The following is a 72,089-nucleotide window of genomic DNA, read 5'->3' as shown; positions in this document are numbered from 1 at the left end:
AAATGTATCTCTGACGGGTTTGACTATAATACATGGGAGTTTGTTTTGCAAAAACCTTTGCAAAGAAAAGAGGGAAGTATTTTCTGAAATCTATTCTTCCCTTACTTATACGAGATGAATGAGGAAGAAAAAGAAAACCAGTTTGTTTGGATTTAACAGTGGGAGAGGAAGAGTTACATCTATTGAATTTGGAAAAGTAGTTTGGGGCCAAGATTGTGAAGGGCTTAAAAAATAAATTTCATTTTATTTTTCTTTTATTCTAAATGTAATATGAAGCCGCTGGAGTTGGTAGAGTAGGGGAGTTACATAGACGGATATGAACTCAAGGAAAATCACTTTGGCTGCAGTATGGCCTGGGATGAGGGTTATGGTAAGATCATAAACCTAAGACAGTAGCCTGAAGGTCATTCCTTCTACAGAAATAGGGAAATTTGGAAGAGGGGAGAGGTGAATTTGCTTTTAGAAAATTTAAATGTATGATGTATCTAGAGCATCCATTTTGAATTATTTGATAATTGTAATATGGAACTGTAACTCAGGAGAGAGATGAGCTGAATATATTGGTCTGTGAGTCATCTACTTAGAGAAATCCATGGGAACCAAAGAGGCTATAAAGAGAGAGCAAAATGGGAGAAGAAAAGTAGCTTAGGACAAGCTCTTAGGGAACATCCACAATTGAGAAGTATGATAAGGATGATGAACCAGCTAAGAAAAATGAGGAGCAGATAAAGAAAGAAGAAAAACAGGATAGAGTAATGTCAAAAAGCAAAAATCTTTCCAAGAACCAAACAAACCAAAAAACAAAACACCACCTAGAGAGAAAAGAATATCCAGGAAAAGCTGGTCAACATTGTCCCATATAGCAAATGGGACAAGAAGGATGTGGACTGAGAAGAAACCTTCATATTAGGAAGTTATGAAATCATTGGTAATTTCAGTTTTAGGTAGATTGAAAGTCAGTTGGGAAAAGGTTAAGGATTGAGTAAAAGGAGAGGGAAGACAATGATTGTAGACAACTTTTTTGAAAAGTTGGGCTGAGAAAGGGAGAAATAGAAAACAGTTTGAGGGAATGGTAGGGCTAGGAAAAGTTTTTGTTGTTTCAAAGGATAGGGAGTCTTAAAGGTAATCAGAAAGGAACCAATTGATAGAGAGAGGTTGAAGATTTGAGGGGAACGGTGATTGAAGATATAATCTGTTGAAGAAGATGAGGTGGGATGAAATCAAGTGTACATGGAGAGGAGTTGGTCACTTTCTCTGCCAGAAAGTGGGGGGAATGGAAGGTGATCTCAAAGGGTTTTGAGACAAAGAGAATAGTGAGTAGAACAAGGGGTTTATGTTGAAGGCCCCCCCTTTTCAGCAAAGAAAAAGGCAAGGCACTTAGCTGAGAATGAGGGGAAGGAGGAATGTAGGGAGGGATGTGAAACTTCAGGAAAGAATAGAAAATTTGGAAGAGTTTCTGTGAGTGAAATAGGGAATCAATTAGGGAAGAATAAAAGGACTTCCTGTCTTCATCAAGAACATGTCTCGAGAACAGACATGTTGAAGTTGGATAACATGTACCCAGAAAACACAGTTAGAGGATTTCCTCCAGTTTCTTTCAGTACTTATGATCTTGTGAGTATCAGAGGAGGCAGATGGTGGGAATAATACAGGGTCAGAGAAGAGCAGCAGTAGAAGGGGGCAAGGCATTTTAGAGTAGAGGATTGTAAGACTGGCTTCCCAGAAGGCATGGGCAACTCTAACAGGTTCTAGGACTACTCCTGTGGGTCTATACTCTTAACACTATAGCTCATGCGCCAACTCTGATGAACCTCCTAGTAAAAATAAGCCAGTAGAACTGATTAGCTCTTAGTCAAGGTACTTACTCAAATGGTAGAAAAAGAGCAATAGTTATAAAGCATTCTTCCCATAAACCTGAGGTATACTCTCCCTCAGACAAATATAGTGAGGAGAATAGGTCCAAACAATATATGATAGTAGTGAGATGCATGTAAAGAGGCAAAGGTACATATGTGGGAAAGATAACTCACATTATTATATGATGTAAGTTATGGAAATCTTTTCTTTTTTTTTCATAAATCTAAATGCAGTCCTCTTTGGAGGTAAGGTCTTTGAAGGCTGGTTATTCATTTGGGTTCTGAATGTCTTTCCATTGGCCATTTCTTTTTTTGGCTGCCAGGGACCCGGTCCTTGAAGTCGTTTACTCCTTTGTGTGACTGCTTTTCTGTATTCGTATCTACCTGCTGGAAACTATATCCTTTACTGGTCCAGTAGTTACTTTTCAAAACTATAACACTATAGGAAATTCTCTCTTTTCCCCAACTACTCCAGTAGAGGTCTTATTTCAGAACCCCTAACTTTGACAATCCTCTCCTTTCCTAAGTTTGCTCAGCTAGGAATAAGATCTGGAGGCATTTTGCACCTCAATAATGCCTAATGCTTACATTCTGGGTCATTCTGGGACATTCACTGATGGTCTCTGTGTGTACATGTAAATATTCTTTATATTATACTCCATTCATTTTCATTTCTGCCAGAGATTCACAAAATTTGAGCACGGATCTATGGAACAATGTATTTCCTTCCCTTCTCATCCATCCATCCCTCTATCCATCCATCCATCCATCCATCCATCCATCCATCCATCCAACCTATTATTTTTAAAACTGTTTCTCTTCATCTTGCCCAGACTGAAAAGGGGCTATTCTTGAATAGTACCACTACTATTTGGCATAGAAGTTTTGATTAGCTCTATTGTATTACTCCTTCCTTACTTCAACCTAGTGGAGCTTCTTCCTTTTGCCTTTCCTCAGGGCTCACCATATTGATATCTAACTTAATAAGACAATTTTAAAATAAAATAAACTTAACTAGTCATGGTGGACCATAACTGTAATTCCTGATAAGGATGGTGATTTCTTGAATTCTGGAGTTTTGAACTGCAATAGGCTAGGCTGATCAAATGTTTGCACTAAATATTCTTAGGAAAATCTCTCTCTGTCCCTTTCGTCTTTTTTGAGATCTCAATCTATAGGCACAATTTTCTGCCACTATTCACCTCACAGAGTTGTTGGGAACAAAGTGAAAATGGAGAAATCTAAGACCTAGAGGTTAAGTGACTTGTCTAAGGTCACACAAGTGGTAGAAGTTAGGATCCATGGGCTATTCACTTAACCCCTTTTGCTTCAGTTTCCTCATCTGTAAAATGAACTGAAAAAGGAAATGGCAAATCACTTCAGTATGCTTGTCACAAAAACCTCAAACGGGGACATGTTCACATTCTCTTATTCTGGATCCAGTCAGTACTTTGCAATCCAGAGTATAATGTGTATGATTGGAGAGGGAAGGAGCAACTTCAGGGGAAGGAAAGATTGAAGGCAGTCCTTTTTCTGTGTCTATCTTCTCATTTGTGGTTATAGAATTAAAGAGTGGAGATCTGGTTTATGGCTCCTGAGGAGATACTAGGGACTTAGACAGACTTTGGCTCAGCTCTATAGCATCTACAGTGTCTGTCTAATCATGAAAACTCTGGTCATCTTAGAGGATTGCCAACCCTTTCAGCCCTTATGACATAAAATCAAATGGGTCCGAGCTTGTCTTGTTTCATCCTTTGCCAATAGCATAGATAAGCCAATGTAATCCAAATGCTAATTAGAAGAATTTGGTGGCATTTAAGGATCTGAATTATTCATAGAACTATCTAAGTAAAAAAATAAAGAAATGTAAGGGTAAAAGTAGGTGTAAAACAGTGATATTGAGAATAGATGTTTTCCTTTTCTGTGAGCTCTCAACTGACCATTTGGAGGCTTCTACAATAAAGGGCTCAATCAAATATCAAAAACAAGATGTTTCTTCCCTTTTACAGGAGAGTATTTAGCATTATCTGAGCACTAAATAAGTAGCTTAGTAGATAATGTGTCAGGTCTTCTGAGTTGAAATCTGGCCTCAGAAACTTGCTAACTGTGTGACCCTGGGCTAGTCACTTAACCCCTTTTGCCTGTTTCCTCATCTGTAAAATAAACTGGAGAAGGAAATGACAAATCACTTCATTATATCTGCCACAAAAACCTCAAATGGGGAGTGAGGAGTCTGACAATGAAATGAGTCTAACAACTGAAAAATGACTGAACATTCTTTTTAGATTTTGTTGCAAGGCAAGAGTTATAAGTGGCTTGCCCAAGGCCACACAGCTAGGTAACTATTAAGTGTCTGAGGCCAGATTTAATGTCAAGTACTCCTGACTCCGAGGCCCGTGCTCTATCCACTGTGCCACCTAGCTGCCCCTAAACATTTTTTAAAACTAAATCTTCTTTCTTTTTGTCAATATTTAAGTGTGGGCACCCTGGTGGGAACAAATATCCTATTGGGCAAAATTGAATGCCTTATTGAAGACATCATTTTAGGGACACCAGAGTCTTTGAGTTCCTTTGTAGGCTTTCCAAATGAAACTTGATATCTGAGTTGCATTCTATGATAAATCATGCTATCGTACTAACTGGGAAGGACCTCAGAAATCATCTCAGTCAACTCCATCATGCAGAGGAAACCCAGGAAAACACAGATCTGGATCGTAGTTCTGCTAGGTATTACTTGGAGCTTTTAACTTCTTTAGCTCTTGTTAGCTCATTTATAAAATAAAATTAAAGGGTTGGATTAGAGTATCTACAAGGTCTCTTCCAACTCTAATATTCTAAAAGCAATGGTCTAGTATAGTGGTCTCCAGATTTTTAATCGTACCCTATTTTTGAGACATTAAAAATAATGAACATTTATGTAGTGCTTCCAGGTTTACAAAGTGCTTTACAAATATCTCATTTGCTCTTCACAACAGTCCTGGGAGGTAAGAGCTATTTTCCCCATTTTACAGATAGGAAATTGAAGCAAAGAGATGTTTGGTGATTTGTCCGGGATCACACAGCAAAGGAATGTCTGAGGCTACATTTGAACTCATTCCTTCTGAACTCTGGATCTAGCATGCTATCTGCTAATTATATACATACTTATATACATAGGTTGTTATTGTTGCTCCTTTTGTTTTCAGAGGACAAATGACATCACAGATGATGACTTGACTTGTGCACGAATTGGATTTAAGGGAGGCAGATGTGAATATATATGTATATCTTTATACATATACATATATATATTATATGTATATATGTAATATATGTGTCTTTTAGTTATCTATAAATTATAGATTTGTGAATAATATAAGTTATAATATACTAATAGCATGAACTATAAAATATACTAATAAACTATACTAGTACTACTAATATACTATATAATCTATAATATATACTGATATATATATACTAATAACATATACAGTAAAACTTGCCCAAAAATGTAAATCAAGAAAGGATAAGCTAAAGAAACACCTGATCTTAGAGTCAATATGGAGCCACTAGAATTTAATGAGTGATATGATCAAACCTATATTTTAGAAAAATCAGTTGGGCAGTTATTGGAATGTTTTGAAGACTGGTTTTTAGAGGGGAAAGACAAGACTGGGAGATCAATTAGAAGGCTATGACTATAGCCTTGGAAAGAAGTGTTTTCACCTGGTTTAATGTGACTGAACTACCTGAGATATGTTATATGGGTATAAATGACTAGATTTGGCAACTGATCAGCTAAATGGTGAGGGAGAGTGAGAAATGGCACCAAGGCTATGAATCTGGTTGACTGGAAGGGCTGGGTTTTTTTTGGGGAAAGATCATGTAAAGAGCTCTATGATGGAAATGACAACCCTTCCATAACTGCTCATACTGTGTGACTTATTCTATCTCATTTAAATCCAATAGGGGAAAGGAGGGACCACAAAAAGCTGGACATATGGCCTCTCTGTTTCCTTGCCTCTGTCACAGGCAGGAGTTTTTAATGGATAGAAGGACAATTTTTCCAGTGGCACCAAGGCAACCATTGAATTTGATGGCACCAAGGCTATGTTGTGTTGAGTAATTCCATTGAACTCAGAGATTGAAAAGTAATGTGGGAGAAAGTATATTTCACATCCCCAATCTCCAAGTAGTAGGGGAAATGTTTGCTCTTGTCCTAAATATTACTTTGTAAGAGTTAATTGAGTTTAAATGGTTAAATATTGCTGGGATGCTAATTACTATAGTTATTCCTTCCACATCATGGGGATTCAGGGCACAGCAACCTCTCCCTTTTTCTTTTATGGGATGTTTACAGTACCTTACTGTAAAATTTGGGTTAAGTATTTGATTATAGGTTCTATGTTGTCTGCTGGTCTCCATGTATCTTCTTTGGTTTCTGCTAAACTTCCCCAAAGTTCCCATTTAATTTCTTATGCTGACCCACAATATATTGAAACTGCATTGGGGAAAATGGAGATATGGAAGGGATAACTATTGGCCAACTTTGGGAGGAAGATAACCTTTAAGGGCTGAGCCAAAAACATCAAACCTGTATATTTCTAGAACTCTGAGGGGGAGACATAACTTGCCTTATTCTGGGTGAGGGTGAAGATTATCATGACTATGTTTATATGAAAACTTCCCTGTGGGGCTGACAACCAGTAAAGAGGGGGGAGAAGCTGGGAGTTGGAACATCTGGAGAGGACATCCTGGGGGCATTGTGGGGGATAGGGGTGACTGTGGTCATGTTGGAAACTGGTCTCATGTGAGGAGGGTGGGATTCCACTTATCTTCTTTCCCTCCAACTGGTGGATCCCATATACTTTGGTATCACTTGGGAGACCACCGGTCTGTTGGATGGGCTTCCAGATCTCACCTCTGACACTTCAAAGCTGACCCATGGACTATTCAGAGGAGCATAGATTTAGAACTTAAAGGTACCTTTTTGTATAATCATTTTTTGGTCTGACCAAACTGCAGCCCCTTGTGGTTTTTTCCTTGAAGATATATTGGAATGGTTTACCATTCCCTTCTTCTTACAGATGAGAAAACTGAGGCCTATAGAATTAAGTGACTTGTCCAGGGTCATACAGCTAGTAAGTATCTGAGGCCAGATTTGAACTCAGAAAGATGAATCTTCCTAATTTTAGACCTGGTACTCTTCCACTGACCCACTAGCTGCCCTAGAAAGAATAGCTAGAAGGAGGAACATCAGTGGTCATCTAAGCCAACTCCTCATTTTATAGATAAGGAAACAGAGGCAGGGTGGGGGTGAGAGAGGGGCAGGGAATGAATCTAGTTGCCAAAGTCACACAGATAGTAAATGATAGAAACTGGGATTTTGAATCTAGGTTCTTTGATCCTCAATCCATTACTCTTTCTACTATATCATACTAGGTCACTTTACTTCCTTTAACCTGTTTCTTTATCTGTAAAGTGGGGTCCAACAGTGGCTCAATGAATAGAATATGGGATCTGGAGTCAGGAAGATTCATCTTTCTTGGTTCAAAACTGACCTCAGATACTTCCTAGTTGTTAGACCTAGGACTAATCACTTAAACCTGTTTATCTGTATTTCCTTGTCTGAAAAAAGGATCAGAGACAGAAATGAAAAATTATTCCAGTATTTTGCTTAGAAAACCCCAAATGGGGGAACATCTGGAGGTCACTCCCAAATGGGGTCACAAAGATAGACTACAACTAAAAATGGAGATAATCTGAAAGGATTGCTGAGTCACAAATGTGATAATGTGTGGACAGTGCTTTGTAAATCTCAAGGTAACCCATCACTATTATTGTTCCAGTACTAAATCCCATGATATCAAGTGACACAAAATGAATTAGTGGTTGGTTTGGAACTAGAAGATACTTCTTGAATAACTTCTTTAAAGATGGTTTTATATATGGTGATGGATAACTCAAAGAGCTCACTTCTCTACCTTTCTCATTTAAGAAAACACATGAAGTAGATTTGTGTGTGTGTGTGTGTGTGTGTGTGTGTGTGTGTATACAAACATCTTTTCTTTTCCTTTCTACAGACTCAACTGCTGTGTAACAGGACACCCAATGGTATCCATGCTGTTCTCTCCACAGGGCCCATCACTCTCTCATTGGATGATATGATCTCCTAAGGAGGAAAAACAAAAAAGAAAGTGAGGGGTAGGGACAAGACAGGTGTTGTATTTGCCAAACTTCATTAAAAGACTGAAAAAAATTGACAAATTCCTCCATAAGCAAATAGCTTGGAGAAGATGAGTCAGGCAACTACAGAAAGCATCTTAGTCACTATCAACTTGGACCTGGCCAGGTGGGAAGCTGAGTGTAGGGCCAGGAATAAGCTGTCAACAAAATTGCTTTCCTGCTGTAGCAAAGAATAAAGAGAAGCACTGAGAACATTATGGATCTAGTTTTTCCACACTGAAAACAAGCAAAAAAGACAAAATGCTTCCAGTTAAGTTCAAGGGAACTCTGAAAGTACTTTCAAATTCATGTATATTTGTGCTATGGCATTGTGTAATTGGAAGGGACTTTTCAAAATCAATTTAAGAATTAAGAAAATTCAATCTAACCTTATTTTATAGATAAAGAAACTAAAACTAAGGAAAGTTAAGTGACCGACCCCAGGTCCCTCATAACCAGTAAGGGACAGAGCAAGAATTAGGCCTTCTCTGTTAATTTTTCTACTATACCACACCACTCAATCTGGGAAAATTGAGTTGGGCATTAGAAGACCCAGGTTTTTGTTTAGGCAAACAATAAGTAGCTGTGTGACCTTGGGTGGGAAAATCGTTTCTGTCTTGCTTTCAGTTTCCTCAAGTTGGATTTCATGCTCTCTAAGGTACCTTCTGGTTCTTCAATTCAATTACTTCCTAAATGTTCTGCTTTCACAGGGATTCACAACCAAACTATTCCAAACAGATGAGAGTTTATTCTGAAGAAATGATTTGTAGATTTAGAAATGGAAGGGATTTTTTGAGGGGTGATTTAAGCCAACCCCCTTCATTTTACAGATGCAATTTTCATATTTCCTTTGGTCTATCCAGGATCTAATAATCTTGTCTGACATGAAATTTTCCTTATAGATAACTTAGATTCTAGGTCCTAGACCTTTAGCAGAGGATGATTTTGATTCAGGGCAGTTCCATGGGTTACAACTCATGTTTTCAGGATTAGAGAGAATTCTGCTTCTTTTAAGGATTCATATTAGGTCAGCCTTGGTTTCCGATCTTTTTTGGATCTCATTTCCTACTGTGCCTTTGGGTACTTTATAGTATGTTGTTGCTTCCTATCCTCCCAACGATCCCAGCCTACCCATTCCAATGTACAGCTATTAACCTAGTAAGAAGTATTGGAACCTTAGAGACCCTCAGGCTTCATTACCATTAATACCTCGAATAATAGAAATAATAGTTCACATTTAAGAAAGCACTTTCATTTTCATAGAAAACCTTTGAGGTAGATAGCAGTAATGTGTATTTTTATTGTTTAGTCATTTCAGTCATGTCTGATTTTTTGTGACACCATTTTGGTGTTTTCTTGGCAAAGATACTGGAGTGATTTACCATTTTCTTCTCCTGCTCATTTTACAGATGAGAAAACAGGCAAACAAGTTTAAGTGACTTGCCCAGGGCTGCACAACTAATAAATGTCTGAGGCTAAATTTGAACTCAATTCTTCAAGCTTGAGGCTCTATTCACTTTACTACATTTTTATAAATGAGAAAATTGAAGCTCATGGAATTAATTGAGTGACTTGGTCATATTTAGCCCACTGTCATATGGATATACAGTGCCAGAGCCCAGTATTTGAACGTTTCCTAGCTTCATGGTTCCACATGAAAAAAGAAACTTGATCAGCCCCATTCTAAGTATGAGCAGTATTCAGCTGAATCTGGATTTGTCTTGGAAAGGGAGGGAGGGCTGTTTGCCTGAGAACTCGGGGTAAGGGTTGATGTTGATAGGGATGAGGAGGATTACACTTTGAGGGGAGAGAAGGAGTGCTCATTTTGGCTTGGGATGTGTGTGTATGTGTGTGTGTGTAAGTAAGTAGTTTCCTTTTCTAGATCTGGTAGCTTTCTATTTTGACTAATTATTGGTTTCACTCACCTGTCTAATCTCTGTATTGGAGCTTCAGTAAGTAGCTTTGAGCCAGATTTCTCCTGCTTTCAGCAGACACATAAAAATATTAATGATAAGAATGACCCAAAATCAATCACTAAAAGGTCTGGTTATGCAGGTGCGCCCTCTCTCACACATTTACCTGTATGGATTCAAACTAAGAGGTGTAACTTGTATGTGGAGGATAACAGAGCAACTGCTTGTCTTGATCCAAAGTAGACACTAGGTGGCAGTGTTTCACTTTGAGTGCCCCACTTTCACCTGTCTCAGGCTAGTTCCTTTAACCTCATTATCTCTCTGCCTCAATTCTTTTAAGTAAATGAATGAAAAGGTACTTATTAAGTGTTTACCATTTGTCAAACACTGTGCTATATATCCTGGGGATACAAAAAGAAAAATTGAGACATGAAATATTGCCCGGGTCCAAGAACTATGGCTGTAACTAATTTATCTGGGTCTTTCTATTTCAAATGATTAAATCTAAAGGCTTGGTTCCAAAGATTTCCTTGTTTCAGCTTCTTTCTGTTACAAGTTCTCCCTTCTAATAAAATCCCTCACTGTTGATGGACATGCTGGGCTGAGAAAGGTGATCGTGGCTGGGCAGATCTAGGTTTTTCAAATGATTTAGATGACAAAAAAAAATGGGACTAGAACTGGATAAAGCATAAAATCTTGTCTGGGAATTTGAGTGTTGCAGAAATGTCATTTTGTCTTATAATAATAAAATTTTCAAAGTACTTTTCAGACATTTCATTTGAGCCTCAAAACAACCCCAAAGGGTGGTACTACAGGGTTTGTGTTTTTGGTGACCATTTTAAATATAAAGGAAAATGAGCTAGAGATGAGAGACAAAGAGAGAGAGAGAGAGAGAGAGAGAGAGAGAGAGAGAGAGAGAGAGAGAGAGACAGAGAGACAGAGAGACAGAGAGACAGAGAGACAGAGACAGACAGAGAGACAGACAGAGAGATATAGACAGACAGACAGAGACAGACAGAGAGAGAGAGGGAGACAGAGAGACAGATACAGACACAGACACACAGACACACATACACAGAGACAGAGACAGAGACAGAGACAGAGAGAAGAGAGACAGAGACAGAGAGACAGAGACAGACAGAGAGACAGACAGAGAGAGAGAGAGAGAGAGAGAGAGAGAGCGAGCCTGTGAAAATGGCAAATAGTATTTTGAACAGGTTTTGAATCCAGGAATTCTTGACTCTACCACCCTATATAGCCATTCAAAGAAAGACTGAACATTTAATGTCCTTTTGAAGTCTATACCCTCATCCCATTTGATCTTTCCAACTCTGTGAGATGTAGATGATAATAATTATCATTCTCATTTTATGCCTATTTTTGGAATGAGGAAGAAATTGTAGATCTGTGTAGTGGATAAAGGGTCAGACTTAGGGTCTGGCAGATGTGAGTTCAAGTGTGTGTCTCACACACACATTGACTGTGGACTGTGGGACCTGATCCCAAGGCAACTAATTTTCTATGGCTTGAGTACACACATAAATGGCAGACTGATTTCAGTATAGGGATGAAATCATAGATCCAGAACAAATAACAACAAAAAAACCATGGATGAAGAAAATGAGACTCAGAGAAATTAATGACATGCCAAGGGCATTGTGTCTGTGGGAAAACAGAACTTGAATCTGGCTCTAATACCTATCCTGAAGACATAATCCTCCACTGGAAGAGATCTGGATAAGCACAGATCTAACATAAGACCAGAATGGTCATATTGGAAATGTATTCAAGACATTAAAGGCAATTCAACTTGATCTATTTTGATCTGGGGTTAGAAGTCATTTTATTTTATTCTTAATAGAATTTGGCTCTTGGGGTATTCCTTGGGTAGTTCATTTAAAAGAAAAATAATTGTTCTTTAACCTTTACTAGTCTTAAAAAAGTTGCACACTTTCCTTACTTTGGTCTCTAATGCACTTTTTAAATTTCTTGAATCTCAGTTCAAGTGTCATTTCTTCTATGAAGACTTCCAGTATCCCTACTATAATTAAAGTACTATACAATCTCAAATTAGCTTATTTACTTGTTTCCTTAGGCAGTTAGGTGGCAGAGTAGATGAAGCTCAGGACCTGGAGACAGGAAGATTCAGCTTCCTGAGTTCAAATCCAGATTCAGGAATTTATTGTGTGACCCTTGGCAAGGCACTTAATCCTGTTTGCCTTAGTTTTTTCCATCTGTAAAATGAGCTGTAGAGCAATATTTTTTACAAGAAAAGCTCAAAATGAGGCATGAAGAGTTTCAAATAACAGAAAAACAACTAAATAACAATAATAAAGCTTTCTACATATTATTTCTTATCTCTTTCTACTTCTTTCTGAGAATACAGTCTCCTTGAGGACAGTCACTATTTCATTTTTTTCAACAAGTCATTTTTGCAGGTTTTGAAGGTGAATTACAAGATTAGAACTATACAAGAAGATGACTGCCTTCTTGGCAGAGGTGGGACAACAGATGTGGACTATTATATTGTTGGGCATGGCAGATAAGATGGTTAGTTCTATTGAACTGCCTTCCTTTCTTTTTTATTCTTTTGTTACAAAGGATGGCTTGACAGGTGAGGGTAGGAGAGAATTGAAGGTGACAATTAAGACAAAATACATCAATAATTTCTAAAAAGATAATAAAATAAAGAATATTTTGGCAGCTACTATATAAAGGATAGATTTTAAAGAGGAAACTGGAGTCTGGGAGCCTAGTCAAAATTTTTTTAAAGAGTTCCAAATGAAAGGTGTTGAGGGCTTGAATTGTGACAGTAGAAGTAGAAAAACAGTGACATATATATATGTGTTCAATCATTTTCAATCATGTCTGACTCTTTGTGGCTCCATTTGGGTTTTTCTTGGAGAAGATTCTGGAGTGGTTTGCCATTTTCTTTTCCAGTTCATTTTATAGATGAGAAAACTGGGCAAACAGGGTTAAATAATTTTTCCAGGGTCATACAGCTAGTGTCAGGTCAGATTTGAACTCAGGTATTCTAGACTATATCCATTACTCCACTGTGTATATATGTGTGTGTGTGTACAAACACACATATGTTAATCTATGTATATATATATATAAAACACATGCATATATGCTTGTATGCACATATATACACAAATTATAGTTTGCCCCTCCCTCCCCCTGTCCTTTCTAACTCATAGATTCTATGGTTCTGTAATGATCTAATCTAACTCCTTCATTCTGTCATTGGATACTGAGGATCAGACAAATGAAATGGTAGTTAGCTTGTTAAAGAGCTGGTATTAGAACCAGATCTTTTGATATCCATCCAGTCCAGGGATCTTTAGATGAGCAATAAGGGCAGCTAGGTGGTACAGTGGATAGAGCACTGGTCCTGGAGTCAGGAGAACCTGAGTTCAAATCTGGCCTCAGACACTTAATGGCTTAGCTGTGTGACCTTGGGCAAGTCACTTAACCCCATTGCCTTAAATTAAAAAAAATTAGCAATAGGTCTGGTTGATCATCTAGCTTAATGAGGATGCACTCCTTTGGTTCTCCTTCTCTACCTCTCTATTCTGTCAAAGGAAGCTTTGCACTGGCCATTTCCTCTCTATATCCCTGAATACATGGAAAGGGGACATATACCCCCAAACATCTCACCAACATTCTACATTCTACACTATTAGATGCAATTTATAATAATGTCTACTTTTTTGTAAAAGGCAGGGCAACATGAACTAGTGGATAGAGAGCCTGAGTTATACCCAAGAAGACCTCAGTTCAAGTCCAATTCTGTCTGTGTGATTTTTGGCAAGCAACTTAACTACTCTCTGCTCTAGTCAACTCTCTTAAAACTGCTAGTTTTGGGAGGAGCTAGGTTATGCAGTGGATAGAGCACTGGTCCTGGAGTCAGGAGGATTGGAGTTCAAATCCACCCTCAGACACTTAATAAATAATTACCTAGCTGTGTGACCTTGGGCAAGTTACTTAATCCCATTGCCTTGCAAAAAATAAAAACAAAAACAAAAAGCAAAACAAAAACAAAAGACTGTTAGTTACAGAGAAGATGCTGTTTTGCATTGATGGAGAGAGTTTTCCAGACATCCCCATACCAGTTAAATCACAGGTCCTCTTCTTGTCTTTATCCCTATCTGTACAAGGTATTGCGCTAAATTCTAGGAATGCAAATTTGAAAAGGATATAGTCCATGTCCTCATGGATCTTATAATCTAGTAGGGGAAAGAGGGCATATATACAAATAACTAGAATACAGTATGAAACTGGAAACAGATTGTGTAATCAATCCCAACCTCTATATATTGCAACCTGTCTAATGTCTCATATCTAGTTCTAACTCTTTTAGTATACTCCTGCTTTTCTATTGCCACTTCCAGACCATTGTTCTGCCAAGATAATTCACCAAACTTTCTTTGGAGCTATATTTTCAGGTTCTGCCACCTTCCAGTCATCCTCTTTCTAGTTATCTATCAGCCTTCGGTACCTTCTTCTTAGTGTTCCTTAATGATTTCAACACCTGACTCCCAGTACTGCTCTCCATTGCATCTTTCCATAAGGATGTTAATCCTGTGAACACCTTGCCCTGTAATATATGGACTATATCAGATTTACACCTCATCTGGGTAGTGTTATCTTGGAGGAGGTTCTCAGATTGTTAAATTTTTTTTCTTAAAAAGTAACATTTTATGATCATTATAATCAAGGTATTTTTTTCCTGTATCTGGCTATCCGAGAGGACTATGTGACTTACTCTTCAATCAATTCCAACCAGTTTTCCTGTTCCTACCATATCAGGTCACTGGGTTAAGATGGTCCTGGAAGAGATAGCAAGAATAAAGTTTTACACAACACTCCCTCTCTGTGATCCAAATTGTGCATGTCATGGTCATTTTTGTGATCAAAGGACAATTTATTGCTATTATTTAAAAAACCCCCACTAGATTCCTCCATTTAATTTTTAAGTTCTATACAATTGAGTCCAATCTTTCTGCCTAGCCCTATTGTACTTCTTATACTGCACCCACCAATCCAGTGAACCTGGCCTTCTTTCTGTTCCTAACAGTTGGCCCTCCATCCCTCATCTCAATGTCTTTGTGCTTGTTATTCTCTATGCCTAGAATGTTCTCCCTTCTTATCTCTGCCTTATAGAGTTTATCTTTTCTTTTATGATAAAGATCAGGCACCTGAAGGATTTGCCAATCCCCTCCACTGTTAGGTGACACAATGGATAGAACACTGAGCTTGGAGTCAGAAAGACCTTAGTTCAAATCTGACCTCGGACATTAGCTATATGAACTTATTGCATCTGTAAAGTGATCTGAAGAATGGCAAACCACTCCAGTATCTTTGCTAAGAAAACCCCCAAACAGGGTCACAAAAGAGTCAGATATGACTGAAAAATGACTGAACAACAATAACCATTGCTAGTGGCTTCCATTCTTTCCTTTATATATTTTTATTTAAATATTTTCTAATGACATGTAAATTTTTTAAACATTCATTAAAAAAAAATTTGAGTTCCAAATTGTCTCTCCAATGCACTCACCCTTTGAGAAAGCAGACAATATAATATTGATTATACATGTGAAGTCACGCAAAATTTATTTTCATATTCCTCATGTCTTCCTTTCCAAAAACTTGTATAAAACTGCAGTGTATGTATGTGTATACATACTTAAACACACTGTAGTTGTATATGTGTGTATATATATATAGTGCACATATATTTATTTATATTTTTGTTGTGGGTATTTTTTACATATATACTTATTTTTAATCCACACCCCCATTAGAATGTAAGCTCCTCATGAATAGACTGTTTCTTTTCTTTTCTTTTTTTGTATTTGTGTCCCCAGTGCCTAGAGCAATGTCTGGCAATGTTAGGAACTTAACAAAAAGTTGTTTCAGTAGTAGGCAAATTATTTTTTGGATATTCATGAGAGAATATTCCCCATCAGAACATTTGGACACTCTATGATTAACAGGTCAAAACTTGTCAAAGTCCAAGTAGAACTTTGACATTTATTGACTTTGCAAAATAAAAAATTAAGAATTTAGTGATTTTTTTTCTCCATAGATAAATTCAGCTTATTAATTTAGTGTCTCATCTCCCCCCCCATCTTTTCCAGAGAATTTGATATTATTCCTCATCCTCTAATCCTCAAAGTTCTCTTCTCTTTAGCTTCTGGGACATTGGCCTCTCCTGGTTTTCCATCTCTGAATTTTTATTTCTTTTATTGACTCTACTTTCTCTTCCTTCCTCTTCAACAAAGACTTTCCTCAAGGTTTTATCCTGGGCCTTCTTTTTTCCTTCTCTAGGAGTTCTTAAACTGAATTCTATGAACTTTTTTTTTTTTTAGGATTTTTGCAAGGCAAATGGGGTTAAGTGGCTTGCCCAAGGCCACACAGCTACGTAATTTTAAGTGTCTGAGGAGGGATTTGAACTCAGGTACTCCTGACTCCAGGCCCAGTGCTCTATCCACTGCACCACCTAGTTGCCCTTTCGATGAACTATTAAAAAAATTCAGTAACTGGATTTTAGTATGATAGGTTTCTCTTGTAACTCTATGTATTTTAAAATATGATTCTGAAAAGAATTCATAAATTTCACCAGATTATCAAAGGGGTCCATGATGCTTAACTGGTTAAGGTCTAGGTGCTCTAGTCAGGACCCCTTGGAACTTTCAGCCCTTTTTGTTGTTTCAGATTTCACCTTTACAGGCTGTTTGAAGGAGCTATTGGCTCTTTAATCTTTGTAGCACCTAGCAGAGAGCCTGGGTCATAATAGAACTTAATAAATCAACCAGCCAATTACTTAACAAATATTTATTAAGTCTCTACTGTATATTCCAGGAACTGTAGGTATATTCTTGGATATGATTGAATGTGTGTTTGGGAAGATGGTGACAAAAAGGGATCAAGTCTTAGGAGCTCTCTGATAAAATTCATCAGCTAAGGACTCTAACTAAACTTTCGAGAGACAGAACCCACAAAGGGACCCAATGAGGCAGTTCTCCTACTCAAGGTAACCTGGAAAAGAGCAGAAAGGCTCTGCTCCCCCGGATCAGAGAGGCGGCCTGCCAGAGGGGTGGCCCGCCAGAGCCAAAGAACTTCAGCCTCCCGGAGGCAGCCCCAGGGAGCTGGGAGTCTCAGCTCACAGCAGCGGGGGAGTCTCCTGAGCTGCACCCCGAGGAGCACCAGGCACAAAGTGGGGGAACAGCAGGGGACCTCTGCCAGAGCAAGCACTTGGAGCCCAGCCCTCAGGGCACACAGCCAGCAGCATCATCTTTCCCCAGCCCTGATCCAGGAAACAGAAGTAGGCGGAGCCGGTAAGCAGGAGCCCCCAGGGCATGAGCCCATTGAGCTGAGGGAGGGGAGTGAAGAGAGACTGCTGAGCTCTGTCCTCTGCCCCTGGAACAGGACTCTGGGGCTCTGACCACATTCAGATCCTGATCATAGTCTAGGCCCCCCCATAGAACAGCAGGGCCTCCCCTCACCTTAGCCCCGTGGCAGAGGGGGGTGCTTATGGTCATTCACAGACCAGGAGGGAGGACAGAGCCTCACACACTGAGACCCTTGTGGGAGTGTCCCAAAAGCTCAGGAAGCACCCCAAAACCAGGCCCAGGCTGGGAAAATGAGCAAGCAAAGAAACAAAAGGAAGACTATTGAGAAATATTTTGCAAATGAGCCCAAGAAGGATCAAAATACCCAGTCTGAAGATGAGGAAGCACAAGCTCCTGCATCTAAAGACTCCAAAAAAAAAACAAAAACCCAGAAATTGGGCTCAGGCTATGACAGAGCTGAAAAAAGACTTTGAAAATCAAATGAGGGAGTTGGAAGAAAAAGTGGGAAAAGAAAGGAGAGAGATGCAGGAAAAACATGAAAATGAAGTCAGCAGCTTATTCAAGGAAATCCAAAAAAATGCTGAAGAAAATACCATGCTAAAAACCAGCTTAGGTCAAATGGATAAAACAGTTCAAAAAGTTATTGAGGAGAAGAATGCTTTGAAAAGCAAAATTGGCCAGATGGAAAAAGAGATAAGAAAACTCTCTGAGGAGAACAAATCCTTCAGACAAAGAATAGAATTCAGAGAGATTGAGGAATTTAACAGAAATCAGGAATCAATACTTCAAAACAAAAAAAATGAAAAATTAGAAGAAAATGTGAAATATCTCATTGAAAAAACAAGTGATATGGAAAACAGACTTAGGAAAGATAATTTAAAAATTATTGGAATACCTGAAAGTCATGATCAGGAAAAGAGCCTTGACATCATTTTCAAAGAATTACTACAGGAAAATTGCCCTGATTTTCTAGAAGCAGAGGGCAAAATAGAAATGGAGAGAATCTACCGATCCCCCCCAAGAAAGAGATCCCAAAAAACCAATCCCTAGGAATATTATAGCCAAGTTCCAGAACTCCCAAGTCAAAGAGAAAATATTACAAGCAGCCAGAAGGACACAGTTCAAATATCATGGAGCTGCAGTCAGGATCACACAGGACTTGGCAGCAGCTACATTGGAAGCTCGTAGGGCTTGGAATACAATATACTGGAAGGCAAAAGAGCTTAGAATGCAGCCAAGAATGAACTACCCAGCAAGGCTGAATGTCCTTTTACAGAGAAAAAGATGGACTTTCAATGAACCAGGGGAATTTCAAAGGTTCCTTTTGGAATGGCCAGAGCTGAACAGAAGGTTTGATCTTCAGATACAGGTCTCAGGTGAAGCATGGAGATTGGAGGAGAGGGGGGAAATATGAGGGACTTAATGATGATGAACTACATGTATTCCTGCATAGAAAAATGACACTGATAATACTCATATGAACCTTCTCAGTTAATAGAGCAGGTAGAGAGAGCTTTTATAGTTGAAGCACAGGAGAAAGCTGAATTCGAAGATAAAATATGGTGTAAAAATGGAGTCAATAGAAAAAAAGGGAAATGGAATGGGAGAAAGAAAAAGGAGAGGGGGAAATAGTCCAAGATATTTCACGTAAGATTTTTTTTTTATTACAATGAGCTATTGCAATGATGTGGAAGTGTGGAGGCAAGGGGGAATGAGGGAACCTTTGCTCTCATCAGAGATGGCTAGGTGAGGAAACAGCATATATACTCAATAGGGTATAGACATCTGGAGTAAGAAGGAGCAGGGAGCAGGGGGAAGGGGTGAGGATGTGAATAAAGGAGGAGAGGATGGACCATGGGAGTAGAGTGGCCAGATATAACACATTTTCTTTCTTACTTCTTGCAAGGGGCTGGGATTGGAAGGCCTGCCCAGGACCACAGGGCTAGGTGGATTCTGGGCCTAAGGGGTGGTATGGGGGCTCAGGGCTTCTTGGCCCCAGGACCAGGGATCTGTCTGCTGTGCCATTCAGCTACCCTACAGCAGAGTCAGAGTGAAAGGAGAGAGAAAATAGAGTACATGGTAGTGGAGAAATAAGAAAGGAGGGAGTTGTGATCAGCAATGGCAATGGTGGAAAAATATGGAAATAACTTTTGTGATGGACTTATCATAAAGAATGAGATCCACCCATGACAGAGTTGTTGGTGTTGGAACAAAGACTCAAGCACATTTTTTGTTATTATTATTTGGGGGAGGGTGCAGGGCAAGTGGGGCTGGATGGTCTGCCTGGGGCCACATAGCGAGGTGATCTTTGGGTGTCTGGGGCCAGATTTGGCCCCAGGTGCTCCTGGCTCAAGGGCCAATGCTCTGTCTGCCACCCAGCCACCCCTACTATTATTACTATTTCATTTTATTTTGGGCCTTTTCTTTCTTTCTTTCTTTCTTTTTTTTTTTTTTTGCAGGGCAGTGGGGATTGGGTGGCTTGCATGTCACACGGCTGGGTGATTGTTGGGTTTATGAGGCTGGATGTGGGCTTGGATGCTCATGGCTCCAGGGCTGGTGCTTCGTCCATTGTGCCACCTGGCCATACCTACAATTATTACTATTATTTTTTTTATTTTAATTTTTTTCTCTCCCCTTTACTTTTTTCGCCCAAGCAAGTCTATCTATATTCATGGGGGAGGAGGGGTATTTTGTTTACTTGTAAACAAGAATATTTTATTAATGTAAAAAAAATTTGTACAAAATGAGAATAAAAAATAAATTAAAAAAAAGAATGTGTGTTTGGTATTTTTTCAATTGTATCTGCTTCTTCATTACTTCATTTTTGTTTGTTTTTGTTGGGTTTTTTTTTTTTTGCAAAGATACTAGAGGGGTTTACCATTTCCTTCTCCAGCTCATTTTATAGATGAGAAAACTGAGGTAAAGAGAGTCATATAGCTAGGAGGTGTCTGAAGCCAGATTTGAACTCAGGAAGATGATTCTTCCTGATTAACAAGCCAGCACTTTATTCATTGCTCCACCTAGCTTAGGTGATCCTCAGACCTTTATTTCTAGTTGTCTGTCCCCAGACTCCAGTCTGATGTTTTCAATAGCATATTGGCTGACATGACAGCAGGTGTTGGCAATATGACCATTATATTCAATACTGAATTCATCATCTTGTCCTCAAATCTGTTTCCCCTTCCTCTGGTGTTTTGTATTTCTGTCATTGAAGACTGAAAAAGAATGACTGCCATGTTTTCATCTGCCTCCATTCTTCCTCCCCTGTACCTTCTTTTGGTCACCAAGTTCTTCTGCATCTAATTCTCCAATGTTCTAGCATACCTCCTCCCTCACACCCCTTCTCTCACTATCATCATACACCTTCATTATCTCTTACCTCAATTTTTACAATAAAGTTCTAATCAGTCTCCTGACTTCCACAGTCACTCTTTTACACTCAATGTCACATTAATTTTCTTAAGGTACAGCTCTGATCCTTTCATTCCCTGTTCATTGACCTTCAGTGGCTCCCCAGTGCCCATGAAATCAGGTCTGAATTCCTCAGCCTGGCTGACTTTCAAGGTTTTCTACAGAAGCACTCTAACTTATGTTTTCATCTAATCTCTACACATACAGTTCATGTACCATCTAAACTTAGTGACTCACTTTTTCCAATACTCTTTGGACTTTCTTCAGACTTTCCTCTTTGCCTTTGCTCATTCTACTTTCTTCATGTGTAGGGTTTTCCCCTTGCATTTCCAAACATTGCATCCTACCAGCTCCTCTTCCACAGCTTTTATGATTTTTCTAATGTAGCAATATAAGACTCAAATAGAAATGGATCCTTGCGGACTGCATGTTGACTTAGAAAATGAAAATTTGATATTAGCTATGTTAAATTTTTATTCATTTTCTTAAACATTTTCAATTATATTTTAATCAGGAACAGTCCACTTGGAAGTTTTGCAAATTGTAAATTTGATGTCAATGCTCTACTGAATATGATTCTCCCTGATTTGAACCCTTGCCTTCCCTTCTTTCTCCCATACCATTTCTTTGCTACCTCTTTTGAGACTTGGGTTTTGTTTTATTTTGTTGTTGTTTTTGTTCTTGCCAAACTGAGATTGTAGTGACCTCATGACAAATCACTACAGAAGCTTTGGTCTACTCCCTTTCCAAACTGTCAGTCTGTCTCTACTTAAGCAACCTGGTGCCCCCTCCCCCTTATTAATTTTATATAGCTTTTAGGATTTGCAAAGTACTCTTCATAGAGCTATAAATTTAAATCTGAAAAGACTTTTGAAAATTTTTGAGTCTAACACCTTCATTTTACATTTGAGGAGACTTAGTCAGAAGAGGTCAATTTGCTCATTAGTAAATGTCTGAGGTAGGATTCGAAATCAGGTTTTCCAGTTTCCAAGTCAAGTTCTCTAATCACTGTAAAACTTTTTTGATCTTTATATTAACTCTGAAATAATTATTATTAACACTAATATTTTGTCAAAGACAAAACTTTGACTTAGGTCAAAGATCATATCTGACTCACTCAGATACTATGTATCTGAGGCAGAATTAAAACCCAAACCTTCTTGATTCCAAATCTATACTCTATCCAGTTTAGCTTTCTGCCTTTATTAATGGACTTTTCCTATCCCTCTAATAGAGTATAAGTTCCATGAGGACTTATCTTGCTTAATTTAGCATCTCCAGATCACTTAGTTAACACAATGACTTGCATATCTAGGTCTATCCATATATGTGACACTCAACACACATTTTCTGTAATAAATTAAATTTGGGAGCATCTGCCTTAGGGAGATATTTACCTTTTGTATCGTGTGCAAATATTTTGATTTATAGCCCCCAAATTGTTTCTTTCCTTTAAACTGGTTTAAAAAAATACTTAAATCAATCACATGAGAAATGGCCAACGGGCACTTGGGCATTTTAACACGATTGATGGGTGAGCATTGTTTTAGCAGTAGCAATATCTAACCTGAATCTTCTTTAGTTTTCAAGACAATAGTGACTTCTTCCTAGTAAAGACAGTGTAGATTGGTCATATCGTTCTTGAATTTGGGCTTCCTGGCCTACCCAAAGTGACGCAGTAAGGTCCGAAAATCAAAGTTATTTATTATTTGAAGGTAGTAAACATCTGGAGTCATGAAAATTCTGAATATATGAACCTACATCTTCCTTCTGGTTTTCTAATAGCAGATATCTTCATCCATCCTGTTGAATTATACCTCTGTGTCCCTTGGAACACTCTGTAATCTATTAATAATTTATGCTGAGTAAAATGATACAGCAGAGATCTGAGCTGATCCCATACTGAGACTGCTAGGTCTTCTTAAATCTGCCACTAAGGTTTTCCTAGCTTCCAGAAGCTCCCAGTTCTGCAAATAAAGATTCTCTCAAAAGTAAACCATGGAATATTAAAATGATAGACACTTGGTGGTGTTTTTTCTTTCTCTCACACACAGTTATATAATTGTATGAATCCAGCTTGGTTGCTATTCATGTGGTCCCTGCTGCTAGAGAGGTTGAGTCTGGTATATTGTTTGCATTGGAATTCAGAAGAAAATTGGAGACAAAACTGATCAGTATTAGTGTCCATACTATGTCTGGTACCAGTTATTGGATCTCTGGGAGTGAGAGGGGGGACTTTGGTTTAAGAAGGGAGAAATTGACTCAGGTTGGATATTATGAGCGTTGGGCTTGTGAATGACCACTAAAATTCTAACCTGAGCAAGAATACAAAGCAAAAATACAACTTAATGACAGTATCTTTTTTTTTGGGGGGGGGAGGAGATGTGGGAGGGTGGACCTCTGGTATTGTTGGTGAATTCTTGGTGAAGAAACTCTCTTCCAGTGCAGATTAGCAACTAGAGGGTAGCATTAGAGTATTGAGAGTTTAATCTGACTTGGCCCGGTGACAGACAGAGTCTGCATGTATCCAAGGTGAGACTTTTAGATTCAGGTCTTCCTGATCTGAGACCAGCTCCTTATGTGCAGTTACATGTTATCTCTCTCTCTCTCTCTCTCTCTCTCTCTCTCTCTCTCTCTCTCTCTCTCTCTCTCTTTCTTGTTTTTGCAAGGCAATGAGTTAAGTGACTTGTCCAAGGTCACACAGCTAGGTAATTATTAAGTGTCTGAGACTGGACTTGAGGTCAGGTACCCCTGATTCCAGGGCAGGTACTCTAACCACTGTACCACCTAGTTGCCCGTCATGTTACCTCTCTTAAATGTCAGAACTGATAAATATTTCAACAATCTGGGATTTCACTATTATGGGCTACTAATGCATAGCCCTTTTCACCTATGATTTAGGAGAAAGTATTCAAAAGTTACTGTAGCTGAAAATTCATCACCTTGTGGTCAGCCTGGTAATTTGAGTCTGTATTGTACAAGAGAAAGAATATTGAATACGGAGTTAGATCACCTGGATTAGGATCCAGGTTCCTTTCCTCACTACATGTACTGTGTCCTTGAACAAATCAATTCATTTGATGACCTCAGCTTCCTCACTTGTAATATGAAAAGGTTGGACTAGATGCTAAGTCCAAACCTAGGTTCTTGGGGGTTCTTTTCTAGTCTTGCTGAGCTAAGTAGTCCTGGTCATAGCCTAGACACCCTGTCTACCACCTGTCCTATATTAGAAGCCTTTCCATATTGATAGTTCTGCCAGAACTCGTACTTCACTGGCACACTCTTTGAGATGCAAGGTCATCTTCACACCTCCATGAGCCATCAGGAGAGAATAACAAAATAGAATAACAAAAATAGAAACCTCACTTTTCTAGAGTGTTTTTAAAATTTCCAAAGAACTTATCATACAACATCCCTACTGGGGGCAGGGGGGATATTATTATCTGCATTTTACAGATGAGGAAACTAAGGCAAGGAGCAGACTTGCCCAAGGTCATAAAATAAGTGACTGTCATGCTTTCTAATTATTTTCATAGACCATGTAACCATTCTTTTCTGAATCATGTGTGCTCTGAAACATTTCGTAAATCAAGTTTCCAAGGGGTGAAGTGATGGTGGGAGAAGGACTTTTATTTAGTGGTGGGTAGGGGAACATGCATCTGAGAAGTCTACTTTCAGCATATACGCAGGGTTGACTAGCTGGGCTTTCTTTTCATTTGCTGGGTTACTTCCATTTGAGCTGCAGCAAATGAGGAATTTTTTAATGAGTTATGTGATATTTGCTGAAGGTTATTATTTTGGCAAATGTTAAATAGAAAAATGTTCTTCTCCCCTGCTTTCCCTCTTCTTATTTTCCTTAGGCTCATTTGGATGATGTTCTAAAATCATGCATGGCAAACCAGGACATGACTGTCTCCTTCAGACTAGCACCTGAAAGACTGGAAAACAGATTTAACAACTAGACAGCCAGACTTGTTTTAAAGCTCTCTCCAGATGAGCCGGCAGTCTTCCAGAAGAGGGCGGAGGGGAAAGGGAACAAGGAATAAGCATTATGTGATACCTATTATGTGCTACTTTTACAAATATTATTTCATTTGATCCTCACAATAACCTTAGAGGTAAGCTCCCATTTTGTAGTTGAAAGAACTAAAGAAAGCAGAGGTAAAATGACTTGCCCAGGGTCACATAGCTATTATCTGAGGCTGGATTTGAACTCCAAGTCCAGTGCTATCTCCATGATGATGTTTGATCTTCATTCTCAAAGACACTATGACTATGCCATGACAAGCATGTGAATTGAGTTTGAGTGAGGGGGTGCTGTGCTGAATCACCAGCCTTACTATCTCTTCTGGACTCACCTGAGTCCAGGGGCCAGATATACATCTGAATGACTCAAAATGGCTCTGGATGGGAGGCAAAGTGGGTTGAGTAATTTGCTCAAGGTCACACAGCTAGTAAGGGTCAAATGTCTGAGGCCAAATTTGAACTCCAGTCCTCCTGACTCCAAGGTCAGTGCTCTATCCACTGCACAACCTAACTGTCTCTATGACTTCCATTTAAAGGAAAGCTATTCATTGTTCTGGATAGAAATGTTTGGAATCATTGGATGTCTGTGGCAACCTATTATTTCAGGTCCACTAATATTTTGAATATCTGAGACAGTTCTTTGCTCAATTCATTTCAATTCAGTTCACTTCAAGATTTTTTAGGTACATATTCTATGTAAAACACTGATCTAAGGATTGGCTCTCCAAAGGGACAAGGGAAGCAAATTTCTGCTCTGAAAGGTTTTCATGTTGCCTTCCCTCTCAAACAACCTGAATTTAGGAATGTTGTATATGATGAGACAGTAGATAGAACTGGAACAGGAAGAGTCATTTTATTGAGTTTAAATTTGACCTCAGACACTTACTAGTTGTGGGACCCTGGGCAAGTCATCTACCCCTGTTTGTCTCAATTTCCTATCTGTAACATGAATCAGGGAAGGAAATGGCAAACCATTCTAATAAGTTTCCCAAGAAAACTCTAAAGGGGATGACAAAAAGTCAGAGACAACTAGAAAGCAATAAATATATTTATTCATTTTATACTGTGTTTAAACATTTATTTGTTTCCACCAGAACTCTGTTAACTTCTTGTGAGAAGGGATTTTTAAATTTTTTGTATTCTTGGAGCTTGACATAGTGCCTAATAGAAAGTAGGCACTTAATATATAATTTTTTGATTGATTTATTCAAGGGATGTGATAGAAACAAAATTTATATATCATAATATAGATACAAAATATATACAAAAATAATCCAACTGGAGTCCAGTAAGAAAGTACTATCAATGAGGTGAGAGAGAGAAAATTGTATGCCTGAGTTTTATTTTGTTGTTTTTTCTTATGCAACAGGATCTATAACACTTTTTTGGTTCTCTTTGAGAAATAACTCATAATTGGATTACTTGTAAACATTTCATAAAAAGAAAGAAAAATTCTGTAAAATACAATGTGAATCAGATTGCCTTGCTTTGGTTCATGAACATGGGGAACTACCTTTCCTTGTGGGGAAAATAAAATGTAGCATGACCTTGATTACTCTGTGAACAGAAACCATTGATAACTTTAAAAATCAGATCTGGGAAAAATTCTGTCAGGCCAGAGAAGATCTTAGAGATTCAGACTATTAAGATCAGAAAAAGGAACATGTATGTGTTTTTATATCCTAGCCACTGCTTGATAGTAAATGAACTCCCTTATTCTCCACTCCTCCAATGACATTTTCAATAACAAAGAAAATTTACTTTAAAGACGGTGTAACAAGTTAAAAGAATCAGTAAAGTGCCACAGGAGATAGATAGTGTGTCTGGATTAAGGAAGAACTGAGTGCAAACCTAACCTCAGATGCTTACAAGTCTGTGACCTCCAGACAAGGCATTTAGTCCTGTTTACCTCATTTTCCTCATCTGTAAAATAAACTGGAGGAGGAAATGACTGCATTCTATTTTTGCCAAGAAAACCTTATTGAAATCTCAAAGAGTCTGAAAACGACTTAAAAACAAATTAAAGACAATTTTTCCTATATCTGCTTTTGTACTTTTAAGTATCTATGTGAATACTCCCTCCATGAATCAACTAATCAATTAGTCATTTGATAAATATTTACTAAGCCCCAGGTATTAGATAGACTACAAGATGCAGTAGATAGAGAGATAGCCTTGAACCAGGAAAACCTGAGATCTATTCCTACTTCCTATGGTTATTGGTCTTGTGACTCTGGGCAAGTCACTTAATTTTAGGCTACTCTCTAAGACCAGCCTTCTTAACCTTAACTTTTTAAACTCTTTTACTGTCTGCTAAAAACTCTGGATGTCATCTCAGATTGGTATTTTTAAATGCATAAAGTAAAATACATCAGATTACAAAGAAAACTAATTATATTGAAATAGTTTCTCTCTCTTCTCTCTCCTATCTACTCTATTTATTCTATCTATATTATTCTATCTATTTATTCGCCCACCTTTAAGTTGTAGATGATGTGCTGATCTGTATTGGTAAAGGAAATTTCCTCCCCTCAGGATTTTTCTATGCTGGTGGGATTGCAGGTTCAAACCCTATTCCTATCCCTTTCAGACACTGTGACAGGCCCTGTAGACATGAAGACAAATATGAAATAGTCTTGCCCTTAAGAAGTTTACATTCAATTGGACAGAAAGTCCCTCTGTACCTAGTAGGAGCTTTTTGTGGGTTACTGTGCCAAATCCCTTTCCAAATTTATTTGGGCTGGTTCTTGGTCACCAGACATATCTTGCTGACTCTTTGTTAGGACCTACCTGAGCTAGTGCAGAATCTGAGAGCTCAAGGCTACCTCCACATCATGAAAAAGCATTGCATTGATTCCAAATGGAGAACAATTTTTACTTATTGGAAAAATGCCCCTAATCTACTTTGAAGTGAAATTATATTTAAAATGAGAAATTAAATCAAATTGTAATACAGCTAGGATTCTTCTTTTCCCTCATCAAGTCCTTGGATAGCCACCAAATTCTTGATTTTTGTATTTGAAGTGGTTTTTACTATTTTCATCCCATCATATATTCATTCAAAGTCTTCTCATTTCTAAAAAAAAGAAAAAAGAAAAGAAAGGAAAAAAAGGCAACTTTTTTAAACCAGCTATCTTCTCTACTAGTAAGTAGACTTAATTAGTCTTCTTGGAGAGACTCCTAATCGGCCTCCCTGCCTTTAGTTTTCTTCCCATTCAAGAGAATGTTGTCTACATAACCAGCAGTTAGGTGGTGTAGTAGGAAAGGGTTCTGGACCTGGAGTTAGAAAAAAAGGCCTGAATTCTAATCCATCCTCAGACATTTTTACTAATTGTATGACCCTGTGTAAATAATTTAGCCTTTGTTTGCCTCAGTTTTCTTAACTGTAAAATTGGGATTAATAGCCCCTAACTCCAAAAACTGTTGTGAGAATCAAATGAGATCTTGTAAAGGATTTAGCAGAGTGTTTGATACAAAGAAGATGCTGTATAAATATTAACTTCCTCCATGTCTTTCCCTTCCCATACCCATTCAATCTAACCTCAGATTACTCTTTCAAAAGCACTTCTCACTTCAAGTGATTTCCTTGGCCAGAAGCCTCTAAAGTCTCTTTGAAATCTAGTTCTTAGAGGAGAAAGTCCAAATTCTTTAGTGTTCAAGGCTATCTGTAATCTGTTCCCAGCCTAAAATGATGATGATAACAAAATGACTCATATTTATATAGCAAAAGGATTTACATAACTCATTTCCCTTGATTTTCATAATAACTAGTGAACTAGGTGCTGAGGAAACTGAGACTTGGAAACTAAAGTGACTTGCTCAGCATCGTAGAACTTTGGAGTATCTGAAGTCAGATTTAACTCTAGTTCTTCCTGACTCCAGTGACAATTAAAAAGGTTTGAGAGACATAGGATTATTTAATCATTTTATAAATAAGGCTAGGAGGTTATTAAAAAGATGGTAATTTGACTCTCTCTCAGATCATGTCAGCCAGATTTACAGTAGTTGTTCAGTGAGGGACTGAGAGTGACATCATGTCCAAAATCTTGGTTTTGGTTTTGGTTCTTGGTTCTTGTGCTTCGATACTGAAGAGACACTATAATTTGTCTCTTAACATAGTGATATCATTTTGGTGTTCTTTGATGTCTTTCTACTCAGACTGCCTGCAGCCTTGGGCTCTCTTGACAAAAGGATCTGTCTCTACCCAAACTTGAGGAGAACCCAGTGGGCTTCTACACCTTAGATTAAATGTGAATAGAGCACTGGCCCTGGAGTTAGGAGGACCTGAGTTCAAATCCAGCCTCAAAAATTTAATAATTGCCTAGCTGTGCTACCTTGGGCAAATTACTTAACCCCATTGAGTTATATAAATACAATTTGAAAAAAAAAGATTAAATTCCTTGGAAAGTTGGGTCATAAGATCTGACCAAAATCAATGGGAGTTGATTCAATCTCAATCTTTAAGAGAATGAGTTTTTTGAAATCAGGAATTTGAAAGTAGGAGAGAGCTCTGAATCCTCCCATAATATTGATTATTAGTAATCATTGCCTCTCAAATACCAAATAAACATGAAAATTTCCATATATAAAACAAAACGGCATTGCATATCAAACCATGAACCTTTCTTAAAACTTACTTTTCTTTTGAAGTATATGATAAAAGTATAACTTCTAAAGCTATCTTGCATGTTGATATTTTCTTCTGACCTTTTTTTCTATTGTCTTCAGTGCATTAAAAATATTTCAGTGACCATTTTCCCTTTTTTCTTGTGACATAGATATCACAAATACTGTTGTTCCCCTTTCATAGAGAAAGACACTGATTCAGAGAACATCTGACTAGGGATCACAGATTCCATCTGGAAGAGACTATAGAACTTATCTAGTCATAGACCTTCATCTTTATAGATGAGAATTCTGAGATCTAGAGTGGTTAAGAGACTGGTCCAAGGTCATACAGATGGTAGTGTCAAAGCAAGGTCTAGAACCTAGGTCTTCTGATTCCCAGATCATTGCTTATTTTACTATACCACCCTACCTCAAAGATAACATCTTTGAGATTTGACAATTTTCATGAAAAATATCTTTACAAAAATATATTTTTTACATAGAAAGTTAAAACATTTAATTCTTGATTTTTTATAAATAGACTTGCTAAACCCACCCTGATTCTCTGAATCATTGACACCCCTTAACAAAAGTTGGCTGTGTCATCCTTTTGGGTTTTCTGTATTCTTGAGAGAAAAACTGAACATATTTCTGTTTTAATATGTAAATCTTTTTTAGCAGTATTTGCAACACGATGATTTTTCTGTAAAATTTGGTGACCTAGAATAACAGAATTTTCCCACTTTGATAGCTGTTAAAAGGAGAATTCCTCACTATAACACAATTTTCAGGAAGTTCAAGACTAGAGAATTTAAAAGTTGATTAGTTTTGTATAGTGTCTACATGACCTAGAATTGCCTGATTCAATTCAGGAAGCATTGATGGAGTCCTTCATTAGGAATAAGGACTGCAGTTATGATTTCATTGGTTTGGGGAACTCCCAGGTGAAGAAGCATCCTCTATCAATGTACTTTCTTTTTTCCTTTCTTTCTTTCTTTCTTTCTTTCTTTCTTTCTTTCTTTCTTTCTTTCTTTCTTTCTTTCTTTCTCTCTCTCTCTCTCTCTCTCTCTCTCTCTCTCTCTCTCTCTCTTTCTTTCTTTCTTTCTTTCTTTCTTTCTTTCTTTCTTTCTTGTTTTTGAAAAGCATTGGGGTTAAGTGGCTTGCTCAAGGCCACATAGCTAGGTAATTATTAAGTGTCTGAGGCCAGAATTGAAGTCAGGTCCTCCTGACTCCAGGGCCGATGCTCTATCCACTGCACCACCTAGCCGCCTCTACCAATGTAGTTTCACTGCATTCATTTATAATCTTGAAGAGTTACCTAGAACACTGAGGAAGTTTAGTTATTCATCTAGCACCACATAACTAATGTATATATCATGGACAACAGGACTTGAACTTGAACTTGGACTCTGGTCTTCCTGGTCCTGAGATATTTCTATTCTTCCTCACTGCTGGGGATACAGAGATAAAATGAAAAACAGTTCCTGACTTCAGGGAGCTTACATTCTGTTGAAAAAAATGGCAACCTTTTGTACTCATAAGAGTATTAAGATAAAATGGTACTGTATTTCCCCATATATAAGGCACACCCTTTCTCAAAAAATTTGGGGTCTAAAAACTGGGAATGTCTTATACAGTGGTGAAGATTTTTTTTACTTACATTTCCCGCTTTTCTCACTTGTCTTTGCTTTCATTGTTTCATATTTGTTACTGGTATATTAGATTATGTTTTGCCACATTTTTTCCCAGAAATGGCTCAGAAAAGGTTTCATACAGTGATGAATTCAAGTGAAAAGTGATTCAGTTTGCAAAAGTGAATGGAAATCATGCTGCTGAACATCAGTTTGGTTCTGCTCCAACTGAGAAAACAATCTGAGACTGGCTATGGGAAGAAGAAACCCTACAGAAGAAGGCCATGAGAGGCAAGTCAGCAAAATGACCTGATTTAGAGAGGAAATTGAAGAGATGGATTGAAGAGCAAAGGGCCATTGGAATTCCTGTGTCCACAAAGATGGTTGAGCAGGAAGCCAGAAGAATTGCTGATGAAAAAGAAGTGGCTGATTTCAAAGGACACAATTTGGTGCTTCAGGTTCCTGAAATGGAATGAACTAAGCAGGCATCCACATATCAGACTTGCCCAAAAGATTCCTGAAAGCAATGAGCAGAAAGTCCTTGAATTTCATGATGAATAAAACTTGAGTTCAATAACTTTATGTAATAAATAATTTTTTAAATTTCAGGCCCCAAAATAAAGGTGTATCTTATACATGGGGAAATATGGTATCTTTGTCCAATACAGAAATTTTTTCCTACAACTTTCTGACATGGGGGCTTTCCACTTCTATTTTTATCATTCTAGTGTTGAAACTCACCACCTCCTAAGGCATAGCATTCCTTTTTTTTTCATATTTTTAGAATGCTCTTTGTTCTTTCCCCCTCTTCCTCCCCTCCTCTTCTTCCCTCCTCTTCCTCCCTCCTCTTCCTCCTCCTCTTCTTTTTCTTTCTCCTTCTTCCTCTTTCCTTTTGATATGGAACTAACTACATGGACACAAATATGTAATTAAACTCATAATAAATCTTAGGGGACAATGGCCAGTTCAATGACTTGCTTATGGTCATGCAGACCATACCTATCAGAAGCAGATATTAAAACTAAATTGTTCAGCCTCTAAACCTAGTTTCTTCTCCAGAAGAAACCTCAGAAGATTTTTTTTAATCAAGTAGAAATCTCCTTTCTTGTAACTTTGATCCTTTGGTTTTAACCCTGCTGCCTGGAGCTATATAATGTCTCTTCTCTTTTCTACACAACCATCTCAAGAATATCATGGTCCTATTAACCAGCTTCATGACTGAGCAGAACCATTAGGTCATTGAATGAGTCTATATCATCCTCATGAGGCCCAACTAACTTTCAGCATTTCTGTAGTATTTAGTGATGATTGGAGGTGTGTGTGGGGGGATATGGGGTGGGCCGACTGAGAGGACTTTTACTTCTGACCAAACAAGAAGTCCTCTTCTTCTGATCTTCCTGGAATCCTGGGAGTCTCAAGGCTGTGCTGAGGAATTTACTGAGAGAATATTTTTCTCCTACTCATGATGCATGGAAGGAAGAAATCCCAGCTCCCCAGTTGCCAACCTGTACAGTAGCCTCTTGTCCAGTTCCAGAGAGAACATGTGTTTGAAGAGGTGAAGAAGGAAAAGCAGGAGAGCAGCAGAAGGTACTGGTTTGGAGGGGAGTCATGTTCTACCCTCCACCCATGAGTCATCATGGAGGTCCCTAAACTGGAGTGGCAGAAAAGAATTTGATCTGCAGAAAAATACAATGGGTAATGAATCTCAAGGTGACAGTTATCCCCTATCCTTCACCTGACATCTTCCTGTTTGCCACCTTCACAGTCCACAGAGCAACCAAGAGACAAGACTTTCTCCTGTAACCAGTACTATCTTCTCATCTCCCAGGACGTTTAGGGCTCATTTTTCAAATGCAGAAAGTAATTATATCCCCACTCCCCAAAGACCCAAATTGCAAGTGAACTGACAAGGCTTTATAGGGCAGCATAGGAGAGTGGTTGGCTTGGTCAACATGATGGTGACGAAGGTGGCAAGAAATTTTCAGATTATCTTCATGTTTCTGCTCATGTCTCTTCTTCCTGAAGTAGGAGGACTGCCCAGGGGCCCCTGGGTACCAGTGCCTTCCACTCCCTGGGAATGACTTCCCATACCTTATTCTCGAGATAAGGTGTGCATCCTGGCCATTGTTTATAGCTTGTCTTCCAGTAGACTCTTCCATTTCCCCTTTAAATTAAAAGCATTCTGAGGGGAAGGTACCTTCTGTATCTACTTTTTGTGGATTCCCTTGTACCTCATACAGAGATTGGCCCATTATGGTCATCCAGAAAATGCTAGAGGGCTTAGTCCTATAGGATATGGCACTTCACAGGCAAGGATGCTAAGTTCCTGAGATTGCAACAACAGGAAAGGGAGGGGAGGACTTCTGAGCAAGGTATATTCAGGAATCCTTCATCATCATTGAATCCACCCCTCACCCCTCCTTGGCCATTTTTCTCCATTGACCCCACATGCATACCATCTGATTAACCCTTCATGTGACCACCCCTCCTCACCCCTGCAACATCTTCAGAAGGATCAGCTCCCTTAATACTTACTCCATCCCTCACCTTATCACTCCTATCCATGCCCTTTCATCTCTTCAAAGTCATTCCTGTGCATCTGCCTGCTAACTCCATGGTCTAGTCTACACATGATTATGGAAGGTTCAATAGGGCCCCCTCTTCCTACATTATCTGCTTCCCCCCCAGTACAAAAAAGCCTCCCTGGAATCCTGATGGAAAGAATTCATGAGGAGAAAAAAGTCAAGGAAATGTACCATTTCTGAAGATCTACACTCCCTTTAAAACCACTCCTTTAAAACTACTAGGCCTGCATATAACCCAGTGACTTTAGTGGGGAGAGAGGAAATCTTAGAAATGGGGAGGTAGAAGCTTAAGTTCTCACATGCTTAAGGAGTCTCTGTTTTGCTCCTAGCCACCATTCGATCTATAATTATCCTTATCCCAAGAATAGAAGACTGAGGTTAAGTACCCCCAACTTGCTTAAACTTCTTTTCTTCCCCCAACTCTCCTGTGATATTGTACAACAAAAGAAAGGGAAAATTAATTCATTGGACCTGACTGTCACAATTCCAAAGACAAGAACCAAAACTGACACCAACCTGCTGGGCAGGATGGATCAATAGGGTTGCTCATCACTCTCTCAGGGAAGGAAGCTTCCAGCCCAGCAGGGGATCTGCTAAGACCTAGACATGGTGAAGGATTGACACAGGCTCCCTATAGAGTGATGGCATTTTGCAGGGAGAGACTTTGGGGAGGGGAGTAACACTTGGACAGATGACCTCTCTGAGCTCCACATTGGCTTGCCACCCCTCAGAAAACCAAACACTTCTGGGAGAGGAGAAGAAACGTTTGGTTTGGTGAAAAGGGAAAGCCCTCTCTTCCCACCCCACCAAGAAGGCCTTAAAAGGTGCTTAGGGATGGCAATGATCTTGAGATCATGGTTTTCATAAGCAAAGGCAGTTAACATATATTCCAACTCCAATTGTTCTTTCTTCCTTTAGTCTGAGTCATTTCTCTGAAAATGTCTCCCCTTTTGATTGCATTTTTATAATAATATAAAATGCTTCAAAATGAAATTTCTTGGAGTATTACATTTAGGAAGGGAAAAAAACTTTCCTCTTCACAGTTGGACCTTTATTACAGATTCTTGCCACCAATGGGCATCCTTCCCTTGTAATGTCAGCACATTTAAGTGTGTTTTTCATTGAGGCGGGCAGGTCAAAATGACTGAAGAAGATGTCCAAGAGGAGACTGGAGCCCCTCTTGGACAGACACAAATCCAGAAGTCAGGGCTACAGCAAGCACCCCAGGACCCTGTGGCCTGTAGACACCTGATGAGTATAGTTTTTATACTCTTTACTATGCATCAGGTATACTCCTAAAAATTTTCTCCTTTGATCCTCATGCCAAGACTGGGAGTCCCATATTACAGTTGAGGAAACAAATTGAAGTTAAATGTCTTGTCCAGAATCATATGACTATTAAGTTTGAGACTCGATTGAAATTCAGGTGATCTGGACTCAAGACTCAATGATCTAACCACTGCACGACCAAACTGTCACAGACTAGAGGCAACTGCCATTTTGACACACCAGAGATGCTCCTGATCAGCATGCTTCATTCCAGGGACCATCATTCTAGGGACACTTGCTGAACCACGTCAAAAGTGGACCTCTATTGCTTGTTATCCTACAGTTACCTAATAATGAAGCCTTCATATCATCAACTAAATGGATAGAAAGGGTTCAAAGATTTGTATCTTTATTGTTGGTGAAAATAAATATGACTCTCAGTGTTATTATTAATGCTAAAAAAAAAAAAAAAGAATATCATGGTCCTGCCCCTCTTCCCAAGACTTTGCTTTTCTAGAAGCAATGTCTCCAGGTCCTCCAATAATTTACACAGATGGCATAGATATAATCCATTCTTTCTTTAGAGTGCTTTTCTATGACTGGTGTTCCATTCTATCAATAATTATTCCTTATAAAATTTCATGTCTGGAACTGACCAGCTATGATCTGAATGATTGAACAACAACCTCTTTAATGGTCTTAATCACCATTCTGTTCCTAAGAGAGCTGTTTCTTTAAGTCTTAGTAATTATGTTTTCCTTCTCTCTCTGGACATATACTATTTCTTCAGTGTATTAATGATTGTTAAAATTATTCTTTCTTCACTTTAAAATTATACACTGTATCAATTATAAAATTATGCATCATTGCTACAAAACAGGGTCCTGCAAAGGTGTAGGTGGTGTGGCCACGCCCTAGGCCAAGACAAGTCTACCTAAAAGCTAGATGTTTATAAAATTGCTGGTAACAAGTATTTTTAGGATTTACAAGAGATAACTAAAATATTTTCAGTGCTTGGAATCAGGAGGTTAAGCATCAAGACTGAGGTATAGTACAGAAGTGGGGAAAGTGGGAATGGTCTAAATATCAAAATGGAAGTAATTTTTGGAGGAGACTATGAAAGGTTTAGAAATTGTGCCAATGTCATCTTTACCAAGTAAATTCATTCTATATATAAAATTTTCCTGTAGCTGTAGAGAATAATAATAACAACAATATGTAAATAATATTATATATTCATATATATTATTTTAGGATTTTCTTATACTTATTTGCACATTTGTTCTTCATAGCAACCATATCAGGTAGGTAACATTATTATGCCCACTTTACAGATGAGGAAACTGAGCCTGAGAGAGGTCGAACATTTTCCCCAGGGTCTCACATAGCTAGTAAGTGTCTGAGAAAAGGTTTAGATTCAGGAAGATGACTCTTCCTTACTCTGGATCCAACATTTTATCACTGTGCCATCTAACTGCCCGTAGCAGGCACTTAATAAATTGATAGATTAGATTGGATTAGATGTATTCTGAAAAAGCTTGTGAGGCATGCAGTCTCACTTGCCTTGACAAGGAATGAGGATGTGCACAAAAAAATGATGTGCATGAGACCCGGTACTTATGGTTCATTCTGTATGGAATGGTGAGATTCCAGGCTTATGGAGAAAGGGAGATTACAATTAGTTAGTTTGCCAAGATAGCAAAAAAGCAGATGCAAGACCTGTATTTTGTGGGGTAGCATCATACAGCCCAGCTTGATTAGAAGGCTGACCCTAGTTGAGATCCTTGATGGTTCTTCAGATGGATGATGCATGGCAGATGCTGAGGCATCACAAAGCCAAATTCTTTAATCCTTTGCAGGTAAACCATATGTTTGTCAGACTTTCCTCTTTGGATTTCTGCTTATTCTCATTTTACAGCATTTGCAACAGCCCCAGTCTGGCAACTAGTGTCAGCTAACTATAGGATTATCTTATCTTTGTGATTGACATCACTGATAAGCACAAAAATGGTCTTTTTTGTTAAAAAACTTGAAGAGACAAATGTTGTCAGTTATGCAAGGGTTCCATCAGGGCTCTGGGGCAGAAGTATTTCATGTAGACTGGCTTGTAGCTTTTCTATTTCTGAAGGACCATTGTGCTATTGTTGTTATGTTCAGTCAGGTCTGACTCTTTGTGACCTTATTTGGGATATTCTTAGCAAAGATATTCAAGTGACTTGCCATTTCCTTCTCCACATCTCACCAATGAGGAAATGAAGACAAACAGGTTTAAGTGATTAGCCCAGGATCACAGATTTGAACTCAGGAAGATCCAGTCTTCAGGTCCAGCACTCTATCCAATATACCACCTAAGCAATAATGTGCTGAATTGTAGTTGTATACGTATACATATACATATACATATACATATACATATACATATACATATACATATACATATACATATACATATACATATACATATACATATACATATACATGCACATACACATACACATACATATACACATACACATACATATACATATACATATACATATGCATAAGCATATGCATATGTATATGCATATATATGTTGTTTTCACCTTTCAAATGCATTCTCCTTGAGGAAGGGATTTTTTTTATTTTAATCTTTGTATTTCTAGTATCTAATGTGTCTGGTAAATATATATAGCTTTACCAAAGGCTTAGAAATTGTATGTTTTTAAAAAAATTGTACCAATGTCCTCTTCACCAAGTAAACTTTTACCATATATAATTTTGTTGCAGTTGAGTATAATAATGGTAATTTTACATGTATATTATGTTATATATAATACACAAATACATAATATGTTATACTTTATACAACCTATATTATAATGTAATATACATTATACATAATATAATATAGATAATGTATAAAACATTATAATTTATATATATGATTTTAGGGTTTGCCAAGTATTCCTGGTATTCAGCACTTAAATGCTGATTGACTGAACATTCACTTATTTCTTGCTAAGTTATACTGGTATTATAGGTCAGAACATTTTCCTTTCTTCTTCCTGATCAGTTTTTCATGAGTGTCATAAATGTTTCAGGATTTTCTCTGATAGTTTGGTCCTGACATTGTTCTAAGCTTTTTCATTCTTCTCTCATTAATTAATTAATGGCAGCAAAATTCAGTTTGACCTATCTATTCTTTAGTGGGCATGGGGGTCAGGGCCCAATAACCCTTCTAATGACACTGATGAGTTTCTCAGTGACAAGGGATTGGGGGTGGGAAGGATGGTAAGGGGATGACACAATGCTGTCATTAATAATACTTGTGGTTATTGGTGCTTTAAAAAAATTAATGTTCACCAAACAAGTGATATAGTCATGAAGATTATTTCAAGGGTGTTGTTTAAAACAAGCAATATTTTATGTATTGCCTCTCTTGGGACTTGTGATAAAATGTATGTAGGAAAAAAAGAATTTCTTAGACACACAAAATAGAGAATAGAGAAGGCGGCTGTGAGGTGTGAATTTTTCTGTTAATTTTCCTTCCTTAGTGAGGTATTTCTTAAGGATCTCCTTTCACTTCTAAATAGATGTTTGTGCTTCTAAAAATCTATCAGCTTTTCTTTCAAAGATGAAGATAATCTTTCCACTTCATGAATTTTTATTACTGGTTGTGAGGGGTAAGAGGAAGAATTTACCCAGCTTTATTAACAGATTTGGAGGGAGGTTACATGCCTGGGGAAGGGAGAGAGAAGGTATGGTTAGTATTATTAAAATGTGTGGGGATGAGGAGGAGGGTGTTTCAAGACCCTGGAGTCAAATAAATCCAAGAAATTGTGAGATGGAAGCCTAAATTAGCAGAAGAGACTCCCTGCCTCACAAGCTTCCTTCAGATCACATCTAATCCAATTTAGTCCAACAAGCAATCAAAAAGCATGTTAAGTACCTACTATGTGGATACAAAGACAGAAACAGAATAGTTCCTGCCTTCAAGGTCCCGACAATGTTCTAAACTTTTTCCTTCTATTTTCATTAATTAATCATTGGCATCTCAGGGAATTCAGGAAGACCTGAGTTCAACTTTCTCCTCAGATGCTTACTAGCTATGTGACCCTGTGAAAGTCATTCTACCTCTCCATCTCAGTTTATTTATCTGTAAAACGGAAGTGATAATGGCACCTACTGTCTTGCCTGAGATCCCTCAGCAGTGGAATATGCAAGGCTCCCTCCAAACAAGCTGTCTAACATGATACTAAAGAAAAAGGCCAGGGAGATACAGATTGATTATATAGGTAGTTTAATAATAAAATGCAATATTCATGTTGAGGCAGTTTGGGGGATGAAACCAGACATTGTATTTGAATCCCCACAAAACTCCACCAAACCCCATGATAATTAGAGAAATCAGACAAAGGAGGAGCAGTAGAGTTTGTTAGTGCAGCTTGGTTGATATTTTGGGGTTTGTCCTATTCAGCATTGGTCTTGGGTCTCAGACTGTACTGTTTGGTCTAGAGTCCTGGACTTGCAAGGTTATGGACTGGATTTATACAGTCATGTCCTTGTCCTGCTCTGGTCAGTATGATTCCTTTTGACTTGCTTTAATCTTAATTTACATTATTCATCAGTTTTGTAGATAGAGAGATTTTTGCTAGGACTTTTATTTTTTCTTGATTTTTATTGTTTAAGGAATCCACATTTCATTGACAGGGATCCCAAAACCTACCCACTACATTGTGTGATTGTGGAGCAGCTGGGTGGCATAGACCAGTGGATAGAGCACTATCTTGGAGTCTTGGACTCAGGAGGATGGGAGTTCGAATCCAACCTCCAACACTTGATGCTCACTAGCTGTGTGACCTTGGTCACTTAACCCTGATTGCCTCATATCCAGGGCTAACTCCAGTCCTACTGATTCATATCTGGCCACTGGATCCAGACAACTCTGGAGGAGAAAATGAAACTGGGAGACTTAGCACAGCATCGCCTCACTCAAATCCAATTCATGTGCTGCTCATGGCATCTCCCTGATGTAATGGTCTTTTACAAGAATGAAGGACAAACATCATCACTATGTATTTTTTAATGAACTCAAATAAGTTAATATATGTAAACCAGTCTTCAATACCTAAAATGATATAGATGTTATTATTATTGTTATTTGATGATGGTGATGATGATGGTGGTGGTGGTGGTGGTGATGATGATGATGATGATGATGATGCAAATTGAGGAAGAGAGCAAGGGACTAAAAGGAGACTGGTAACACTAGAGAAATGCCAAAAGGAATGATTGGTCAAATTGTCAATTTAATATCTCCATGAGGATCTTCCATAGGCATCTTAAACTTGACATGTCCCAAACTGAATTCTTTATTTGCTCCTTCTTAAGTTCCCTATTTCTGTTGAGGGCACCCCAATTTTTGAAATCTTCCCTCCAGTCTTAATGTCATCCTCAACTCTTTGTTCTTTTTAATCTTCATATGCAGTGGATTGAGCATTGGACTTGGATTCAGGAGGGTGGGAGTTCAAATCCAGCCTCAGACACTTGCCACTTACTAGCTGTGTGACCTTGGGCAAGTCACTTAACCCTGATTGCCCCCCATATCCAGGGCCATCTCCAGTCATCTGATTCTTATCTAGTCACTGGATCCAGATGACTATGGAGGAGAAAATGAGGCTGGTGACTTAGTACAGCATCCTCCTCACTCAAATATAATTCATGTGCTTGTCATGGCATCACCTCCCTGTTGTCATAGTCTTCTTCAAAAATGAAGGACAAACATTATTATTATTATTGTTACTATCATTTAATGAATTCATTGAATGATTCAACTTCCACAAAATTTCTCTCATCTACAAAATCTATTTAGTGTTCATGATTTCTATATCTTCTCTCTTTAATCATACAAACCAGACCATAGCAAGTTGTCTTGACTATTATCTTGCCATGAACTCAAGTTCTCTGGAGGAATAGAATGAGGCTGACAAGTTTGAACAGTTCTGCCTCACTTAAATCCCATTCACTAATGGATCAAAACATCAATCTGTAATGTCATTGGTCCTCTTTGTGATATTGTTGGTCCTCTTCAAGAATGAAGGCAGAAGCTCTTTTTGTAGTGGCAAAGAACTGAAAATTGAGGGAATGCCCATCAACTGGGGAATAGTTAAACAAGTTATGGTATATGAATATCATGGAATACTATTGTTCTATGAGAAACCTTAAATGGTCGGACTCTAGAGAAGCATGGAATGAATTAAAGGATCTGATTATGAGCTAAGGGATTGGAACAAGAGAACAATGTGCACATCACAACATTGTGAGATGATCAACCCTGATGGATGCTGCTGCTCTCAGCACTTCAGGGAGCTAGACAGGCTATAGACAATGCCATCCCATCCATAGGAAGGAAAAAAACAAAACAAACAAAAAATCCTTCAGAATCTCATGAACTCTATATTCACTTTAAAAAAAATCTATAAATTTCTTTCCCTTAATCCTAATTCCTCATACTGAAAATGACTAATCAATAAACATGTTTAACACAAATGTGGGTGTACAATATTAACTTGACTGTTCACTGTTAGGGGGGTAGGAAGGGAGGCTGGAAGAAAATTTTGTATCTTAAAAATATACATATGCATATGGAAAAAATAAAATGTCAATTTAAAAAATGTAGGCAGAAAGGGGCAGCTAAGTGATGCAGTGTATAGAGGACCAGCCCTGGAATCAGGAGGACCTGAATTCAAATGCGGCCTCAGACACTTAATACTTATCTAGTTATGTGACCTTGGGCAATCCATTCAACTCCATTGCCTTGCAAATACAAAAGCAAAGAAAAAAATAGAATGAAGGCAGAACAACCACAATCATCTTCCACACAGTTGCCAAATTGTCATTCCTAAAGCCCATGTCTCTTTCCTACCCAAGAAACTGCAGGGACTCCCTAGTGCCTTTTGGATAGTATAAATATCTTCCTGTTTGACATTTACCATCTAATTTCCAGCCAATCTTTCTAGGACAATTTCATTTACTTCCCTTCACACTTTCTATATTCTAACTGAATTGGACTACTTGATGTTCCATATACAGGACACTTCATTTCCTTTTTGTGTCTTTGTATGGGCTGTCTGCCAGTCCTGGAATGTTCTCCCTTTTCTCCATCACTTGAATGGTGGCTATTCTCAAGTACCACCTTCTACAAGAGCCTTTTTCCTGATACTGTTTTCAGTTGTTAGTGTTCATCCCTTTCTAAATATATTCTATCTGTTGTTGTTCATCCTTCCTTCTTGAAAAGGGCCAGTGATATCACAGGGTGATATCTTGACTCATTTGTGAATTGGATTTAAGTATGATAAGTTGTACAAAGTCATCAGTCATACTCTCCCCTCCAGAGTCATTGAGGTTTAGTGGCAAGAAGAGTCAATATGATCCAGGATTTCTTTGTGTGTATGAGCATGTACACACACACACACACACACACACACACACACATATATATATATCTATATATATATATACATATATCTATATCTATATCTATATCTACATATATATACATATACATATTATATAGATATGTGCACACATTATCTATCTTTCTATCTCTATCTCTCCATGTGTATAATTTCCAATTTCTTACCTATGCTACTATTGTTTACACTTAGAAGAATGTAAGCTTATTGTGAAGGATTTTTTATCTTTGTTTTTTGTAACCTAGAACAGTGCCTAATGGATTCTCAAAAAAGTCTTCCCCTGAGAAAAGTATTCTTTTGTGACCTATATTTCTACCTACTCATTTGCATCACACTACTCAGGGCCCTGGATTCAAATGGCTTCCTCTTCTTGCTAAATTTTGCCTGGAATCTAACTGTGGTCATCTAACTTGTGTTGTCAAATGAAAAGTCCTACTTTCCAATCCCCTGCCTTTTTTTCTACTTAAAAAAATTATTTATGCTTTTTAAATGAAACAAATGATGTAATGCATTTTTATATACCTAAAACAAACCATGGGCAGTTAGGTGATACCATGCTTAGAGTGCCAGGTCTGGAGTTAGGAAGATTCATCTTGGTGAGTTCAAATCTGGTCTCAGATGCTTGCTAGCTGCATGACTCTGGGTAAGTCACTGAATTTTGTTTACCTCAATTTCCTCATCTGTAAAATGACCTGGAGAAGGAAATGGCAAACTCCTCCAGTATCTTTGCCAAGAAAATCCCAAATAGAGTGAAGAAGAGCTATTCATAACTGATACAACTGAACACAGCAACAAAATCACAATGAAGTTAAATGCTTAGGGAGTAAAATTAATAGAAGCAAAGAATTTTGATGCTAGAAAAAGAGACCATCTACTTTTGTTTTAGTCATATTTTCATTGGCATATGGAGCTTCCAATGAGAATATTACCCTTTCCAATTTAGAGTGGCACCTGTTCTGCAACAGCAATTTGAGAAAGTTGTCTAGAACACTGACAGGTGAAGTCATTGCCACAAGTGGCCCAAAGCAAGCATCGTTAATTCTGTCAGGTGTGTTCAAGGAAGGCTAGTACCCTGGATGAGGGCTGTCAAGCCTTCTTCAGGGCTGCTTTCCATCTTTGATATCCATCTGAATCATCTAACTCTCACCTGTGACTCTAAGAAGCTGTAACACTCTGGTAAACCATTTGGACAGGCAGGCTAAACCAGGTTGAGTGACTGAGGGAATCTCAAACTCATTGATGAGTAGTGGGGTGACTAACACAAACATGAGAAATTTTCCACTGGCAGAATGGGTGGAGGAGAACAATTTGTTCCAATGGCCTTGAAGCCAGCTGAAGCAGGTACTAGGGAGCACTTAGAACTTGGTTAGATATCGAAGATGCCAAGGTCATTCACTGAATCTAAAGCCATCACCAACTGTCTTGATTCTATCTTACTATGCTGGATCATGATGACTTTGGCAAAGGGAGTGAGTCAGTTGATTTCATGCAGTTCTACCTCACTTAAATCCAATTTACTCATGCAACAAAAGACATCACTCATAACTATTCCTCAAAGTCCTGTGGTGACAGGCAAGTGATGAAGCAGCTGGTGCAGATATAATGGGAGCTGTAGGTACAACCTTGCACATGGGCAGCCCAGAGTCATAGGGTCATTTCTCCACTGAAAACAGCAGTGGGATTTTGCAGCCCTCTGGGTTACTGAGCAGCCCCTTTAAGGATTGCACTGCTTACCTCCTGATGCAAGGAAGGGACTAGAAAAGGTGCCCTAAAAACTGTCTGCTGACCCAACCCTGGCAGGCAGGGAATCCCACAGTGTGATCGAAGCACACAAAAAAAAATCTACAAAAACTTCTTCAAAGAAGATTCCACTCACCATCAATGAATGGAACAAGCACACATTCACAAACAACACGAGGTCCAATAGACCTGAAAGACAAACAGCTCTTGTGAGAAAATTCAGCAGATATGGGATCCAAGCAGCAGCTCTGAGTAAAACAAGGATGGCAAATTAAGGTCAGTTTACTGAAGTTGGAGCCAGCTACACGTTTTTCTGGAGTGGCTGCAGTGAAAGGGAATGCTGTGAAGCTGGGGTAGGTTTCTTGAATTGGTAGGCATTCTTGAATGAATGATAGGCTCATGATAATTAGATTTCCACTTCCATGAAAATGCCATGCCAATGTCATCAATGCCTATGCTCCCACCAAGAAGAGCACAGATGAAGTTAAAGAAAAAAATTATGAGGACCCGGATACCCTAATCATCAATGTACCAAAAGAGGACAAGTTTATAATTCTGGGTGACTTTAATGCTAAAGTTGGCTCAGATTATCAGACATAGCTGGGAATCCTTGAGAGGAATGGAGTTGGAAACAGCAACAGCAATGGTCACCTTCTACTGAAGACTTGTACATCTCATGACCTTCTTGTCACAGAGATTGTCTTCCATTTACCTAAATATAATAAAACTTTTTGGATGCACTCTTGTAACAAACACTGGCATCTATTAGACTATGTGATTGCAAGAAGAGATGGACAGGATGGATAAAAGCAATATGCAGTACGGAGTACTGAACTGATCATAGACTGATCTTCTCTAAGCTAAATATTCATATTCAACCTAAGTGATGCCTCTAAGGCAAAATGAATACTAGAAGAATTAATATCAAGAGATTAGAGTATCTCTCTGAGAAGGAATAGTTTGTTGCTAACTTGGAGGGAAAACTGAGCCAATACACAGTTGACAATAGTGGAGCAGAAAAGGAGTGGATAGTTTACAGAGATTTGTTGTACATCACTGCATTTGCTCATCTGGGTGAGAACACTTGCAAACACCAAGACTGGTTTGTTGAAAATGATAGGGAAATACAGAAACTGCTGATTGAAAAATGAGAAATCCACAGGTTTAACAGCAGGATAGTTCATTCATTTCTATGGAGGTAGCATTTAATTCCATCAAAAGTAAAGTCCAAACAAAGCTCAGAGAAATGTAGGACTCTTGGCTCAGTAAGAAGGCAGATGAAATCCAATTTTATGCAGACAATAGCAAACCAAAATGCTTTTATGATGTCCTGAAGACTGTTTATGGGCCAAAGACATATGGTGCATCTCAACTACTAAGTGCTGATGGATAGACATTGATTAACAATAGGCATTTGATCCTAGATGGGCTGAACACTTCCCTAGTGTTCTTAACAGATCATCATCCTCTTTCTTTTAATTTTAATCAAATTAACCAAAGGTTTATCTATTTTATTGTTTTTTTTCAGAAAACCAACTCTTGGTTTTATTTATTAGTTCATTAGTTTTCTTACTTTTGATTTTATTAATTTTTACTTTAATTTTTTTAGAATTTCTAATTTGTTATTTAATTGGGAGTTTTTAATTTATTCTTTCTCTAATTTTTTAAGTTGCATGCTTAGTTCACTGATTTCCTCTTTCTCTAGTTTATTCATGTAAGCATTTAAAGATGTATCTCCTAACAACTGCCTTGGCTGTATCCTATATGTTTTGGTATGTTCTCTCGTTATTGTCATTTCCAGGATGAAATCATTAATTCTTTCAATAATTTGTTGTTTGATCCACTCATTCTTTAAAAAGAGGTTATTTAGTTTCCCATTAGTTTTAGGTCTATTTCTCCATGGCCCATTATTGCACGTGATTTTTATTGCATTATGATCTGAGAAGGAAGTATTTACTATTTCTGCCTTTCTGCTTTTGATTACAAGGTATTTATGCCCTAGAACATGATCAGTCTTTGTGTAAAAAAAGTATATTCCTTTCTATCCCCATTCAATTTTCTCCAAAGGTCTATAATGTTTAGGTTTTCTAACATTTTATTTAGCTCCTTAACTTCCTTCTTGTTTATTTTATGATTAGATTTATCTAAATTTGAGAGAGGGTTATTAAAGTCTCCCACCAGTAGATTTTTGCTATCTATTTCTTTCTTAATTCATTCAGCTTCTCCTCTAAAAATCTGGATGCTATGCCACTTAGTGCATACATATTAATATTGAAATTATTTCATTGTCTATGGTACCTTTTAGGAGGATATTCCTTCCTTATCTTTTTTTTTTTGGCAAGGAAATGGGGTTAAATGGCTTGACCAAGGCCACATAGCTAGGTAATTATTAAGTGTCTGAGGCTGGATTTGAACTTAGGTATTCCTGACTCTAGGACCAGAGCTCTATACACTGTGCCACCTAGCTGACCCCTTCCTTATCTCTTAATGAGATCTATTTTTGCAGTTTCTTTGTCTGAGATAAGAACTGCTACCTACCCCTGCCTTTTTCACTTTAACTGAAGCAAAACATATTGCTCCAGTGTTTTACCTTTATTCTCTATATGTATCTCTCTGCTTCAAATGAGTTTCTTTCAAGCAGCATATTGTAGGATTCTGATTTTTAATCCACTCTGCTATTTGCTTATGTTTTATGGGAGAATTTATCCCATTCATATTAAAAGTTATAATTGCTCTTTATTCCTTCCATGCTGTCTTTCCTCTATTTGTATTTCCCCCCTTTTTTCACTTTTTCATATTCCCCAGTAATTTTCTTCAGAATACTACCTCCTTCAGTGTGTTTGACCCCTTATATCCAATCCCCTCCCCTTTCCTTTCCCCTTTCCCTTTGCCCTTTCTTCCTTCCCTTCCTTCTCTTAGTTCCTCCTTTCCTCTCCCCTCCCCCTTTCCCTGTTTAATACTTGGAAGGTGAGATAAGTTTCTTAATTTAAATGACTGTGTGTATGCTAATCTTTCTTTGAGCCAATCTGATGAGAGTAAAATTCAGGCAGTTCTCACCTCCTCCCTTCTTCCTGCTATTGCAATAGGTCCTTTGTACCTCTTAATGTAATGAGATTTACCCCATTCAATCTCCTCCATCCTTCCAAGTCTTTAATGTCCCCCTCCCCTTTTTTTAGGTTTTTTGCAAGACAAATGGGGTTAAGTGGCTTGCCCAAGGCCACACAGCTAGATAGTTATTAAGTGTCTGAGACCGGATTTGAACCCAGATACTCCTGACTCTAGGGCCGGTACTTTATCCACTGTGCCACCTAGATACCCCTCTGTTCCCCTTTTTAAAGAAATATTGTTTTTAAATCATTCTGAGTCACAGAAAAGTCATGAGTGTCCATCACTTCTGGCTAAGTTTATTTTCTCTAATAGAATTACAATAATCAAGAATTATTAGAGTCTTTCTCCCATGTAGGGATATAGCCAGTTTCATCCTTTCTAAAACTTTTTCATGTGTCTCTTGAGTCTCCTGTTTGAAGTCCAAATTTTCTATTAAGCTCTGATCTTTTCATCAGGAAAAGTTAGAAGTCTTCTATTTCCTTAAATGTCCATCTTTACCATTGGAAGAGAAGGCTCAGTTTTGTTGGATAATGAATTTTTGACAGCATTCCAAGCTCCCTTGTTTTTTGGGATATCACATTCCAGGCCCTTCAATCCCTTAATGTTGATGCAACCAGGTTCTGTGTAATCCTTACTGTGGCTCCTTGGTATTTAAATTGTTTCTTTCTGACTGCTGTCAAGATTTTCTCTTTTATCTGATAGTTCTGGAATTTGGCCACAATATTCCTTGGTGTTTTCATTTTGGGATCCCTTTCAGGAGGGGAATAGATGTATTGTTTCAATAACTATTTTGCTCTCTGGTTCCATGAGAGCAGGGCAGTTTTCCATCACTAAATTCTGTAATATTAAGTCCAGGCTTTTTTTTCTCTTCAGTGTTTTCAGGAAGACCAATAATTCTTAGGTTGTCTCTTCTTGATCTATTCTCAAGGTCAGTGGTTTTACTGATGAGGTATTTTACATTTTCTTCTATTTTTTTCTATGTTTTGGTTTTGTTTAACAGATTCTTCTTGTCTCATGAAATCATTAGTTTCCACAGACACCATTCTTTTTTTTTAGTAAAGAATTTTCTTCATTTATCTTTTGCAACTCCTTTTCCAATTGGTCAATTCTATTTTTGAAAGAGTTTTCCATTTGACCAACTGAGATTTTGAGAGAATTATTTTCTTTTCTCATTTGTCCAATTGTATTTTCCAAGAATTTGTTTTCTTGTTATAAGGTGTCACTCTTCTCTTGGGTTTCTTTTCCCAATTTTCCAATTGATTTTTAAATTCCTTCAAGGAAGTCTTTCTGTGCTGTAGATCAAATAATATTCTCCTCAGAGGTTCTAGATCTCTTTGAGTTAGGGTCTTTACCTTCTAGGAATTTTTCTATGGACCCCACATTTCTGCTGGCCTTTCTTCATTTTCCTAAGATCTTGTGTTGGGGGAGGAGCTGGTTCACAGAGGTTTGGTGTTAGGATGTCTAGAGGCTTTACTCACTGGATTTAGTAATTCCAAGTGGGCCAGCCAGTAGGGGGTGCTGATTACTTTCTCTGGAGTATCTGTGACCTTGATTTGAGGCTCTCTCCCTTGGCCTGGTGGGGGTGTGCAGAGCTGAGCTGCTGGATTCTTGAACAATGTGGGCTATGCCCTGAGGTGAGGTAATTACTCTCCCTATTCACAACTGAGGGAGCTCTGCTGCCCATGCCTTGGGGTGGGGTGTGTTGTAATTGTGTTTGTTCTGGGAAGGGGATTCAAGTGAATTGAACATACATAGTCTAAGGTCCTCCAGACCAGAGGAGCCATCAGATTGCTGTTCTTCCACACTCTGTGCTGGAACTTGCCCTCCAGCCCTGCAGATAAACCTCAGACTGTCAGTTTCACAGCCTCTGCTGCTCAGTTGGCTCTCAGACCATGGTCCCTACACACAAAGCCTCCATGACTGATCCCAGATTAGTCTGGCTCTCACCTCTCCTGGCAGGGTTTCTGCTCTCTGCGCGGAAAACAAACCTTGAGGTAGATCTTCTTCTCCTAGCTTCTTTTTCTGGGTTTTGTCGATTAGATTTCTGTTAAGAGGTTTGTTTCATATTATATATTATATGTATCATATATAATATATATTAAGATTAGGAGACCTTAGCACAGTGCCCATCTCCTCTCCACCATCTTGGCTGGAAGTCAGTTCCTCTATATTTTTAACAAACTTTTGTTCAGTATGGACTTTGTACCAGATATTGTAATAAACATTTACCAAGTATCATCTCCTCACAACAACCTTGGGAAGTGGGTGCTTTTATCAAGCCCATTTTATAGATAAGGAAACAAGAGGTAAACAGTTTAAGTGATTTGCCCTGGATCACACAGTTAGTAAGTGTCTAAGACCAGATCCTGACTCCAAGTTCTCTTCATTGTACCTACAATAATATGGGGATTCAAAGAGATTTTAAAGATCATCCAGTCTGACTCCTGTCTCATCAGGTACAACTTCCTCAGTTGATTCCAACCTTTAATTTATAGAAGTCTAAAGAGTTTAAATGACTTGGCTACAGTCACACTGAAGGAGCTATGCCTTTTGTCTCCCATTCAAATCTACTTTTCCTTAAATTCTGTTGTCTCTACTTCAGAGTAGGTTATATCATAGCATATGTCTAATGGAACAGCAGGAAGGATTTATGGTCCAATTATTAATATGTTATTACAAATACATTTCACAAAACTCATTTCCTTCCAGTGAAATACAACTATTATTCCTCTTTTCCTAAGTGTATAAACTCTTACACTTCAAGCATAAAAATGCCATTGTTGTAGAATTCATTTATATACTTGAAATTTCTATTTTCTACCCTTTCTCCCACATTTGATGGGCTTTTTTGTACCTGTGTTATAATGAATTTAATTCAATTTGACTCAACAAATATTTATGAAGTGCCTACTATGTATAGAATATGATACTGGACATTGGAAAATTCATAGTCCCTGTTGTGATAGTAATAAAGAGCTCACATTTATATAGTTTGAAGTTTACTAATCTCTATCACTACAATAATTCTGATTGATGCCTAGAATCTGCCTCTTAGAATCCTTCATTTCCTTCAAAGTTCACCTCAAGCATCACTTTCTATATGAAGCCTTTCTTATTGCTCTCCCAATTGCACCTCCCACATTCTATTGCTATTTCCTTTTCCTCAAAAAGATTTTGTTTTTATTAATTCATTTATACATTGATTGACTTAATTTATACAGGCTTGTTCAATGCCTTAGTACAGTTTTAAGTTATTAAAGTTTGGTAAATCCTGTATGGTATACATAGACTATCTATGCATACATACACACACACACACACACACACACACACACACACACACACACACACACACACATACTCAATAGCATATGTGTGTGTATCTGTGAGTGTATTATGTTATGTTCCTTGATAGAATGCAAGTAGTCCTTGAAGGGACTCCATTCCTTCCTTCCTTCCTCCTTTCCTTCTTCCTTCCTTCCTTTCTTTCTCCTTCCCTCCTGTCCTCAGAATCAAATATAATGCCTAACATATAATAGAGTTTCAATAAATTATTTATTGCTTAATGAATATGGATAATACAGGAATTATTCCCATTTTGATAGTAATAACAACTAGTATTTATATGGTGCTTTAAGATTTGCAAAATGCTTTCTACATATTATGTCATTTCATAATAAGAAAACTTTGGGTCAGAAAATGTAAGTGATCTCATCTATAAAATGAGAGAACTGGACCCAGTGACTTTCAAGATCTCTTCCAATTCTAAATCTCTGATCTTATTATCCTATTATTTACCAATAATCATTCACTTAGTTTAATAACAAATCCAGAACTCAAAACTCAACTTCATGGAACTTATAGTCTTGAAGAATTTATGGAACATAAAGAGATAGCCATAATCTAAAGAGCTACACATGAAGTGCAAGGAAATAAATGGGTTTCCCACTTCCTCTCTGGTGCAAACCACATCTTCTGAAAATAGCCCTTTGCAGAAGCAGAAAAATCCAAAAAGATCCTCTAATTGACTGCAGACAGTCACTAAGAATGTAGCTTTGAGAGCCATTATAGCAATAATCAAAAACATCTGTGACTCAAGACAAAATGTGACCAGTTTGTAGAACAGTTTCTGTTTCTATTTTGACACATGGCCTGGCTGGTTGGGAAAAATGTATGTGATTGGTAAATTTCTATTCTTGTTAAAAAAAAATTTAAAAGGGAGCTGCTTGCAATGTCTTCAGCTTTAACTTAAGTTATGGTAGGTTCTGTGAAACAATCATGAAGATGCTATTAAAAATATATGAATATTAAATAGCTGCTCTAAGAAAATTTTTAAAAGAGCAGTGTGGCCTTGCTTGACTACCTCTTTGCCCTAATGGGTCCTGCTGGGGGTAGTGGGTTGATTGGATTCTGCTGGTATTGGGTATTCATGAAACAGAGGTATTATTTGGGGATTAAGAAACTGTTTTCTTTCTCCACCCGCACCCCTTTATTATTTTATTAGTCATAGAGAAGCCAGGGGATTCGTTTTTATGTGGTGAATTGTGGCAGACACTTTTTTGTGGCAGTAATTTTCTTTGGAAATCCCCAAGGTCTATTTTGATTTTATGGAATGTTTAAGACAGCCTCCAATTTCATAAGGCTGTTATTGATAAGTGTTAGAGACCAGGAAAACCTAAAGCAATAAGAGAGTAAGAGATCCCTTTGTCATTCCATTTCTCTTTTACAGGACTCCAAACATTGAGGAAACAAATGAATTAAAGATGAAAGAAGGACTGGGGGAGAGGAGGGAAGGGAGACAGTAGGTGGCAAGATAGTGTCTAGACTATTGTACTTAGAAGCAGGAAGTCCTGGGTTTGAATCCTTCCTTAGACATTTACCATCTATGGGATCATTGAATCTTAGCTTTCTGGTATCTAAAATGGGAATAACAATACTTCCTTCACATTGTTGTACGAATCAAAAGAGGCAATTTATGAGGTTTTGAAAACCTCAATTTATTATTGTTAATATTTCTATTTTTTATTGACTGATCTTTAATATGGTAATTAATATATGTCCCTAAGGGATTTTGCAATGATTAGGAGAGCACCACCACCATCACTATTGATATCATCATCACCATCAGCACTCATCTTTATAAAGTGCTTTACATTTTACATTTTAAGGTATTTTCACAGGTTTATAAAGTAGATATTAGTATATTGTATTTTCTATTTTATAATCCATTAAGCGAATAATTATTAAGTTCCCACTATATGCCTGTCCCTGGGCATATAAAGACAAAATAAAACATAGCATCCTTGTGTACATAAAAAGACATATACAAAATCCTGAATAGGATCTCAAGTCCTGAAATAAAACAAAACTATGAATTTAGGAGTAAAATATCTTTAATTGAGATAGCAAGGTTGTAGACCTGCTACCCTGGAGGATGTCCCATAAGAGAAGAGGACAATAAATTTCCCAACTCCAAGTCTCATGCAAAAGCTTCTTATATACTTTTAGGAGGAGTAGGGGAGAGGAAGTATGGGGTAGTAAGGCATGGTCATGAGACTCCAGTGAAACCTTGGCAATCTGGGCAGGAAAATCCACTTCATTCTGGCTATTTTGCCTTTCATGCCATGAATTCCAACAGAAGTGGGGAAGGACTTCAGAACTTGAAATCCAGCTTTAGCTAGATTCCTTTACAAGGGAAAACCTCTGGGTAGGAGGATTTAGGGTGTGGTTCAGCTTAACCTATTCAAGTAAATATTTTAAGAATAGGAATGTTAGGACTTTACTGAAACTCTGATATTACAAGGACTATTTAGGGGAGTGGCAAGTAAAATTTGGTATTAGCAATTTTCTGTTATTATATTAATAATTTTCTGTCAAGGGCTATACAAAACTTTACAAAAAAGCAAAAACCCACAGAAAATAAAGAAACTAAGGCTCATGGAGGTAGTGATTTGTGCTGTATTTTTAAAGGTCTCAAAACTGGTTTCTGAAGCAAAAACTTCTCTTTGTTGATACAAATATTCTAGCAATGCTGATTGGTTGGTATTTTTAGATCTCTAAAGATTTAAGTTTCAGGTGACCTAAAGAGAGACCCATGAAGAGACAAATAGGTTGCCATATAATTCTAATGATCTGGTGACATAAGGGATATGACAGGAAATGTGTGATTGGGAAAGGGGGTGGATGGTTCATGTATTGAGATTAAAGGATAACAGATGGACAACCCAAATCTTGAATTGTGTATTATGAAATATAAAAAGTTCAGGAGGAAAGCCTCCAGAACATTGGGTGGATTCTCTTTGATGGATATGTGGGAGGCCATAGACAAAAATCATTCCCGATGAAAAAACATGGATGGATTGTGAGCTACAATGATAAATCCAAAACATTCAGGAGATCATAGAGCTCTTCATTTCAACTAGTTTCTGTTTCATATTTCAAGGTCTTTATAACCTGATCTCTCCCTATATCCCTAGCCTATATCCATATATGGTCAGCCTATCTAGTCTACTTGTTGCACCTCTCACAGGATAGTCCATCTTCCATTTTTGTGTCTTTACAATGACTGTTCTCCATGACTTCAATGTTCTCCTACCATGTTTTGTCTTTCTTGATTGTCTCATATTGTAGTGCTTTCTTTTATAAGGTTACCTGGTATCTAATTGTTAACTCCTCCACCAAAAAGTATTTATTTACATGTTGTCTCCTTTAGATAAAACAAGGGACTTGGAATCAGTAAGACCTGCTATCAAATCTTGTATTAGATATTTGCTCCTTAAGAGCAGGGACTAGTACAATTCCTGGCATATAATATAATTGTTAATAAATGTTGTTAATTGATTGATTTTTCTTAATTTAAAATTTTTATTGATTTTATTGTTTTTTATCATCTTCATTTCTAATATATGTATGTGTACACACCCCCACACCCATGCATCCTCTCTCTCTCTCTCCCCTCACTATTGATCATCCTTTGCAAGAAAAAAGAAATAGAAGGGGGGGGGGGAAAGAAATTCAGCAAAATTAACCAATATATCAATTAAATCTGATTCCACATCCCTAACTCTTAACCTTGGCCAAAAAAAAGGGAGGGAGATATATTTTCTTTTATCTCATCTTTAGAACAAACTTGGTTATTATAATTGCAGATTTCAACTTTTCTTTTTTATGGTGGTTCTTTCCACAGTCAACCATACCTATCTTTCCATATACATTGTTTTAATCACTGTTCATTGTTTCTCTTATTCTATTTATTTTGCTTTGTATGGTTTTTTGTAATTATTTTCATAGTTCTCTGTATTCTTTACATTTATCAGATTTTATAATACAATATTCCATTATATTTTTATATCATAATTTCTTTTTTTTTTTTTTTAGTTTTTGCAAGGCAATGGGGTTAAGTGGCTGGCCCAAGGCCACACAGCTAGGTAATTATTAAGTGTCTGAGGCTGGATTTGAACTCAGGTACTCCAGACTCCAGGGCCGGTGCTCTATCCACTGCACCACCTAGCTGCCCCTATATCATAATTTCTTTAGCCATTTTCTAGTTGATGGGCATCTACTTCTCCCTCTCCCCCCAGTTCTTTGCTATTACAAAAAATTATTGCTGTGAATATTTTAGTGTATATAATGTTAAAGTGAGAAACTTTGTTAAAGTAAGTAAACATTTTATAGACTGGTAAAATTATCCTGGGATAAAACAAGGGACTTGGAATCAGGAAGACCTGCTATCAAATCTTGTATTAGATATTTGCTAGCTGGTACTCTTGGGAAAATCATTTAATTTCTCAGTTTCAGCTTCCCTATCAATAGAATGAGAATAATAACTTCTGCCTCACAGTGATATTATGGGGATCAAATGAAGGAATACATACAAAATGCTTTATAAACCTGATACTATCACCATTACCATCATCATCATCATCATCATCATCATTATTTAACTTCAGTGAGCCTTATTTTCCTTCCGGAAAAGGGAAATAATAATAATAATACCAACCTCACAAGTTGTCATGAGACTCAAATGAGATGATATGTGTAAAGGACTTTGCAAACCTTAAAATGCTATATAAATACCATTATTCTTCTTGCTATTTATTATTATTGCAAAAACATTTATCACATCCTCATTCCTTTTCTGAACAAAGAAATTGGAAACAAGCTTAGTTAGTATGACTCAGGTTGTGCTATATTGGATCTGACTGCAACTTTATCATCACTTGCTGAATTTATATGAATCGAATTGAATTTCCATATAAATATACATTGTGTGGGTTTACTGAAGGGAAATACCTTTAAACATCAGAAAGACAGCATGAGGGAAAGGGCACCATCTCTGGAATCAGAGAGTCTAAATTTAAAACTTGCTTCTGATTCTTATTATTTGTATGACTTTGGCCATTTAGCCTCCCCAAGCAGAAGCTCTAGTTGAGAAAGGGAGCAATTGAAGTTGGGCATTTAATGAATCAATATGTAGTTATTGAGTGACTACCCTGTTCTAGGCACTGTTTTAACACCAGAAGCAGTGAGGAACTCAAGGAATCAGGGGAGATAAAAACCTCTCTTGTCTTTCCCTTTCTCTTTCTTTACTTCCTGAGTAGGCTTACAGTAGCAATATGAAATGTCTTTCTATTAAGTCGATATATCCACACATGATTGGGGAAACACATTTGGAACCTAAGTGAAGTCAAGGCTATAGTCATGAGCAACTTCAAGGCACATTTTTCTTAATTTTGCCCCTTCTCTTCTCTTCTTTCTCTTCTTTCCTTCTTTCCTCTTTATTAAACATCCCTGGTTCTTTCAACTAAGTTTCATTTGACCTAGTTTTCTTCTATATTCTTCTGTCCAAGTTGTCAGTATCCTTACCAAAATCCTAAATACTAGATATGACTGTGGCTGGGTTACAATAATATTGTCATCTCACTTGTTCTAGATGCCATGTCTTGGTGCAGCATTTTTTTGCCAGCTGTATGAGTTAAGGCAAATTCCCCTAGGAGATAAAATAACTTAACACTATAAAATCTCTGTCATATTTCCCTTCCCTCCCTCCTTCCCTCCCTTAGGGAAAATGTCTCTAAGAGAGACCATGTCTTATGTGGATAGACATTACAAAAATGATACTTAACTGGTAGAGAAATTTAAAGGCAGCTCCTTGATCTAAAATAACAATAATTTTGTCATAATTAATATTGATTCTAAGGCTGAATAGTTAGTTTGGAGGAATTCAAAACAAGGTAGGTGCAGTAGGACTGCCTGCTGTGGACTGGTTTGCTTAATAAGGAATTAGAACACTCTTTTCAGATTCCGGATTTTGAAAGAGAGAGCTTTATTACCTTAAAAATCAAAATAGAACCAAGCAGCTCAGGAGATTGGTTGGTTGGCAAGCTGGGTTGGGGAGAGCTTGTTCTGGGGTTATAATTGGGAAGTAAATGGAGATCTTGCCCAGGGGAGGAGTTGTGGTGCTGCATGGGGACTGTTCAGCCTTAGTTCCTGAGGAGGTCAGCAAGCTCATGCTTGGAATCCAGGAACTAGCATGTGTAATGAGATGGAAATGAAGGGCAAAATGTCGCAAAGGTTACTGTAGGATGGAGGAGAAGGCTAGTGTACCTGTAGGGATAGAAGAAAAGTCCCCTGACCACAAGGTCAGTGGGGGTTGGAGGGAACCAGAGACTGGCCAGGTTTTGATGAAGGAGTAAATGTCCACAAGAGTAACTAGATGGTGAAAGGGTTAGCTAGTGCACTTGCTAGGCAGTCAGAGAATGTGGCAAGAATGAAGGTGTAAGGGGTCACAAGGATCACTAGAAGGGGAAAGGGGAAGCCAGCTCTCTTGTTGTATAAGGGAGCTAGGCTCCCATTTCTGTGCTTCCTGGGTCCCTCTAGCCCCATTCCAGAGGGAACATTGCCAAGTACAGAAGAGGATGTGAGGGAGGTGGTGAAGATGGGAGTTCATTCCATAGGCAGTTTGATGAGTTTATAGGGAATGAGCTTTTATTGGGCACCTTTGAAAGTTCTCCATCCAGTACTTTTGAAAGTGCTATAGAACATGGACAAAACTACCATATTTTCCAAAAAGAACCCATCCTCCCAAGAGTCCTAGCTACCTTAATCATCTTTGGGGTAGCCCTACTTATCAAATCCTTATTCCAAAAGACAACTCCAAACTCTCCAGTTGAACAGTCTTTTTCTCTAAGACTTAATCTCAAACTATCTTTGTCTTCTTAATATGGAGGGAGGTCAGCATCATTTTCAAAACAAAGTTTTTTTACGAATGTGAATTTTTAGAAGGCATTAAAAATATTTAATCACAAATAAAACTAATTATGGTCTGAAGAAGGGAGCATACCATTTTCCCATCAGGGGATAATGTTTTGGCTGACCCAAGAGAACTGCAATATAAACCCTTTAAAATAACTGATACCATCTTGACTTTTAAAGGGAAGAAGAGAGTATGATACAAAGAAAGGTAGGAACAATATTCTAGGAAATTTATGTTAATGGTAACTTCAAATGACTTTCAGAAAAAAAAAGGATATTTGATCTCTGTAGAATTTTGCTAAGCATTTTTACAGCTGTAAAATTTAAATCCCAGTCTTAACTAAGTAGAAACTGTCAAGAACTTCTAAACAAAGGAATGTAAATAATGTCAATAACCTCTTTTAAAATTAAACAATAATGCACCACTAAAATATCAAACTACAAGGCATTGGATCCAATGCCCAATTTATATGGATCTTCTGCAATTACAACTCAGATGAAATTAGAAACTGGAAACAAGCTGAGATGTGATGTTCTCTTAGTGAAAGAGACAAGAAAGCAACAACTACTAACTACTTTTTTTGTTTTATTAAAGAGAGAGAGAGAGATCCTGAGAAACTTTTTGCTGTAGGGGAAAAATATAAAAATCCCAGAACTACTAATAGATGAAAACTTCAGATGTTTTGGGGGGAACTTATATACATACTTTTTTTTGGAGGAAAGACAATCAGCTTTCTTCTTAGGTTTGGTTCAAGACTCTTGTTTGGGAGAACTGATTGAGGGAAATGCTCTATTGTAGTTCAGTTTATTAAATTCTTTTGAATTGAAGAGATTAATATTTTATGGGATGGTGAAAAGATCATGAGATCTAGAGGTAGAGGACTTGGTTTCTGTTAAAGTATGATCTCAGAACTTTGCATTGGTTTGCCATGTCCAAGGCATTATTTTTTATTATGACCTAAGGGGAGAACCACAACACAAGGATGCACAAGTAGGTCTCACAGCAATGTTCTCCAAACAAGCAGAGTAAGACTGACCAATTTATAGTCTTTCATCTCTGAGAGGATAAGACAAAGGATTAATTGGGAGTGGTACCAAATAGTACATTGGGAAAAAATTACATTTGGGATAAGAAAATACAAGCTTAGGAGACTGATGTTATCTACAGGACACAGTGGTTAGAATGGAAGCTAGTGCACTATCTAGTGAGCCTTGTGGACCTTTACTCCTGTGATTGGACCCTTCTAGGAATCAGAATGGTGAGAAGAGATTTTACTTTCCATTGTCCTGATTAGGAGCAACATTCTTTCCCATGGGAACACATTTCTCCTTAGTTTCTTCATACTAGCAATATCTAGTCTACCTACAAGCCTTTGCAATATTAATCTACTCACAAGCCTATGCCCTTTAGAAACACCAAAATAAGGTATATCTGAGGACCTTATTTCATAGCTTGAATCCTGATTCTGCTACTTTTTGACCTAGGGTAAATCACTCCCTAGACTATGGTTTGCATTAGATAATCTCTGAGGTTCTTACTGTTCTGAATCTTCTCAATGATTAATTCTATTACAGTTTCTATGCTAAAAATGCTAAAACATAGAACTCATTTGAAGCTATATTTTATCTACTTATAGGGACTGTTTCTTACTAAGAAATTTACTTAATTTTTTTTAAAATTCTGAACCTAGGGGCAGCAAGGTGGTACAATGGATAGAGCACTGGCCCTGAAGTCAGGAGGACCTGAGTTCAAATTCAACCTTAGACACTTAATAATTACCTAGCTGTGTGACCTTTGGCAAGTCACTTAACCCCATTGCTTTGCAAAAGCCAAAACAAAAAAAAAATCTCAAACATTCTGAATTAAAAAAAATCAACTTTTTTCATATTACTGAAGAAGGGAAAAAGTATTTAACATGAATATAACATGCATATCTCTATTATGTTCAGCTTGCTTTTCTTTTTAAATATCTGATAAATTCAACATATAACTTTTAATACTCATCTATGATTCCTTCTGTTGTTCAGTTGTCAGACTCTTCATGACCATATTTGGGGTTTTCTTGGCAGAGATATTGGAGTGATTTGCCATTTCCTTTTCCAGTTCATTTTACAGATGAGGAAACTGAGGCAAGCAGGGTTAAGTAACTTGCCCAGAGTTGTACAACTAGTATATGTCAGGCCAGATTTGAATTCAGGAAGATGAGTCTTCCTGATTCCAGTCCCTACATTCTATTCCCTGAACTACATTGCTTTTGACCTTCCTTCTATTTTCTTCTGTGCATCAAAATCAAACCAAACTTCTTTTTTCCTTTTTTGTTTGTTTGTTTGTTTCCTCCTTCCTGTTTTCCTTTCTTTTCATGGAGAGAAATTATAACCTAGTAGCATGGTGTCAAAATAAGAATGTTAAATTTGGAGTCAGAGTAAGAATGTCATATTTGGAATCAGAGGACCTGACTTCAGAGTCTAACTTTGCCAGTTGCATCTGATATGACAGTAGGCAACTCATTTCATATGCATTGGTCTCATTTGAAGAAAAGGCCATATGACCAGATGATTCCAAGATTCTTTTCAGCTCCAAACCTAGAATTTTATGTTTTGGTGGTCAAGGGCATAACTAGAGCAGGCTAACTGACTTTGCTCCAGGATTCTGTGATTTCAAGGGCAAGCTAGAAGCTGCTACAGTAACTAATTCTCCCTCCTGTCTGACTGGGTTGTTATAAACTTTGTGCAATTTTTACATCATGAATTCTTTTTTAAATGAGACAATGGTACAGCTGAGTATAGAAGTGAACAGATTCCTCCCATTCCTGAGCTAATCATTATAAGGAATCTGGTAAAACTTTTTTGTCATTCAACTATTGAAAAAGGAAACAGCTATAAACTCTAGTTGTGTGACTCTGGTCAAGTCATTTAACCTTTCTTTGTCTCAATTTTCTGTTTTGTAAAATGGGGATAATAAATGATGCCTTTCTGATAGATTGTTGAATATTTACCAAAATGTAAATGGAAGCAAAATAAGATTAACAGAAAAGTAAGTGGAACATGTATAAAATAACTCAATCTTAGAAAAAGAAATTGAACAAGCCATTCCTGAGCTCCTAAGGAAAAGAATTTCAGGACAATTTGGATTTCACAGGTGAATTTTTTTTTTAGGACAATTTTTTTGGTTTTTATTTATTTATCCTTATTTTTATACAAATGATTTTTTTATACATTACTAAAATATTCTTAAGAGTAAACATAATACCCCCCCAATATAGACCCACATGAGTGATAAAGTAACGGAAAAAGAAAAAATTAAAATTAAAAATACTACTACTACTACCTCTACTACTACTACTACTACTACCTCTACTACTACTGCTAATAATAGGTGCAGTCAGGTGGAAGAGTGGACAAAGCACTAGCCCTGGAGAAAGGAGCACCTGGGTCCAAATCTAGATTCAGACACTCAACAATCACCCAGCTGTGTGGCCCCAGGCAAGCCACCCAGCCTCATGTGCCCTGCAACCCATAATAATAATGATAATGATAATGATAATAATAATAATAATAATAATAATAATAATAATAATAAATGTGCTTCAGTCTATGTTCCAACACCTCCAGCTCTGTCACAGATGGATCACATTCTTTATGATAAGTCTTTCACAAAAGCTACTCCCATATTTTTCCACTGTTGCCATTGCTGATTGCAACTCCCTCCATTCATACCTTCCCACTACCATATACTATATTTTCTCTCTCCTTTCACTTTGTCCCTCTTCTTAAATGTGCTGTAGGGTAGCTGAGTGGTGCAGCATTCAGATCCCCAGCCCTGAGGCCAAGAGGACCTGAGCCCACATACCACCCCTTAGGCTCAGCATCCACCTGGCCATATGGTCCCAGACAGGCCATCCAATCCCAGCCCCTTGCAAGAAGTAAAAGAAAAATGTGCTATATGTAACCACTTCCCCCCACCACAATCCATCCTCTCCTCCATCATTCACATCCGCCCTTCCCCCGTCCCCCTTCTCTCCTTCTTACTCTAGATGTCTATACTCCATTGAGTATATATGCTGATTCCTCTGCTAGCCACCTCTGATAAGAGCAGATTCCCTCATTCTCATTTGCCTTCCCCCTTCCATATCATTGCAATAGCTCATTGTAATAAAAAAAATCTTATTATATGAAATATCTTAGCCTATTCCACCTCTCCTTTTTCTTACTCCCATTACATTTCCCTTTTAGCCATTGATTCCATTTTTTACACTATATTATATCTTCAAATTCATCTCTCTCCTGTGCTTCATCTATAAAAGCTCTCTCTACTTGCTCTATTAAATGAGAAGGTTCATATGAGTGTTATCAGTATCATTTTTTCTATGCAGGAATACAGGTAGTTTAACATCATTAAGTCCCTCATATTTTCCCCTTCTCCTCCACTCTCTATGCTTCACCTGAGTCCTATATTTGAAAATCAAACTTTCTGTTTAGCTCTGACCATTCCAACAGGAACATTTGAAATTCCCCTGGTTCACTGAAAGTCCATCTTTTTCCCTGGAAGAGGATGTTCAATTTTTATGGGTAGTTGACTCTAGGTTGCATTTTGAGCTCTTTTGCCTTCCAGAATATTATACTCCAAGCCCTACAAGCTTTTAATGTAGTTGCTGCTAAGTCCTGTGTGATCCTGACTGCATGATATTTGAATTGTGTCCTTCTGGCTGCTTGCAATATTTTCTCTTTGACTTGGGACTTCTGGAACTTGGCTATAATATTCCTAGGGGTTGGTTTTTTTGGGATCTCTTTCCGGAGGGGATCGGTGGATTCTCTCCATTTCTATTTTGCCCTCTGCTTCTAGGATATCAGGGCAATTTTCCTGTAGTAATTCTTTGAAAATGATGTCAAGGCTCTTTTCCTGATCATGACTTTCAGGTATTCCAATAATTTTTAAATGATCTTTCTTGAATCTGTTTTCTATATCCATTGTTTTTTCAATTGTTTTTTCACATTTTCTTCTAATTTTTCATTCTTTTGGTTTTAAAGTATTTTGTCTTGATTTCTTGTAAAATCAGCAGCTTCCTGCAGTTCCATTCTACATCTGAATGATTTGTTTTCCTCAGAGAGCTTTCTTATCTCTTTTTCCATCTGGCCAATTCTGCTTTTTAAAGCATTCTTCTCCTCAATAACTTTTTTAACTGTTTTATCCATGCTGGTTTTTAACATGTTATTTTCCTCAGCATTTTTTTGGATCCCCTTGACTAAGCTACTGACTTCTTTGTCATGTTTTTTCTTGCATCTCTCTCATTTCTTTTCCCAATTTTTCTTCTATCTCCCTCACTTGATTTTCAAAGTCTTTTTTGACCTCTGTCATAGCCTGAGCCCAATTTCTGTTTTTCTTGGAGTCTTTAGATGCAGGAGCTTGTACTTCCTCATCTTCAGATTGAGTATTTTGATCCTTCTTGGGGACATAGACAAAGTATTTCTCAATGGTGTTCCTCTTTTTTCTCTGTTTACTCATTTCTCTAGCCTGTGCTTGGTTTTGGGGTGTTTCCTGAGCTTTTGAGAATTATTGGGACACCCCCCACAAGGATCTCCATTTGTGAGGCTCTGTCTTCCCTCCTGGTCTGTGAATGACCACAAGTGCACCCCTCTGCCATGGGGCTGAGGTTGGCGGGGCCTGCTGTTCTATGGGGGCCTAGACTGTGATCAGGATCTAAATGTGGTCAGAGCCCCAGAGTCTTGTTCCAGGGACCGAGGCAGACCTTGACAGTCTCTTTCCACTCCCCTACTCAGTACTCATGCCTGGGGGCTCCTGTTTACCCACTCTATCTGCTTCCAGTTCCTGGATCTGGGCTGCCACAGCAAGGCTGCTCGCTGAGTGCCCTGAGGGCTGGGCCTCAAGTACTCGCTCTGGCAGAGGCCCCCCCCCACTGATCCCCCAAGTTGTGCCCAGTGCTTCCCAGGGTGTAGCTCCAGAAATTGCCCTGCTGCCATGAGCTGCAGCTCCCAGAGCCCTGGGGATGCCTCCAGGAGGCTGAAGTTCCTTGAAGCTGGCAGGCCACCCCTCTAACCCCTTGGAGTGGAGACTTTCCGCTCTTTTCCAGGTTACCTTGGGCTGGAGAATTGCCTCACTGGATCCCTCTGTGGGTTCTGTCTCTCGAAAATTCAGTTAGAGTCCTTATTTTATAAGTTTTGGAAATAACAGAGAGAGAGAGGACCTAAGAGAGGATCCTCTCCTGTCTCCATCTTGGTTCCTCCCCCACAGGTGAATTCTAAGAAACATTTTAAGACAATTATCTCTAATACTATTTAAACAATATGGAAAAATAGACAAAAAAAGAGAAATTTCTTTTATGTCACAAATATGGTGATGATACCTAAACCAGGAGAAGTAAAAACAGAGAAAGAAAACTACACTATTTTTCCAAATATTGATAAAAATTTTCTAATAAAATACAAACAAGAAGATTATAGCAAAACATCACAAAGATCATATACTATTACCAGGTAGGATTTACACCAGGCTGGTTCAGTATTAGTAAAACTATGAACATAATTGACCACAACCATAATAAAAATAGCAAAAATCTTATGATTATGTCAATAGATGTACAAAAACTTTTTAAGAAAATACAATATTCATTCCTATTATAAACACTAGAAGGCACAAGCATAAATGATCAGAATGATAAGTAGTATCTGTTCAAAGTCATCAACAAGCACTTTCTGTAATGAAGAAAAGCTAGAATTTTTCCCAATATGATCAGTGCTGAAGGATGTCCGTTATTGTCACTAGAAAGACTGGCTAAAACAAGAGAAGAAAAATAAATTAAAGGCATTGGAAAGGGTAATAAGGAAATAAGACTCTTTGTAGGCAATATAATGGTATACTTTGAGAATCTTAGAAAAATCAACTAAAACTTAGTTAAAACAATGAACAACTTTAATAAAGTTTCAGACTAAAAAATAAATTCATTTAAAAAAACCCCATCTTTTCTATGTTACCAACAAAGTCCAGCAGGAAGAGAGATAGAGAAATTCCATTTAAAATAGCTGTAGACAATGCAAAACACTTGGAAGTCTACCTGTCAAGATAAACCCAGGAACTATATGAGAAAAATTATGAAATGCTTTTCACACATAGATAGATCTAAACAATTTGAGACATATTATTAATGACAAGACCAAGTCACATTTATAAAAATTAGAATTCTACCTAAATTTAGGAAAAATAATAACAAAATTCATTGAATAGAACAAAAAGTCAAGAATAGGAAAAGGATCAATGGAAAAATATGAAGGAAGTTGGCCTAGTGATATAAGTTCTCAAACTATATTGCAAAGGAGTAATCATGAAAACACAAAGATCCAATCTTTTGGGACAAGAGCTCACTATCTGACAAAAAATTGCTGGGAAACTGACAAGGAACTTGGCAAGAACTCGGTAAAGTTGAACATCTCAACTGTATATAAAGATAAGATCAAAATGGGTACATGATTTAGACATCAAGGGTGATAGCATAAGCAAATTAAGGGAGCATTGAATATTTTAACTGTCAGATCTATGACTAAGGGAAGAATTTATGAAAAAACAAGGGATAGAAAGGATCACAAGAGGTAAAATGGATAATTTTGATTACCAGGAAATTAAAGAGGACTTACAGAAACAAAATCAATGTACCCAAGAATAGAAAGAAAGCAGAAATCTTGGAAGACATATTTTATAAATCTTTCTCAAATGAATAAATGATCGAAGGATATAAACAGAAGAAATCAAAGCTGGCTATAGTTAAAATAGATAAGAAAGTAAAATAATAATAATAATAATATTCTCATTAAAAAGGGCTATAGAAAAAATGCTCTAAATCACTATTGATTGAAAAAACAAGTTAAAATAACTCTGAGGTACCATCTCTTAACTATCAGATTGGCTAATATAACTGAAAAAAGAAAAATAAATGTTGAAGGGAAGTAGAAAAATTGAGACACTAATGCACTATTTTTTAAATTTAAATTTATTTATTTTTCAATTATAGTTAAAGATCATTTTCAACATTCATTTTTGTAAAGTTTTCTCCCCACTTTCTCTCCCTCTCATCTGGGATAGCAAATCATATGATATGGGTTTTACATGTGCAATCATGTTACACATCTTTTCATATTAGTCATGCTGTGAAAGAAGCATTGGCACAAAAAGGGAAAAAGCACAAGAAGGAAAAAAAATTTTAAAATATTTAAAAAGTGAAAACATTATGCTTTGATCTGCAGATTCCATAGTTCTTTCTCTGGGTGTGGATGACTAACACACTGTTGGTGGAGTTGTGAAATGATCCAATTATTCTAGAGGATAACTTAGAACAATGTCTAAAGGGTTCTAAAATTGTGCATATTCTTTGTCTTAGGAATACCAGTGTGAGTTCTGTATTCCAAAGGTATCAGGAAAATGGGAAAAGAAATTATTTATCCAAAAATATTTAAGCAGCAACTTTTGTGATGATAAAATCTAGGAGATGCCCATCAATTGAGGAATGGATGAACAAAGTTATAATAAATGATAGTAATGGAATACTATTGGGCTATAAAAATGGTGAGTAGGATGCTTTCAGAAAAACTTGAGAAGACATATATGAACTGCTGCAAAGTGAAGTGAGCAGAACCAGGAGAACATCGTATATACTAATCACAATATCATGTGATGATCAGGTGTGAATGATTTAACTATTCAATGGTCCAAGACACTTTTGAAAGACTTATGATGAAAAATGCTGTCCACCTCCAGAGAAAGAACTAATGGAATTTGAATGCAGATTAAAGAATATTTTTTCACTTTATTTTCTTTTAAAAAAATATGATTAATATGGAAATATTTTTCATTATTTCACAAGTATAATTGATATCACATTTCTTGCCTTCTTGATGGGTATGGGATGGAAATGAGAATTCAGAGCTCCAAAATAAAAAATGCCAAAAATAAATAAATAGAGGTGGCTATGTGGTGCAGTGGATAGAACACCAGTTCTGGATTCAGGAAGACCAGAGTTCAAATTTGACCTTAGACATTTAATAATTACCTAGCTGTGTGACCTTGGGCAAGTCACTCAAACCCATTGCCTTGTTAAAAAAAATAAGTTCAATCATGAAATAAAATAAAATTAACAAAAGTGGAAATCAATAATCTGCTTCAAGGAGTTTTAGTCTAGAGGGGAGATAATGCATGTACAAAATGAGAAAGGATTGTAATAGGAATAAATAATAAGAAAAATAAACAAGAAGTAAAAGTTTCATCAGGGGAGAGATAGTTTTTAAGATGATTGGGGACTGTTTCATGGAAGAGGAACACTGAATTAGACCTTGGAGGAATGGACAGATTTCAACTGGCAGAGATGGGGCAGAAATTTATGTAGAAAGAGACCTTTGCAGATGAAGGAGGTAGGTGTGGACTGATCATAAATAAGGAAGATTAGTAGTCATTGGCTTCATTGGAATGTGAGAATGTGATGGAAACCAATATGAAAAAAAGACTGGGAAGTTAGAGAAGGCAGACTGTGGAGAGTTGATAACAAACTAAAGAATTTATATTCTATCTTATGGACATTCAGGAACTACACAGTATATATTTTTGGGGGTAAGAGAATGATGTCATTCAATTTTTGCTTTAGGAGAAATTCAATAAAGGTCTTTTAAATTTAGAAAGAAAGAAAAAGAAAGAAAGAGAGAGAAAGAGAGAGAGAGAGAAAGAAAGAAAGAAAGAAAGAAAGGAAAGAAAGAAAGAAAGAAAGAAAGAAAGAAAGAAAGAAAGAAAGAAAGAAAAAAGAAAAAACCCAACAGTTTAAAACTGCCTAAGACTTTTGGTATACCCTACCCAAATGCTGTCTTATTCTTCTTATTATAGCCAAATTAAGTAATACTTAGGACTGAGTTTTTGCATTTCCTATTTAAATACTAAAGATGAATCTCCTTTCTATATTAATTATCTGTCCTTAAAATCAGGCATTTGGGATATATATATATATACACACACACACATTACATACATACACACATATATATTGTATATGTGTGTGTGTGTGTGTGTGTGTGTGTGTGTGTGTGTGTGTGTGTTTGTATTCTGACACTCTTCTGTGTGGGATGTGGTGAACAGCTTGCTACATGTTTATTTAGACATTCCTGAATTTATAGTTATATTGTTTAAAAGTTCATTTGTAACTTATTTGAGTCAGAATTCACTTTCCAATGGAATTGGTGTTGCACATGTCCTCAAGTAAGCCCACACAAACCTATTGAATCCATAGGGCCAATCTATGTGACTTTTGACCTCTTTGGGTCTCACTTTTCTTTTACATAAAATGGAATTGGTCTAGATTGTATCTAAGTTCCCTTCCATATCTAAATCTTTGTTGAATTCTTTTATTCATATCCAACTTTTTATGACCTTATTTGGGATTTTTCTTGACAAAGATACTGGAGAGGTTTGCTATTTCTTTTTTCAGTTCATTTTATAGATGAGGAAATTAAGGAAAAGAGGGTAAAGTGACTTACTCAAGGTCACACAGTAAATGTCTGAGGCCAGATTTGAATTTAGGAAGATGAGTCTTCCTAACTCTAGGTTCTGTATTCTATCCCCTTTTACTGCTCTAAATCTATTTTCCTGTGAAGCTACCATGTATGGGAGGTATAGTACTGTGCTGATAGTTTTAATGTATAGAACTGAAATTCTGTGGATAATCATGATGCATGATTTGACAAAATTGGAGAAGGCCAAATGAGGCAGCTGCCTTTTTGTACAATCAAATAGTCAGTGAGTCAAGAATGTTTTTAAAATTTTAAAATACAATGAAACTTTATTTAAAAATATTAAAATAAAACTATAAAACAAAACATTCTTAACTTGAAACTATAAAGAAGAAAGTAGCAGACTCTAGTTTGCTGACCCTCATGCAGTAGATTGAAAGAATTGGATTTGGATTAAGAAGATGGGTTTCTAGTCCTTTTTTTGCCACACAATTACTGGTGAACATAGGTGAAACATTTTTCCTCTATGCCCTTCTGTTTTCCCCATCTGTAAAATTAATGATTGAACTAGAATTCTTTGAATTTAAGCCACTTCTTTAATGTTCTTCAGTATTCCAAGGAGATAACCTCTTCTCCATCACTTATTTCCACTCCCTGCTTTAACAAAGGCAAGAATTTCTCCAGAAGAATAATAGGAGAAGGGAGTCACCCAGCTTAGTACACAGGTAGCATTGATCATAGCCTGAGTCTGAGGCTTTCACAGATACCAGAAAATGTGTCAATAGAGCCTAGATTGGCAGGTGGTTGATTCCACTTGGAGGGCTGAATTTTACTAAAGAGGTCAATGACAGGGTTTCTAGCAATAGTGGGAAGGTTTATCCCAAGACTTTATCCCTCCTTCCCTTTTCCTTTTTCCAGTAGCATTATGGAATAAAGGGGAGAACCTGGGAACAGTAGCTGTTCTTAATTCAATTTAAGAAGATTTTATTGAATCTCCAGTATGTGTGAATCATCACTAGGGCCAGGGTCTGTGATTTCACCGATAATGGGGAATTAATTGTCAGATGAGGAAAATCTCTCCACTAATGCAGTTCAGCTTCAACTTCTGGTTTTATAGAATAGAATGGGACACTGAGAGGATAAATGTCTCTCTTGTTCAGTGTCACTAAGCCATAATATTTCAAAGGTAGGCCTTGAATTTAGTTCTTCCTGATTTTGAGGTTGGTTCTCTAGCCAGTACCATACAGTTGCTCTCTGGGTAAGAGGAAATATAAAGACAGAAATGAGATATTTCTTTTTCTCTGACTTTGGACAGTCCTCTGGTAGTTAGATTTTTCTTGCTATTTAGTCATTTTTCAATTGTTTGTGACTCTTTGTGACCCCAATTGGGGTTTTCTTTGGCAAACCATTTCATGTTCCAGTTCATTTTACAGATGAGGGAACTGAGACAAACAGTTATGTGACTTTGTCAGGGTCATAGATAGTAAGTGACTGAGGCTGAATTTGAACTCAGGAAGATGATTCCCTTTGCCAGGGTGATGAGGGATCAGGGCCACTATAAGATGAATGTTTGCATAGAACATTCAAGTCTTGGTTAGTCACAACTGTTTCTCTAACTGCTGCTGAGATGGAGAGGCTAGAAGTGGTGTGCTAGCTCTTTCTGTGCTATATAAGATTGATTGTGGCAAAAATTGGTCTCTCTGGTCTTGTATTTAGATCTTTCCATGTTGAGTGTTTCCCAGACCAATAAGTGACTCATGGTCAAGATTTCCCAAGCAAACACATAGTGAGCTTTGTAGAACAACATGTTAAGATGTTTTTAATGTATTATGCCAAATTTGCCTTCACACCCAAAGTAATATTTAATTTGTTTTAATCCATGGCCCCCATGGGAATGAAAGTCATTTTAAATTAAAACAAAGCCTGACTTTCATACTTCTCAGAGTGAGATAATGTTATTTTCTCATTAAGGAAACTGACACAAAGCAATACAGGCTAGATGGGAAAAGGAGGGAAGGAATGAATACTTGCATTTGAGTCAGCTGTTAGAACTTTGAATATTTTCATTAAGGGAACAATTGGCTAAACAATCAATTTGGGTGGGAATAAGCTGAGCATCTTAGGAGAATCTCGAGAATGTTGAATTGGAGCTCCACATTCTCTAACTAGAAAATGTGTTATTTTATGACAGTAAAGAGAAATTGGGGATTTCAAGGTAGTTCCAGAAAAGTAAATGTATTGTCTAGAATGTACCAATGGAGGTATAACCATAGTCAATAAATTGTTATACTTGGTATTGGGAAGATCTGAGTTTGAACCTGGGTTCCGATGCTGGCTGTCTGCTTGCCAAGTCACTTAATATGATCCTTAATCTTAGTATCTGTAAAATGAGATAAGATCTTTAATTCCTGTTTTAAGGTTGTTGTGATGCTTATATGAGACTGTATGTAAAGCACTTTTAAAATTTTTGTTTTTCGGTTTGGGTTTTTGCAAGACAATGGATTGTGACTTGCTCAAGGTCACAGAGCTAGGCAATTATTATGTATCTGAGGCTGGATTTGAACTCAGGTCCTCCTGACTCCAGGGCTGGTGCTCTATCTGCTGCATCACCTAACTGCCCTGTGAAGCATTTCAAATACATAAAAGTGCTATGTAAATGTTAGCTCTTAATATTATTAGTAGACATGCCCAGAGAAGTCATTTGACATTAGAGGCAAACAAGCAACAGTCAGCAACAAACCCTGGCACCTTGCTAGGTGTCAGAGATTAAAATACAGAGGAGAAAGCAACAGGCATTCTCAAAGAACTAACATTCCAAGGTGGGGGGGGCAATAAGCACATACACATACATATACAGAATAAATACAAATAAAACAGAATGTTCTTTAATACAAGGGATGGAATAAGAAGTGGGGGAGAAACCAGGAAAGGTTTGGTGTAAAAGATGATGCTTGAGTTGCAGTTTATAGAGAGACATATTCTATGAAGCAGCAAAGGAGGCATGAGGTACAGACAATTCAAAGGAAAAAAAAAGCAGGAGTTGGGAAAATGAACAGTTTATAGCTTACTTTTTAAAAACATCAACAAGAACAACTATGTCTTGATCTCAAATATTAAATTTATGTTTTTCAGAAGAGTAAATTCCTTTTCCTAGCAACCATGAGCAAAAGAACTTTTATTAAAAGAAAATAATATTATGATACCCTGAGAGAAGAGGTCAGCAGCCTACAATTGACAAGCACAAGTTGACAGTATTGGTATTTCAAGATTGAAAGTCTTAGATGCTCAAAAGGGCAAACAAATATGGTGTGCTTCAGATTGGCAGTGATGGGCATTTTGGCATTTTGACAAGTCTGGGAAGCATGGAAATTCTTGTCCAAGCATTGCAGGAGTTCAGAAACAAGCAACTGTCTCCTCTTTCCCCCCTCTAGTAAGATATAGTTAAGCCTAAGCTATCAATACATGAAAATTATATATTTAGTGTACACATAAGGACACTGGGTTAGTGTTGGCTAAGATTCAAATTGGTAATTTGGAGTCTGACTACCAAGGAGGGGGGAGCCACCAAGTCAATCAAGTTTTATGAGTGGACAAAATGAGTGGGTGTCTTCATTACATGATTTGAAGGAATGTAAGTACTATAAGTATTATGTGCTTAATATGTGTAAAGCACTACATTAAGTGTTAGAATATAAATAGAACATTAGTGAAATAGTAACTAAGTGCTACTTGAGGCCCAAGGAAGGAAAGAGAATTAATCATGGTGGAAGTCACTTTGAAATGAATTTTAAGGGTCAGGATGGGTAGATTTGAGGAAGAAAGTAATAAAGGGGAGGACATTCCATGTGTACAGAAAAGCATCAGCAAAGATATAGAGGGAAGCAGGCTTAGCAAGTGTTTATGAAACAGCAACTAACCTAGTTTGACTGGAGAATAGAAAATCTGAAAGGGAGGAGTGAGTAATAAAGTTGCAGAAGCGAGTTGGAACCAGAGTGGGAGTAGGGACTTAAATGTCAGGCTGAGGAGTTTGGGTTTTATTCAAAAGACAATAAGTAGCCTTTGAAGGTTTTGAACAGTGGATCAAAATGATCTGATCTGTCAATATGAAAGATTATATGGTAAAAATAAATCATTCTGAAGCTCTTTCTATGGCCAGAACCATT

This window comes from Macrotis lagotis, chromosome 8 (genome assembly GCF_037893015.1).
Source record: "Macrotis lagotis isolate mMagLag1 chromosome 8, bilby.v1.9.chrom.fasta, whole genome shotgun sequence".
NCBI classification, from domain to species: Eukaryota; Metazoa; Chordata; class Mammalia; order Peramelemorphia; family Peramelidae; genus Macrotis; species Macrotis lagotis.
This window is presented reverse-complemented; position numbering follows the sequence as displayed.